The 61,921-nt window shown below is 50.9% G+C and overlaps 1 protein-coding gene and 1 non-coding gene across 2 annotated transcripts; one reads left to right on the top strand and one right to left on the bottom strand.

The window, feature by feature from the left end:
* Window positions 1-7,778: 7,778 nt before the first annotated feature.
* OPRD1 (opioid receptor delta 1) lies at window positions 7,779-40,670 on the bottom strand. Its single transcript, XM_008147978.3, has 3 exons — window positions 40,444-40,670; window positions 10,741-11,090; window positions 7,779-8,317 (listed from the first exon to the last, which is right to left on the bottom strand). The coding sequence occupies exons 1-3, from the start codon at window positions 40,668-40,670 to the stop codon at window positions 7,779-7,781; spliced, it is 1,116 nt and encodes a 371-aa protein (XP_008146200.1).
* On the top strand, window positions 26,538-26,670 carry LOC114233985 (small nucleolar RNA SNORA42/SNORA80 family). Its single transcript, XR_003620188.2, has one exon. It is a non-coding gene; the product is annotated as a small nucleolar RNA SNORA42/SNORA80 family (small nucleolar RNA).
* Window positions 40,671-61,921: the final 21,251 nt, after the last annotated feature.

Genomic DNA, 61,921 nt, shown 5'->3' with positions numbered 1-61,921 from the left:
TCCGGCACACCCCCTACTTGAGGATCAAGTCAGGGCATGTGCCCTGACTGGGAATCAAACCTTGACCTCCTGGTTCATACATCAATGCTCAACCACTGAGCCACACTGGCTGGGCCAGATGGGGTTCTTAAGGGACAGTGTTGTATTTACCTCCAAGACAGGTCCTGAGGGCAGAGCTATCCTTTTCACTCTGTGGGCAGGCAGGTCTGTATCACCTCCAAAATTGCCCCCACTTCCCGCCTCACACACACATGCACACAGGGAAATCACAAACGGTGAGCAAAAGAAACAGCCAGAGATGTGGACCCTTGCAATAGTGCTCACTTCATTGGGAAAACAGAAGGTTGGGTCCTTGGTACCAAGATGGGCTCTGGGATTGGCAACAAGCCAGCTGTTTGAGTCACGCTGCTCTTGTGACAGGCCTGCTTCCCTCATCCCCGAAGTGGAGCAGCTCCCGTTACAAACACCAGACCCCAAGACGTCCTTGTCCTGGCCTTGGGCAGATGCCCAGGGGATTTTACCAATAAGTGTTTGTTTCTGGGGTCAAGGAACAAGAAGGAAATGTCTCTATTCTCTCCCAGGATGGTAGAACCCCCAGAACCCATCAACTTCTACCTCTGTCCCTCCATTGTGTAGAGGCCCAGAGAGGGACAGAGACCTGCCCAAAGTTACACAGCCAGGAAATGGATGACAGAGTCAAACCCACATCCCCTGTCTCCTGGCTTCAGACTCATTCCAGAAGGAGATTCCAGGAGCTGAGTCCCAGCAGATGGATGTCACCTGCACTGACCCCCACCACGGGACTCCATCCTCATGACTCAACCATTCAGGCCAGGAGGTCTAGGCCAGAGCCACCCAGGGACCTTTCTTCCCTCTCAGGCTGTGCCCACCTCTTGGGTCCCTGGGAGAGCGGTCCTGGTGAGGACAAAAGGGGACAGCCCTGGGTAAGGTACTGGAGGAGAAGACATCCTCTTGAAAATTTCTTCTCCAATGCATTCTGCCCCACCGTCTGAAACTCAAGGAGAATGGTTAAAAGAGGAAGCCCTACAGCCTTAAGAGACGGGTCAAAGCACGTGTAAACTTAATACTACATAATATTAAAAAGCTCCATTTGTTGAGCACTTACTATGCAGCAGGCACTTCATTCAGCCACGGAGTAGAGTAACTACCATGTGCAGTGCCATTTGCTGGGAACCCTTTCTTGACTAAAACGAAGTCCTTCCTTCACAGCCTCTTTCTAAATCTTCACAACTTCTTACCAGGTAAGCGTTGTCATCCACGATTGAATGAAGTGACTTGCCCCCAGTCATACCGCAAAGTCATGGCAGGCAGTGGGAAAGTTACCGAACCAGCAGGTCTTCCAAGGCAGGGAGAAATGGATGGGAGAACCTGCCAAGGTCACAGCGATTTCTTGGCCAGCTGGCATGTGGCTCTGCTGCCGAGGTGCTGAGGCACAGAACCTGGCACCAGGAAGGCTCAGTTCATGCCTGTGAGCTGGGCGCAAGGTCTCCCCAGCGTCTTCTGTATAATCACCGTTTCCTCTCGGCAGGCAGGAGGAGGGAAGCAGAGGAAGGGGACTTGACAGACCCAAGAGGGCATCCTCGCTGGCCCAGCTATCGATAGGCCATGTGGCCTTGGGCAAGTCATTTCCCTCTCTAAGTCTGTTTCCTCTCTGTAAAATTGGGGTATTAACAATAACAATGCCTACCTCCTGGTCAAGCTGTGAAGATTAAATAAATTACCCCAGGTAAAGTGCTCAGAGCACTGATGCTGTGTGTGACCTATTGTTATTAATTACATGGGTTTCATTCGCACTGAGATGGCTGTGAAAGCGCTCTGCACTCTGGGAAGAGCTGGGCCCCAGGGGGGGGGGGGGGGGGGCTCATGGCCAGTGGAGATGACAGAGCTAGAACCTGGGCAACCCCCGGCCTAGCCCTCTACTCCATCAGGATGTCCATCTCGAAGGCTCTCCCCAGCCCCTTTCAGAATTCCCACACTGTGGGCCGCCAGAAGCACACAGCCAGCTGTCCTAGTCTCCTGTCTCCCAGCGTCTGCGAGCTCGGAGTGGAGGAACCGGCCCGACTCTCTCCTCTGCGAGCTCGGAGTGGAGGAACCGGCCCGACTCTCTCCCCCCAGCACTCTGTGCTCAGTGCCCAGAAATGAAAGAAAAGAATAAATAACAATATGTTAGTGATGAGAGAAAGGTGTGTGTCTGTGTTTTGTGTGTGAATGCTGGGGCCTCCACCCAGGGGCGTCACTGCCCAAGGGCGTTGGAGCCTCTGGAGCTGTTCCCAGGTGGGTCTGCAGCAGTTGCCGGGCAGGGAAGGCAGTCAGGCCAGGGCCCAGGCCAGGGAGCTGCTGCTGCAAACAGACAGGGCTGGCCTTCGGTGGGAGCCTAGCAGGTGCCCAGCCTGGGCTGCTGCTCCTCCAAGTCCTCTCAGGACGCTGGGGGCCCCTCTCCACCTTGAGGAGCGCTTCAAATTCAAAGCCAAGCAAACGTCCTTAGACAGCTGCCGCTGGCGGCCCCATCCTGGTCACAGCATAACCCTGTCTTTGGGGTCTGCTCTGTGCCGGGCACTTTGGTAAGCACCTCACTAGCATTATCCAGCCCTCAGAGGGGAATCTTGGAAGTAAAGCGACTTGCCTACAATCACACTGCTAGCAAGTGGCCAATAAGCAGAAAAATCAGGATTCTGATGAGACTAAGCATCATGTTAGAGCCTGACCCATTCCTTGGACTTAGATCTAAGAAGACACAGAAGCCCAGAGAGGGCAAATCCCTTGCCTAGGTCACACAGCCAGTTAGCTTCAGAGCTGAGGTTTGACTGCAGGACAGGTAGGAGACTGAACTTGAGGACTCTGGCTTACTCTCATCACTCTCCTGCCCTCCCCACCCCCAACCGCTCTTATATGACACTTGACATTATCCATCACTCCCTCCCTCTGGGAACGCCCTCCTCCTCCAGTTTCCATGGCAGCACATCTCCCCGTCCTCCTCCAGCTTCTCACTCTCCACAGTGGCTCCTGAGCCTGGAGGGATCCCTAGGCTGGGTCCCCAGTCTCTTCTCCTATTGCTGCCCTGGAAGCTCATCTGCTTTCCTTCTAGGCCTCTAGCTCTGACCTTGCACTGCAGGTCCACTTGTAAATAATAACAGTGACTAACCATGTGCTAAGAGCCTACTGATGCTCTGGACCCTATACAGCAGCTCCCCAAATGATGCCGTTTCCTTCAGCGCCGATTCATTAGAACAGTGATGAGAAAAGAATTGATTCCCCGCTGAGGCCCGTCTGGGGTTTGCATGTTCTCTCCATGTCTGTGTGGGGGTTTTCTGGATACTCTAGCTCCCTCCCTCATTCTAAGATGTGCACGTGAGGTGAATTGACACGTCTAAATTGTCTCAGTCAGAGTGTGTGTGTGTGTGTGTGTGTGTGTGTGTTTGTGCGTGTGTGTGATGTGACCTGTGATGGAAGAACATCCTGTCCACCTTGCACCATGAGTTGCCTGAGAGGCTGTGGCCACCAGGTTTGCCAAGCACTTGAACAGTTCCCTGTTTTTGCACACGCTGTGATCCTGAACTAAATAAGGGAATCAGAAAATAATCATCTTACTTGTTTTTATTACTCTTTCTTAAATGTATGTATAGCTGACATTGATTTTGATGTCTAATATTAGAAGCATTTGGGGTCTTTATTTAGGATCTAGAGGCCCAGTGCACACAATTTGTGCACGGGTAGGGTCACTAGCAGCTGTTGGCTGCCGGCTGGGGCCTCCTTCTCCCCCTCCCCACCACCCTCCCAGCTGCCTGCCACTGCTGCCGGCCTGGGCCTCCCTTCCCGTGGTTGCCCGGCCAGCCCCACCCCCTGGTCAAACTCCCGGTTGAGGGGACAATTAGCATATTAGGCTTTTATTCTATAGGACAGTGAGATGTTTTTGTGGCCAGAAATATCCTGTAGGAACTTAACTCTTGCTTATATCAATTAGCCTATGTAAAATGTTTTTGTTATACATCATGTCACTTAAAGTTGCACTTTCCAAGAAACTAGAGATGAAGTTAAGGGAGGACTTGCTATACATTAACTCATCAAATCCTCACAGGCTCACGAAAGATGTTTATTCTACAGATGAGCAAACAGAGGCACAGAAAGGGAAAGCCAAGCTCTGACTCCAGCCTCAACCACTACTTCTATCACAAGAGATATGAAATTGTAGGAGGCAGTAATTCCCTTCCCTCCCACCTCCTGAAGAGAGAGGAATGGGAATTCGGGGGAAGTCAGATCTACTCTAGTTTGAGAGCCCTGTGATGCTCTAGAATTACACTGTCAATTTGGAGCTCTAAAATGCATCATGTTCAGTACATTTTATTTTTTTAAATATATTTTTATTTATTTCAGAGAGGAAGGGGGAGGGAGAGAGAGATAGAAACATCAATGATGAGAGAGAACCACCGATCGGCTGCCTCCTCCAGGTCCCCTACCGGGGATCGAGCCCGCAACCCGAGCATGTGCCCCTGACTGGAATCGAACCCAGGACCCTTCAGTCTGCAGGCCGGTGCTCTATTCACTGAGCCAAACCAGGTAGGGCTTCAGTACATTTTAAATTGCGAAGAGTTAGAGAGCATCAGGTGGAACAAAAGGTCATGGAAAATTGCCCTTTTCCTTCAAGTCTTTCCATTTGGTTTTAAGTCTTCAAAACCTCATCGCAGGGTTCTACAGCTCTTCTACTCCCATGATGTCTGGAATTCATCATTAAATTCCTGGAAACTTGGACCCTGAAATTCCACTGACCCGAGTTCCACTACCAGTAACAAGCTCTGTGACTTAGGGTGAGTGGCTTGACCTCTCTGAGCCCGACTTCTTGTCTAAAATAAGGGTAATCGTACTACTCCCACCATGTCCCCCCAGGAATGTCATCAGACACGTTCAGTTAAGCCCCATGCTCCGGCTGCACACAACTTCTCAGGTTGGCCAAGCACTGGAACCGTTCCCTGTTTTTGCACACGCTGTTCCCTCTTCTTAGGGGCCAACCCCTGGTCATGCATCAAGGCCCTCTGACCCTTTTCCACCTCCTTCAGAATTGCTACAAGTCTGTTTCCGTGAAAAGCTAGAAAAGGTACTTCCCTGTGACACCCTCCCCGGGCTCCCTGTGGCTACACACACCACAGGGAGATGCAATCATCGTTTGTGCTTTGTCTCCAGCACGGGCTCAAACTTTCCGAGGGCAGGGCAGTACCTGACTCATCTCCCAGTCCCAGTGCCCAGCGTGCTCACAGCCTGGCATGGCACACACTTCAGTACACATTTGCTTTCCCTTAAATGCACGTGGTCTGGACCCAGCCCCTGCCGACCCCAGGACCAATTTATGTATGAGAAGCAGTAAAAGGGAGCCAGTCTGTTATAGCCTCAGAAAACGGGAGTGGACAGACTGGGGCCACCTTGAGTAGCCTCTTCCAGGAGGAATTAAAGGGGACACAGCGGTCGCAAGGAAAATAAACAGACTTGGTCCCAACATCACCCCCTTCGGTTCCTAAATTGTCCGCTTCCCCTGCCATCTCCCCAAGGCGTTCACTCGAGGGGTCCCAGGGGATGAGGAGTGTCCAAGAGTGTTCCCACCTTGCTGACACCCACCCCCGTTCAGACACAGAGACCCCATGGTCACAGGCTCCATCTGAAGGGTGAAAGCGAGCAGGGATCCCAGACCCAGGTAACTTAGCAGGCGGGTCTGAGTGCTGGGCACAGCCCCGCATCTTCCCAAGGCATTAGGGGGGGCCTCTCTCGGAAGAAGGGAAGTCCCAGGTCGGCAGCTTCCGGGGACCTCGCCCTGAGAAGGGGACTGTGCTTTGCCCACTAAGGGTATCCCGACTCCTAATGTGCCCAGAGCCCACCCGGGTGCCTCAGCCCCCACCTCGCTGAATCCAGTTCAGCCCCTGCTGAGTGACAGCCTCCCAGACACCGCAAAGGCTTTTGTTCCAAGGAAATGGCTGTCAACGGGAGAAGAGGTACATTGTTTCTTTTATTTCCCCCCCTTTTCTTTCCTTTTTCATTTTTGCTTGAGACAGACGTCAATTTCTTTCCATCTGTCCCCCAAAGGAAAGATGATTAAATGTTTTTACAAGGATGTCAGAACACTGCTTCAATAGGGAGCCAGGGTGCTTGACTGAGGCTGCGCGTGTGTGAGGAAGGGGAAAGCGGGGGGAGGGGGGTGGGGGTGGGGAGGGGCAGGGGGGGAAGATAAAGCAAGAGGAGGCCAGGGACCAAGGACAGACACTGGTACTGGGGTCTTTGCCTTAATAAAATGCCAAACTAATAAAATGAAATACTCTCTGTCGAGCTCTGGGTGGACCTGCCTCTCAGCAGCGTGAAGGGGGCAGCGAGAGCAGGTGGGGACCTGGGGGTCCAGGGAAAGGGCAGAGGGGAGCACGCACTGACAGGAGCATTGCAGTTATAAAAGCCTTTCCCCGCCCAGTTCCTTCAGAGTCAGGTCCCCACGTGGGCCATTCCAGCTTTCTGGAAACACTGGACACAGTGGGGGCAGCCAGATGTGGGGAGAAAGAGGATTTTGGGAGTTTCTTCTCAGGAGCCCCAGGGCCGGAGCAGGGGGCAGAGAAGTCTGTGCTGGTGCTTCAGAAGCCCACCCAGTCCCAGGGGCACTTACCCTCCACGGAGTTCTGAGCCACAGTCCTCTGTCCTGCAGCACCTGGGCCAGAAAAGCCAGGGTCCTGGGGAACCCCCAAAGGCATCTGTCCACTGACTTCAGGACCTAACCTCAAAGCAGAACCAGCACCACCCCCACCTCCACATCCTGCCTCAGCCCACCCACCACCACCCCTCGGCACTGAGACCAACCAGCAGCTTCGGTTTTGGAGCTGAAGCCACAAAGGGAGTCACGCTGAGGAGTCTACCCCAACCGGGGCCCTGTTCTGCTATCCTATCCTGGAGCCACCCGCCCTGCCCAGTGTCCTGTCCCATCCCCACGGAGGTGCAGCGCTGGGTGGGGCACTACCTCCATGCTCAGGCACCCTGCCCATTCCACGGAAATGACTGTCAAGGAGTGAGGGGGTACGTTTTTTTCTCTCCCTCTCTATTTTTCTCTTCTTTTTATTTATAGGGATGGCAAGTTGGACCTGGACCTGTGCAAGCCCGGCCTTGGGCCCCACCTCCTGCTAGAACTCAGGGCTGGGCCTCTAGCCCGAAGGTGAGGCCCCTGTCCCCTGCACACAGGTCCTATCTCTGCGGCCCAGAGACTGGATAATCTCAGTCTTGAGCAGTAGCTACGCCTCCCTGTCCTGTCCTTGCGTTCGGTCCAAGAGGCCCCTCCTCACTGCACAGAGGCCCGCTCTTGCAGCTCAGTTCTCAAGCCACTGCCCCCTCCACTGCCCCATGGGTCCTGGTCGGGCATCTTCAGGGCTCAGTCCGCATCCTCACCGGCAAGCCCAGCTCAGGGTCAGAACGTGAAGCTCTCCCCACGGTAGAGGCCCTATTTATCCGCCCAGTTCTAGAGCCACAGGTCCTGCTCCCCAGCTCCTCCTCCGCCCAGAGCCTTGGACCAGGCCCTCAGTCCAGAGGCACAGCCCACCGCCCGGCCCTCTAACCCCCGCCCCAGAGGTCCACCCACAGCAGGGGCCCCATCTCTCGGCCCCTGGCTCATCCCAAGCCTGGGTCTGTTTTTCAAAACAGAGGCCCCTTTATCCTCCTGCGGCTCCCTGGCCCCCGCCCCCATTAGCATCGGTGTGGCCGCCAGGTCACTCCGGAGGGGTGCGCCGTGGGCCAGCCGGGCCTGGTCAGGCAGCGGTGCCTCCAGGGCCCTCGGACGGGGTGCAGGCGGTGATCCTTTCGCGGACGGTAGCTTCCCGGGCGCGGCTGAAGCCGCCGGGCTCGGGGCGGCCGCAGGGCCAGCGGCAGAGCTGGCGGAAGCAGCGCTTGAAGTTCTCGTCCAGGAAGGCGTAGAGCAGCGGGTTGAGGCTGCTGTTGGCGTAGCCCAGCGCGATGCACAGGTGCAGCGCGGCCACCACGAGCGGGTCGCGGCGGTTGATGTCCACCAGTGTCCAGACGATGACGAAGATGTGGATGGGTGCCCAGCACACCACGAAGGCGCCCACCACCACCAGCACCATGCGCGTGATGCGCCGCAGACTGCGGTCCTTCTCCTTGGAGCCGGAGAGCAGGCGCACGCTGCGCAGGCGCAGCAGCATCAGGCCGTAGCACACGGTGATGATGAGGATGGGTACCACGAAGGCGAAGAGGAACACGCAGATCTTGGTCACCGTGTCCCAGTACCAGCTGGGGCTGGGGAACTGGAGCGTGCACACCACTGCTCCGTCTGGATCAAGGGAAGAAAGAAAAACAGGCAGGGTAAGGGGAATGGGGGCCCCAGACGCTCGGCCGGCCTGCTCACCCGCCCTTCTCAACCAGGTCAGGTCCCACTGCCTCCTCCTAGCCTTCACTCGGGGTGATTCCTCTCCCTGGGATATCCTCCTCTCACGTGGTGAACTCCGACTCATCCTTCAAGACCCCAGCAGGACTGGCCCTAATACAGAAGGTCTTCCTATATTCTCCCCAAGTCCCTTTATAAGCCCAACAACAATGCTATAGTTTAGCCTAAGCTCACTAAATGCCAGTTATTACGATAACTGAAAACAGTTTCCAAAGTAGCTCCAGTGGGGACAGTATTGCTACACTGACATAGAGAGCCTGAGTTCAGAGCAGGACTCAGGTCCTATTAACTGTGTGGAGTGGCCTTGAGCAAATTATTCAAACTTCAAGAGCTTCCCTAAAGTGGGACTGACAACAGTACCTAAACCTCACAGGGTTGTTGTGAGGGTTCACTGGGCCAAAGCATGTGAAGCACATAGCACAGTGGGGTTCCAGCTCTCCCATCTGGCCCAGCACTCATGTGGGAGATACATGTGGGAGTCCAAAGGTCAGGGCTAGGGCTGGGAGGCAAATCTCAGCTTCATGGCAAACACTTCTGACTGCCAGACTTGTCCAGAGGTAAGAGGGGCACCCAGGAGGGAATGAGCTCCCTGTCCCTAGAGTGTGGGCTTGGGCTGTTGTGAGATACAGATACAAGGCTGAGGCTGGCCCAGGAGACTCCCAAGGTCTTTTGGAATTCTGGAATTTGAGGAGCTACACAGTGGACTTGGAGCCTGAGAGTTGAGAGAAGGGGGCTGGGAATCCACAGACGGAATGGACCTGGGACATCAGGGTGGCAGGATCACATGGATAACTGAGTCCCAGAACTTCATTGTACAGATGGTAGGACCAGGCCCAGAGAGGAACAGCACTTGTCCAAGGTCACACAGCAAGTGGCATATAAGTGCTGATGGCACACACTGGGGAAGTGGTGTGTGTGTGTGTGTGTGTGTGTGTGTGTGTGTGAGAGAGAGAGAGAGAGAGAGAGAGAGAGAGAGAGAGAGAGAGAGAGAGGAGGGGGTGGGGGGGAGTGAGGAGGCCCATCTGGCCCAGCCCCCAGCAGGGCTGTAGTTAATGGCCCGTAAACTGAAGGCTGACAGTGAGGAATAGGGCCCAGCTGCTGAGTCAAGACCAATAAGCTCAGAGACTTCATAAGGGCTCTACCCTTGTGAGAGTCAGTGATGGCCAAGAAGCCCCCCACCAAGCCTGTTCCCCTCTCCCACCACAGCTCTGATGATCTGCAAACCTTCACCAAAGGGGCCAGGAGCCTTGGGTTTTAGGCCAAATTCCACCAAATGTCTGGCTGTGTGACCCTAAATAAACCATGGAGATAGGAGTCTCTGCCTTGTCTATCTCATAGGCTTAATCGTCTTAATTGCTGCTATTTATTGGGCCTTGGCAATGAGCCAATACTTGTCCTAAGTATTTTACACTTACAACCTCATTTAATCTTCTCAACACCCCATGATAGAGTGTGGCTCAGAGAGGTTAGTGACTAGTGTCTTTGGCACCCTGCTGAACGACTTTTCCCACTTCTTTACATCAAGTGGGAGTCATGTGACCAGCTCTCACTAGGAAGAGATGGGCCATAACATTTAAAAGTGGTTGTGCTTTCTCACCACTCCCTCTCCATATTCATCTGCTGCCCAGATCCAGCAGTGGAGGATTCCAAAACCATCAGGTGGAGCCTGGGTCCCTGAATGATGTGTGGCATAGAGACCCTCCTCTTGCTCACACTGAATAGTAATGTGAGTAAGAAATAAACTTCTACTGTGTTAAGCCACTGCGAAGCTACCCTGACTGATAGAGGTGGTTACTATACTAATAATTACCATTTTGCTCTGAGGAAATGCACCTATCTATCTGTCATTCTCTGAAGGCCAATCTCTAGGCGTTGCTTTGGTCATTTGAGCCAATGATTTCAAATTAGGGTGGAAGGGAATCTGGGATGGGACTGCAGATCTCGTGGCCTCCACTGCTCACAGATCAGTGACAGCCTCACCCCACTGGCCATCCACCTATCTCCTTAAAGGTCAGTCATCCACACACTTCTGGCCAGCGGCTACATGCTCATAAATCAGCCATCCATAATCCCATTGATAATTTCCTTTGGCCAGCAATCCATACGACTACTGACTAGCCACTCATCCTCACCACAGTCAACCATCCCCATTCCTCATTGGCCAACCATTCCCATTCCCATTGGACGACTAGCCACATTCCCACTGGCCAGTCATCCACACTTTCATTGATCAGCAATCCATATCTCTACCCTAGTAAGCGGCCTATAAACCCACAGAGGCCCATGTGCTGCCTCCTGTGGCCACTCACCCCGGGGATGGGTCACAGCCATGATCATGATGGGTACACCAACACCTGATGCCAGGACCCATATGCAGATGTTGATCAGCTTGGCCTTGGCGGGTGTGCGGAAGTCCAGGGCCTTGACAGGGTGGCAGACAGCAATGTAGCGGTCCACGCTCATCATGGTGAGTGTGAAGATGCTGGTGAACATGTTATAGTAGTCAATGGAGAGCACAGCCTTGCAGAGAAGTTCCCCAAAAGGCCACGTCTGCATCAGGTACTTGGCGCTCTGGAAGGGCAGCGTGCTGGTGGCCAATGCGTCTGCCAAGGCCAGGTTGAAGATGTAGATGTTGGTGGCTGTCTTCATCTTCGCGTACCTTAAAAGAAAATGCTTATGTAACTGTTCCAATCCACAGATTTCAGTTTCACTTGAAACTCAGGGAGGTGAAATGACTGATCCAAGGTCACACAGAAGTCCGGGGCAGAGGAGGGACTAGAACCCTGACCTACCTGATTCAGCATCATTCCTTCCCACGCTAACAGGTGAAAGAGCATGTATCTGGCTTGGAGTAACTTTGGCAGAAGGTATTTTAGGAAAAAACCCTTATCTTTTAAAAATAAAACGGCTCCAGAAGGAAACAGGTCTAGGTTCTAATCCTGCTTCTACAGTTTGTCAGCTGAGTGGTTCTGGGCTAGGAACTTGAACTTTCTAAGCCTTAGTGTCCACAACTGTAAAAAGAGGGACAATATTTTTACCCATCTCATTGAGTTGTTATGAAATGTAATGAGATGATATAGCACTTAGGCAGGAGCCCAAAGCATGACAAGTGCTTGGTATATGATAGATGTTATTATTCTTCATATATAAAGAACGAAGCTGGGGGCTAGACCAGAGTGACCTGACCCTCTACCACTGACCTGGCCTTTTGGGCATATGATTGGGCAGCTCTGATGGAGGGACTCTGCCTAGCAGACTGACTAGGACCTTAGACCACCTGGAATGTCCTCCCGGGGCTCCCAGTCCTTCCTACTGTCCTTTCCAGACTATCTTATTCCCATACAGCTGGACTCACCCAGCTGTGGGAAAGGGGTGCAGGGGACAGTGACCGACTTCCAACACAGAGCACATGCCCAGGTGTCCAAGCCAAATGTCCTCAGCCAGGCCCTGAACCTGAAACTCTCCAACATCCATCCCTCCACACAGCTGCTTGCACCACAGCTGGCCTGTTTGGCCAACATTTCCAGTCCTGGCCTGGGCACCGGGTATGCTGGAGGAGGCTCGCACACGGAAAACAGTTCCAGTGCAGTGTGATCGTGGAAACACACCAGTACACCGAGGCAGGGGTAAGGACTGCTTTCATGTCCCTGGAGTGATCTGAGAAACGCAAAGAAGTATGAGTGACTCCTCAAATGTCAGAGCAGAAGAACTCTGAGAGGTGGAGGGGAGTGATTTTATGAAAGTGTGGTCCAAGGACTTCCCTCGCAATCGTTGGAAGGACCCCAAGAAATGCAGATTCTGGGACCCCACCCCAGACCTTTAGGTCTTAATCTCTGGGAATCTTCATCTTTAACAAGAACCCCCTCCCCCAGGTGATTCTTACGGATCCTAACGTTTCACTTTTTTTAAAAAATATATTTTATTGATTTTTTACAAAGAGGAAGAGAGAGGGATAGAGAGTTAGAAACATCGATGAGAGAGAAACATCGATCAGCTGCCTCCTGCACACGCCCCACCGGGGATGTGCCCGCAACCAAGGTACATGCCCCTGACCGGGATCGAACCTGGGACCCTTGAGTCCGCAGGCCGACGCTCTATCCACTGAGCCAAACCGGTTTCGGCAGGATCCTAATGTTTAAGAAACACTATGTAGCCTATTGCCCATATTGAGGAGAGATGGAGATACTGAGCCAAGGTCAGAGCTAAGTCAAGAACGTAGACCTCCTGACTCACAGACCCAGGCTTTCTCTCCACTCTACCCCAAGGGTGGGACCACACTTCCGCCTCTACCCCTCTAGGCTGGACAGATGCGCGCCCTCAAGGTGTTTGGAATGACTGAATGGGTTCTATCAGCTAAGGCTCCGTGATGTCACTGATTTGGTTGGCTTTAAAAAAATATACTGAGTCACTCATTGTCCTCCAGGGCCAGCATCTGTCCTACTCCCTCCCAAAATAGCTGTCACTTGCCCTGCAGCTGGAGAAGCAAAAAGTTTTGCTCGAAGACAGCAGAATTGCAAGTCTTGGAACGTCTGCCTTCAGTGGGGTGCGGGATCACAGCTGTGTGGGAGGCAGTCTCAACCCCACAGCTGACTCGTCTAATTTTGCTTCTTTTACGCAGAACAATTAGAGGCTGTTCTTTGCCTGCTATTTTGATTTATGAAGGCTCCTTCAATTCCCAGAGGGGGCTGAGATGCTGGGAAGTAGGTGATGAAGCTGCTGTAGCTGATCCAGACAGGGCTGAGAGTCCCAGCGCTGCCGGCCAGCCAGAGCCCCCTCTCCTCACAGGCCTCCCCACCCCACCGCTAACCAGCACCAAGCCCTGTCCTGTTGGCCTCCTCTGACAAATCATGCCGCTCTGCCCTAGATGGTTTTGCTCAGCGGTTAGAGCATCGGCCCTCTGCCTGAAGGGTTGCGGGTTCAACTGCCAGCCAAGGGCACGTACCTCAGTTGCAGGCTCGAACCCCAGTGCTGGTTGGGAGTGTGCAGGAGGCAACCAATCAATGTGTCTCTCGCACATCGATGTTCCTCTCTCTCTTTTTCTCCCCCTCCCTCCCTTCCACTTTCTCTAATAATCAATGGAAAAAATGTCCTTGGATGAGGATTAACCAAAAAAAAATAAATAAAAAATCATGCCGCTCTCCTGCTCTCAAGGCCAATTCCACAAACTGGCCCCAACCACCTCTCAGGCCTCAGCTCCCAAAACCTTCCCTTGATGGCTGCCCCCCACCCCTCACTTCTTCCCTGTTCCTTGGACACATCAAGCCCACTTCCACCTCAGGGCCTCTGGACTGCTGTTCACTCTTCCTAGAAGCCTCGAGTCCCCAATGGTGCATGGCTTGCTCCTTCAGGTAACTCAGGGCTCTATTCAAATGCCGCCTCCTCAGAGAGGCTGCCCAGACCCCCCTATCCTTACCATCTCTCTCTAGCTCCTAACACTGCTTCATTTTCTTTATATCACGAACTACCGCCTGACTTAGTATTTATCTTCTTTTCTGTCCATTTGACTCTCTCACCCACATACACTCCCTGAAGACAGGTCCTTTGTCCATTTTTGTTCCCTGCTGTATTATCGGTCCTACCAACGGTGCCCGGTAAATACCAAGCCTTCAATAGGCATTTGTTGTACAGGTCAGGTCTCACCACAGCAGCCTCTCCGCCCCTCAAGTCATCATCCACATAAGCCGGGTGCTCACCATAACAGGCAGATTTGCTCGGGACACTCTTCTGTTTACAGTCCTTCTGTGGCTCCCCATTGCCATCTGGATAAAAGCCAAACTCCTCAGACGGGCATTCCATCTGTGTGGGCTCCTTTCCCACAGTGCCTTCCGCGCCCAGCCAGTCCATCGCGCACCCCCTTCCCCCTGAGAGACAGCCACGGTAATGGTTTGGCGGGAATCCTTCCAAACCACACATGTATGCATATAGCTTTTTATAAAATGTTCTTTCTGCCAGTGCAATACAGTGACATCATATGAAAAGTCACATCGCACCGTAATGAAAATAGGCGCCCCTCTGCCCTCCCCTTCCCCACTCCTCTGGCTGCTCTCCAGAGCCCCCACTTCCCACGTTTTCAGTTATTCTTCTCATTAGTACCTCCATCATTCTAAACAACATGTTTAAACGGTGGTTCCTTGCTGTAGCCATGCTAGACAGTAATTGACGTTTGTATTCGGTCGAGCCAGGCTAGGCAGCCGTAACAAACAATCCCCAAATCTCAGTGGCTTAACACAACCAAGGTTTCTTTCTCCCCCTTGCAGAGTCCTGTCAGTGCTTCCAGGACTAGATTCCACAAAGCAATCCCAGCCTGCTGCAACCGTGCGGCTCTGCCTGAGGCCTCCTCCATCACCACGAGGGAGGGAGAAGAGACCGCTGCAGGGCCATCCACGCTCTGGTCTAGCTGCAGCACAGCCCTTCCACCTGAAGCCGGCGGACCAGAACTAGTCATGTGGCCCCAGCCAACAGCAAGGGGCTGAGAAGTTCAGTCTTTTATGTGCCCAGAAGCAGGGAGGAGCAGGTATTACAGAACACTATAATGTCCTCCACAACTCCCTATTAATGATGGGAGAGGATTAACTCTCTTATACTTACCCAAAACCACCGCCCCTCTCCATTCTTCCAATCCAGTTTTATCACAATTTTTAAAATTTAAGTTAAACTGATATTCAAGGTTTATACTCTTTTTTTTTAGGGTTTACATTCGTATGACTTTGTCGATATTGTCCACTGCTGAGCCAAATGGTATGCTATAATCACATTTATTTTCTACTACAGATTTTTGTTTTTCCTGGAATTAAGAATTGCCTCCTTTTTTTCATTTGTACACAGATTGCTAAATCTCCTCAAACATTCCAGCAGACCCATAAAATGCCTTTCCCGTGCAGTCACATAATATACCAGTTCCTTCTCTTTTCCTAGTGATCCATCTCCTGGAGTCACCCTCCTTCCCTTTTTTTTTTTTTTTTTAATCCTCACCAGAGGGTATTTTTCCATTGCTTTTTAGAGAGAGTGGAAAAGAGAGGGAAAGACAGAGAGAATGCCCTTGACCGGAATCGAACCCGGGACCCTTCGGTCCGCAGGTCGATGCTCTATCCACTGAGCCAAGGCGTCTAGGGCCGTCCTCCCCTTTAATCTGCCGGCGGTTCCTTTCCGGACCAGCTGCACGTCTGTGCTCCTGTGTTGGAGCACCTGCTTTCTGGCTTACACGTCTTTTCTGTCTTGGTTTATGCCCTCATGTTGGTGCAGCACATCCTTTAGTCACTTCCTAAGAAAGGACACATAGAAAATAACATTTTACACTCTTGCATGTCTGCCAGTGTCTTCCTTCTAGCCTCACTTCTGATTTCTCTGACTGTATAAGGATTAGTCGGTTGGAAATCATTTTCCATCAGGATTTTGAAGGCCTGGCTTCCTCATCTTCTAACTTTATGTTGCCACTGAGGTATCTGAACCATTCTGGCTCCTGGTGATTTGTAAGCCGCCCTCCCCGGCCAAGAAACTTTCAGTATTGTCTCTTTATCCCTGGTATTCTGACGTTCCTGGTGATGTACTTGGGGTGGTTCGTTTTCATTTTATTGGGCCCTCTCCGTCTGGAGAGTCATGCCCTTCGATCTGAAACGTCCTCATAGTTATGAGCTCATTTCCCCCTCTGCTTTGTCTGGAACCCCTGGACAATCCGCTAGTCAGACATTGGGCCTCCTGGATTGGTCTCAGAGTTTCTTATTTTCATCTCGTGGTCTTTGGGGGACATTTCCTTTTCATTGTCTCTCAACCTTTTTATTGACTTTTTTCAATGTTATGGCTCTTGTGTTTTCTTTCTTCTTATTCCTTTTTATAACATCTTATTTCATGGGTACAATATCTTCTCTGACCTCTCTAAGGATATGATAGTTTTTGCTTTTTGTATTTTCTTCTGCTCTCTGCATTGTCTTTTTGCTTCGAACGTTTTTATTTAATTGTCTGTACTGGCCTTTCTCTTCTATTCCGGAGACTGCCTTCAACTATCTGGTAATACGTGACTAAATGTGGATCTTTCCATGAAGCACTAAGTAACTAATTGATAGTGGTGTGTGTGTGTGTGTGTGTGTGTGTGTGTGTGTGTGTGTCTGTGTGTGCACAAGGGCCCTGTAGGGGGACTGAGCAAAGATCTGGCTTTACACTGGGGGACAGCTAAATATCAGTTCTCTTCTCTGAGGCTTTCAGAAAAGAATCCTCCCATCTCTTGCTGGCAACACACATCTGGCTGAAGGGATTCTGGTAGCAGAGACAGAGACTGCCTTGGGATCCCTCCATCTTCCATTCAATATCTCACTCTGACCCTTTCTGCGTCTGCTGGCCCTGAGCTCAGAGTTTCTCCAGGTTAAATTCTCTCGGGGAAAAATCTTGACTTCCTGCCAAATGGGGCAGTCGCCTGGCTGGGCAGGGCCTAAGAGCGAGAGGCCTAAAGGTCTCACTGCTCCCTCTCTGGGGAATCAACCCCCTGCCCGGTTTCATTCCCACACCTCACCCCTGCTCAGCCTGGTACTCCTCTTCCAATTGCTTTCCATCTTCCAAATAGGTGCTGACATCTCTTAAGAAACATAAGCTGAGGCATAAAAGGTAAAGTGACTTGCCCAAGTCCCATGACCCGTAAGTGGCAGAGCTGGTCTTTAACTGAGGCATTCTAGTGCCAACACACCTGGGAATGACTTCCCTCTACTGCCCCTCGGGGCGTGTTACCTTCCTTCCTCCCCCACCTCTCATAGTCAGTGGAAAAGTCCAGGGATGTGGGCTTATGTGCTAAAGTTCTCCACTCATCCAATAGGTATTAACAAGCACCTCTTATGTGCCAGGCACTGAGTAGGGGACATAGGAGAGAAGGTGATAGTCTGGCTCCTTGAAATTTATGGTTGTAGGGAGGGGGCAGACAGTGAACAAATTGCTGTGTTAATTAGTGTATAGCTACCCGCTATTACCGCTCTACCATGAAGGATAAGAGAAGGGTCTAGTGATGGACATTACCAGTGGGAGTTTGAGGGGGTTTGTGGGAGGAACCTGGCATAGATTGGGAGGTCATCGACAGCTTCTCTGAGGAGATGTGCTGTGAACTGAACCGTGTTCCCCAAAATTCTCATCGGAGCCCTACCCGTGTGATGGTGTTTGGAGATCGGGCCTTGGGAGATCCTTAGGGTTATATGAAGTCATGATGGGATTAGTGCCCGTTTAAGAAGAGACACCTGTTATAAGGGCACTAATATCTCTCTCTTTCTCTCCTTTTCCCTCTCTCTCCCTCCCTACCCCACCCCCACCCCCAATCTTCCAGTCGCTCCCTCTCTCCGTGTCATGCGAAGCTAGGAAGAGAGCTCTCTGGCACCTTAGCCTCCAGAGCTATGAGAAAATAAGCATCTGTTGTTTAAGCTACCCAGTTTGTGGTATTTTGTTATGGCAGTTCGAGCTAAGACAAAACAACACCTCTGCCAGGCTGGAAAGAATGAGAAGGAGTCAGCCACGTGAAGATGAAGGGCGAGGTTGTTTCAGACGGAAAGAACAACATGTACAAAGACCCTGTGGCGGGAAAGAGCCTGGTGAGCTGCAGGGATAGTCATAAGTCGAGCGAGCCAGAGAGGAAACAACAGGAGAGGCAGAAGTCGGCCGCTGAGAAGTCAGTCATGCGGAACCTTTGGGCCATAACAAAAAGGTGGATTTTATTCTGAGTGCAAGGGGTTGGGGGGAGTCATCAGAGATTTTAAACAGAGGAGTGATGTGGTCTGACCTATGTGTGCGTCTTTAAAAAATATATTTTATTGGATTTTTACAGAGAGGAAGAGAGAGGGATAGAGAGTTAGAAACATCGATGAGAGAGAAACATCGATCAGCTGCCTCCTGCACACCCCCCACTGGGGATGTGCCCGCAACCAAGGCACATGCCCTTGACCGGAATCGAACCTGGGACCCTTCAGTCCGCAGGCTGACGCTCTATCCACTGAGCCAAACCGGTTTCGGCATAAAAATCACTCTGACTACTGTGTGGAGGCTAGATGGAGGGCAGAACAAGAAGGGGCAAGAGACTGAACTCTCTAGAAAAATAAAGTGCTTATTGCCCCACGCCCAAAATCCTACATTGGTTTCTAATTTTTTTTTCTCTAGTTAAAAAAGTTGTGGATATGACATTGAGCTCCTACTTTAATACCATATTAAAAATGAATAAAAAAGCTAAAACTATAAAACTCTTAGAAGAAAATATGGGAAAAGCTTCATGACATCGGATTTGACAGTGGTTACTTGGATATGATACCAAAAGAACAGTCAACAAAAAATAAAATAGATAAACTGGCTACATCAAAATTAAAAACTTTTGTGCACCAAAAGATACTACCAACAGAGTAAAAAGGCCACCCACAGATGGGAGGAAATATCTGCAAATCACATATCTGATAGGGGATTTATGTCCAAAATATATAAAGAACTCCTACAACTCAAAAAGCAAACAACAAAAAAACTACAACCCAACCCATGTGGCTAAGTGGTTGAGCATTGACCCAGGAACTAAGAGGTCACCGGTTCGATTCCCTATCAGGGCACATGCCAGGTTGCGGGCTCAATCCCAGGAGGCAGCACGCAGGAGGCAGCCAGTTGATGAAGTTTCTCTCTCATCAATGTTTCTATCTCTCTATCCCTCTCCCTCCCTCTCTCTCTAAAAATCAATTTTAAAAAATATTTTTAAAAACATAGATTGTTTTAAAAGGGCAAAGGACTTAAAAAGGCCTAACTCTAAAGATATATAAATGACCAATAGGCACACGTAAAGATGATGAATATCATTAATCATTAGGGAAATGTAAATCAAAATCACAATGAGATATTACTTCATACCTACCAGGATGGCTTCTATTAAAAAAATACAGAAAATAACAAATACTGGCAAGGATGTGGAGAAACTGAAACCCTTGTGCTCTGCTGGTAGGAATGTAAAGTCATACAGATGCTGTGGAAAACAGCACAGCAATACCTCAAAAAACTAAAATAATTGCCATATGATAAAGCAATTCCACTTCTGGGTATATACCAGAATATGTAAAAGTAGGATCTCAGATATACATACACCCAATGTTCATAGAAGCATTATTCACAAATGCTGGAAGCAACCCAAGTGTCCATGGATGGATGAGTGGGTAAACAAAATGTGGTACAGCCATACAATGGGATACTATTCAGCCTTAAAAAGGAAGGAAATTCTGACACATGTCATACCATGGATAAACCTAAGGACATTGTGCCAAGTGAAATAAGCCAGTCACAAAAAGACAAATACTACATGAGGTAAGTAGAGTAGTCAGATTCATAGAGGCAGAAAGTAGATTGGCAGTTTCTGGGAGCTGGGGGAGGGGGCAATGGGGACTTATTATTTAACTAGAGGCCCGATGCACGAAATTTGTGCAAGAGTAGGCTTTCCTTCCCCCGGCTGCTTACACTGGTTTCCCTCCGGCCACCCGGGACCAGGCTTCCCTCGCAGCCCTGGCTTCGTCCTGAAGGTCGTCTGGAAGGACATCCAGTCTAATTAGCATATTACGCTTTTGTTATATTTAGATTAGAACAGAGCTTCAGTTTGCAAAGATGAGAAGAGTTCTGAAGACGAATGGTGGCGATGGCTGCACAACAGTGTTAATGCACTTAATGTCACTGAACTGGGCACTTAATGGTTAAGACGGTAAATTTTATGTTTTGTGTATTTTACCACAACAAAGAAGAAAGGTTGTGGGTAACCAAGAGCTGTTGCTGTCTATTTTCTTTTTTTTTTTATTTCTTTATTGATTAAGGTGTCACATATTTGTCCTCATTGTCTATTTTCTAAGCTGGAGAATGTGGTAAGGGAGTCCTTCAGAGCCTTTCAGATTTGGCTCCTCGACAGACAGCGGTGTGATCTTGGAGAAATTACTTCACCTCTCTGAACCCGTTTTCTTGTTGGTAAATTCAGTGTAATCATGCTTTTTAGGAGCCAAAACCTGTGAAAATGTCTAGCTGACTAGCCAGTACGTAGACAAGAACTGGCAGCCCTTTTGGGGTTTTCTTCTTCTTCTGATATTTTTCTGCTTTTTTTCCCATAAGATTCAATCCTCACCATTGGACCCAACCCCAGAGGTGAGGTAAGCTCTGGCTGAACCTCTACAGACTCTGAGATGCACTGGGAAACGCTTTGCTTTCTAAGTCAAATCCCCATGAGCTCACCTTGAATTACGCAGCTGCTAGGGAACGTGCTCCCAAACATCGCAGTCCTAGGCGAGGCTTCATCATACGAGTTCCGGAGCTCTAGACCCCTCCTGTCCTCTGTCAAACAGCCCGTTGTCAGGGGAGATCATCACCGTCTCTACTGATTGTCCTCCCATTGAAGGAGACGGGGTGTGACTGAAGCACAGGCATGGCCACCTTAAATCCACACACCCTCTGAGCTCTGAAGAGCTTGTCTCGGATGACAAGCAAGCTCCTTGTAAGAGTTTTCTCCCCTAGGCACCCGCAGGGCAGTTGGTTAGACTGGCTGACGTCTTAGTGCCTGGCGCCCAGAAGCAGGCTAACGCACTCCCTCCTGTGTGCAGGCCTCGATGGGCCTGGCCTGACAGCTTTGTGCGGGTGGTTTGTTTCCTTTAAGCAATAGTCTCTGGCCGCCTTTGCTTCCATGTGCCAGGCACTATGCCTAAAGCAGCAAAGGCATGAGTTCATCTCATCCTCACTGTGACCCTGAGTGCTAATGCCATGCTCGGTCTACAGATGCGCCAAGTTAGATGGCGCTCCCAAAGACACATGGCTAGGAGGCCACAGGGACAGGATGCAAACTTCCATCTGGTTTCCGGAACCCACGCGCATAACCCCTCGGGTCTGCGCTTTGCTGTTCACTGTGGTCGGAAACCGATCATTGTCCCACTAGCAGAGAGGTGTGGACAAGGAACCCGGAAGGCTGGTCAACCTTAAATGCTCTGAAAGGTCAGAGCCAATCACTCACTGTTTAGTTGAGACATTGGTAGCTGAAGCAGCCTCCACCTGTTAGTCTTATGTAAATTCTTGCTGATTGGCTATTATTGGAATTGCCTGCCTAAAGGCTATGGGTGTATCCCACAGTCTTAATAAAAGGGATAGCAAGGCCAGAACGGGGTGGAGTCCTCTCTTGGGCCTCCGCCTGGCCCCCATTTCCCAAATTAATACTTTTCTAGTCTCTTTCGTTTGTGTGCGGCCTCCTCCAGAACCCGAACCCTGAACCACGCGGGACGTGAAAGGGGTTCCCACAACTGTCCCCCGGGCCTTCCTGCCACCTGCACTACCTTATCAAGCATTGGCCGTGGCGAGGGCCCCAATCCGGAGGCCAGGACCGAGTGGAGGACACTGGTCCAGAGGTGAGCTGGCTCTAGAGCATTCGTCTGGTTTTCACACATTCCTCAACCCTGCTTTGTCCCGTGCTTTGGAGACAACCTGCTCACAATCCAGGCGGGGTCCGGGAGAGACAGACCAATAAACATCACAACAATGTCACCGGCACAATGACGGGGCCCAGTGGGGAGATGAAGAGGGGAGGTCAGTTCAGCACAAAATATACCCCTCTGGTCACAAGGGGCAGTAGCCAGTATTTACGAACAACTATGTCTTCTCGGGCATGGTTTGATGCACTCTTACACCTATGTTTGTTTTGTTTTGTTTTTTCATAGAAAACAAACGTTTGTTGGACATTGACTACGTAGCAGGCACTGGGAAAGCGTTCTGAGTCATTTAATCCTCACAGATCCCCCTACAGAGCAGACAGTATTTATTATTCCCAGTTCACTCAGAACTTGCCCAAGGCTGCACAGTCAGAAAGAGGCTGAGCAGAGATTCAAACCCAGAGCTCTCCCCTGAAACCCCGGTGCCTGCCTTTGACTTCGGTTTCCGCTTCTCTCTTGTGAATCCAGAGTACTCTGTGTGCCCCAACATATTCTCTCTGACAATGAAAGCATACGTTCCCCAAATCCTAGAACTTACAGCAGCACTTAGCACAAAGCAGGTGCTCCAAACACATTTGGTGAATGAATGAATGTTGATGAGTCAGTCTTCCAAACTAGACTGGGCCATCATCCTTCAGGCAAAAACCGTGTCCCCTTCATGCTATACACAGGGGACAGCGTTTACTGGAGGACTGACTCCCTGTGGGCAGAGGAGTCACGTGTCCTGACCCTTGAAAGTAACCAGTCATGGAGTGAAGAGCTCAGATTGGGACAGCCCTTCCCCACTCCCTGCCTCTCTCCTTCATTCCTTCTTCGATTCCTACCTTCTAACCTGGACCAGTCCAGGTCCCCTGAAGGACATCTGGGCCTCACCCTGTTTGCCCCGAATCTGAAGTGACTCAGCTCTGCGGCAGCAAAGGGAAATACTGTCAGATCATTTATCCAAGCAGCTCATTTGTTTTGAACCAAACTGAGGGGAATGTTGTTTTCTATTTATACACAAAACCCCACGTGGGTCAAAGTCAGGGCAAGAGACCTAAAAGCCAAAACAATGACAGTAACAGCAACAAGGTAAGAGCACCAACCCGCAGTCTGGTCCACCTTGTGGTACTGGAGGAACCAAATCGAACAATGGCTTCAGCCTCGATCAAACTCACTTGGTCCCAAACAGCGGGGATTGCTGGAGTATTTAGAATTCAAATGAATATTCCCAAATGCTTTTTGGGAGCTCAAAAATAACAGCTGCTCACTATAAAATGTTCAAACAATACAGAATCATTTAATAAAGAAAGCTTTAAAAACATCATTACTCTTGCAGACCAACATTACCAATAACACGCAAACACACACGCCCTGTTTTATATCATTGGGATCTTGCTCTAATACTGTTATGTAACCTGTTTCTCTCAAAACTATGCTGTGACCATCTTTCTAGAACCATAGATACAAATTAATAAAGACTTTGGTGACCAATCTGATTGTTATTCTAGTCCAGAGGTCAACCAACTTCTTTCTGAAGAGTCAGAGAGTAAATATTTTATGCCCTAACCGGTTTGGCTCAGTGGATGGAGCGTTGGCCTGCAGACTGAAGGGTCCCAGGTTTGATTCCGGTCAAGGGCATATACCTTGGTTGCGGGCACATCCCCAGTAGAGGGTGTACAGGAGGCAGCTGATCGATGTTTCTCTCTCATCGATGTTTCTAACTCTCTATCCCTCTCTGTAAAAAAAATCAATAAAATATATATTTTAAAAAATATTTTAGGCTTTGTAGGCCATATCTGTTGCATACCCTTTTTTATTTTATTTTATTTAACAACCCTTTAAGAGGATAAAAGTCATTTTTAGCTCAAGAACAGACTTCAGGCTGGATCTAGTTTCACTTAGAGATACTAAAGCTCCAGAGAGTCTGCCGGACCTCTGTGCCCAGAGGGTCAGGGAGAAACTACAGGGCGCCAAGCCGCGTCCCTGAGGACAGGCAAAGCGTCTGACTGTGAGATACTAAAGCTCCCACAGAAAGTTACTTAATCAGCCAAAACCGGTTTGGCTCAGTGGATAGAGCGTCGGCCTGCGGACTGAAGGGTCCCGGGTTCGATTCCGGTCAAGGGCATGTGCCTTGGTTGCGGGCACATCCCCAGTTGGGGATGTGCAGGAGGCAGCTGGTCGATGTCTCTCTCTCATCGATGTTTCTGGCTCTCTGTCCCTCTCCCTTCCTCTCTGTGGAAAATCAATAAAATATATTTAAAAAAAAAAAAAAAAAGAAAGTTACTTAATCAATCCCCTGTCGAAAGACACACAGGTGTTTCCTCCCTTTTTGTTATTACAGATAACGCTGTGACCCACATCTTCGTGCACAGCGGGGATTGCTGGAGTATTGCTGGATCAGCTAGCGGATGGTCTCCTAGAGAGAAATTCGAGAATCTGAGCTAGAAGGAACCGTCACAGTGCGGGCATTCCCTCTGTGGCCCTCGTCAAACGGCTTCGCAGCCTCTACCTGAGTGTTGGAGACAGCAAAGCCCCACCTGCAGGCACAACCCGTCGCGGTGTTGGCACAACTCACAGGGTAGGCAAGTTCTTTCTTTTCTCTCTCTCTTTTTTTTGGGGGGGGGGTGGGGGGTAGGGATGGTTAGGGGATGGGGCAGGGCTAAAGACTGGCTCCTTCTTACCTGGCACTATTTTTCCTGGTTCTGCCCATGGAATCACAGAAACTAAACCTAACCCTGCTCCCTCGCACATGGTGGAAAGTGGAGACAGTAACAGCCCACATCTCACCCAGCCGTGGGGAGACCGGAGTTAACACAAGGAAGTGCTCGGCACGTGCCAGCTGCTGTGGCTGGTTGGTTAGCTGCCTTCTCAGCACGGTGTGGCCATCTTGGAGCCCCATCTTGGTTTGCCCTCGTGTATTCATTAATGTGATTATCTGAGTGAAGAAGACACCACTTCTTAGGTGAATGGAGGGCCCGAGACGATGCAGGTGATTACCTCACGGGCACAGATGGTGCTCGGGCCGGGCTTCTCCCGTCTCTCCAGGCAAGTAAATGAGGCCGAACCCCTTTCCCGTGGGCTCTGCGATGTCAGTCCACGTGGCCACATGCCCCAGCCAGCACAGACGGCTCCCGAGGACAGGCTTCCAGGTCTCTGCCCCGTGGCTGGCTCCTCCACCCATGACCGGACGTGGTCTTCATGTATTTCCTACCTACCTGGCATCACCGCTGGCAGAACGTCAGCTGAAGCTGCACCCCGTCACACAGGCCCCCCCAGATCGGCCTCCCCAACTCACAACTTTTTCATCTCCTTCTACTTTTAAACCACTCCAGAAATTCCCCGTTCCCTGCACCTCCCCGTCCTGGGCCAGGGACTCGGCAGATACGGTCACCACCAAGGCTTCAACAACTTGGGCTGAAAGCGGCCCTGAGGCTGTCCAAGCCACGGACAGCCACGGAGGTGCTCATGCAAAGACCTAGCAAATGCATCGTGGGCACAGTGCACGGGGAGACTCGGATGATGCTGAAGACTCAGAGGACAGGGAAACTGGCATGGGAGATGATGGAGATGACAATGATTGGGAAGAGAGCATTGCTCTCTGTCCAGCTAAACCGAATCCAGAAACCTGAGCCCCTGGAAGAGAGTGACAATGACTTCTGACTTTCTTGTGAAGGGACCCATGCAGATGAAAGCCCTCCGATTTGTAGCCTCCTATGTGTTACTCCGTGAAGCTTAAACAAGAACCACGGCAAACCCCACATATATTTTTTTTTTTCCTTATCTCCTTAAAATGGGAAATGTGTGAGCTGAGTGATTCACACCCACAGGACAGAAACGTGAGGAGAAGTAAGTTTCTATGTAAGTTTTAATTATTGTTGTCGTCACATATGTCTTCTTTTTTAAAATATATTTTATTGACTTTTTACAGAGACGAAGGCAGAGAGATAGTTAGAGACATCAATGAGAGAGAAACATCAGTCAGTTGCCTCCTGCACGCCCTCTACTGGGGATGTGCCCACAACCAAGGTACATGCCCTTGACCGGAATCGAACCTGGGACCCTTCAGTCCGCAGGCCAACGCTCTATCCACTTGAGCCAAACCGGTTAGGGCACATCTGTCCTCTAAGAGTCAGTGGGACAGACCGGGGCTGGCACTGTGCACTGATTCACTTTAGGAATCAGTGTCAGACTAGTAGTCACTTGTACAGTTTAGAGGCTTTTAATTCTAGCTTTTATTTCATTGCATAGTCTTACTTTTTTTCTTCTGCATGCTCACAATACCAAGCTTTCAATGTGTTTCACTAAAATTTTCTGAATGAAAGTTAGCTAAGTCAGACGAAAACCAACTTTCTTTGAAAACCAGGCAACCGAAGATCCTCTGGATTATAAATACCCCGTTTTCTCTCAGAAGGCCAGCATTCCTTCTTAGGAAAGGGGACTTGAAAAATAAACCGGAACTGAAATAGGGAGAGGAACACTAGAACTTCCCTAAAGTGGAAAGGCAAGTGACAGAGAGGTGGCATCGTTTGTTTGTTTGTTTTTTGAAAAGCACGGAACAGTTTTCATTGTTTCTCAGTTATAAAGTCAGAAGACTTCTGAAGTTACTTCTCTTAATAGATGTTTTTAATACCATATTTTTATATTATTAAATAAATTTTACTTGAAAAAAAAAAAGAAAGTGGCGTGCATGGGTTTGGATGGATGGCAGGCCCGTCCCCCTGGGTCTCTCAGGTGCCCCATGCCAGAGCAAGCTGCAGCCTTGAACCATTGCCCGGCCTCTGCCCATAGGCTGCAGGCACTGAAGCAGGTTGCACAGTGGAAAAGAAAAAGAAAAAAAAAATAGTGGACATTGCCCTGGCTGGTGTGGTTCAGGTGGCTGAGCATAGTCCCATGTACCAAGAGGTTGCTGGTTCAATTCCTGGTCAGGGCACATGTGTTAAAGAATGGAGAGAGAGTGAAAATAAAATATTGGTCAGGTTTCATCTTGATATAATGTCTTCAAAATATTGTGTATTTTTGTTTCAGTAAATTAATAAAAAATAAAATTTTAAAAAAAAGAAAGTGGCCCTGAAAGAGACAAGTCCACATCCCAACCCCCAGTACCTGTGAATGTGGCATATTTGGAAAAGGGTCTTTACCGATATAATTAAGTTAAGGATCTCCACAGGAGCCCATCCTGGATTATCTGGGTGGGCCCGAACTCCAGTGACAAGTGTGCTTGTAGGAGACACACAGGGCGAGGAGGAGACGGCCATGGGAAGATGGAAGCACAACTCAGGGCGATGCAACCACAAGCCAAGGGAGGCCTGGAGCCACCAGAGGCTGGAAGGGCTGGGGAAGGACGCTCCCCAAGAGCCTTCCGAGGAAGGACAGCCCTGAGACATTATTTTTATTGGCCTCCAGAACTGTGAGAGAAACCATTTCTGTTGTTCTAACCCAGTGGTCGGCAAACTCATTCGTCAACAGAGCCCAATATCAACAGTACGATTGAAACTTCTTTTGAGAGCCACATTTTTTAAACTTAAACTTCTTCTAACGCCACTTCTTCAAAATAGACTCGCCCAGGCCGTGGTATTTTGTGGAAGAGCCACACTCAAGGGGCCAAAGAGCCGCATGTGGCTCGCGAGCCGCAGTTTGCCAACCACGGTTCTAACCCATCAAGTTTGTGGTAATGTGTTACGGCAGCCCGTAAATAGTAAAGGTGCGAACCAGGGAGAAGCACAGACTTCGTCACTGGACACAATATATTTAAGCCCCAGCTCTGCCTCTAACTAACAGTCGGACCTCGGGCAATTCTACCATCTCCAAGCCTCAGTTTGCTCATCTGTGAACTGGGTATATGGATCCTACCACATGAGGGTGTGGTGAGTACCGAATGAGTTCATGCCCATGACGTCCCTCGCACACTGCCAGGCGCACCCATATAACAGTAGCTCCTCTTCTTGTCCAGATGAAAATAGCTCTAGAATGACACCTCCTGAGCTGCTCCGGGTGTCTCAGGAACCTGACTCCTGTGCTGGCCCTGGGTCACCTGCCACCACTGGTGGGACACAGAGCCCTGTGCTGCAACCTCAGCACTAGAGGAGGCTCTGATCTGCAACAATGAACTAAAAACTCCTCTCCCACTTTAAAGATGGGGAAACTGAGGCCAGGAGAGGGGAAGGTGTAAGGCACAAGGTTACATGTTCTCTGACTTAGAGTACCGGTTCTCCTGACTTCTGGAAGGCCACGTTCTACTTCTCCAAGCGGCATCCCCAGGGTGAGTCCCAGGTGCGGGTTCAGGATAGCTGAGGCCAGAGGGGAAGGGGGCTCCTGTCCAAGGCTTCAGACTTCCTGAAGCGGCTCTGGGCTCTTAGTAGATGCCTACGTCCTAGGCCCCACGTCCAATGGTTAGCCAAGTAGGGTAGGTCCTGGAGAGAACCGTCCCCATCACTGTCATCATCTTCACCGCCGTCTCCATCACAGCAGCTACACAGGCTCAGTGCTCACACGGTCCTGACACAGTCTACAGAATTCCACCGTGACATTTACAGAGATGATCTCATTTAATCACTCCAACCACCCTATGAAATTGCTGCTATTATCATCCTCACACACAGGAGGAGAGTGAGCCTAGGAGAGTGTACTGGGTTGAACAGGGGTCCCCAAAATTCACATCTACCGGGCACCTCAGAATGCAACCCTATTTGGAAATAGGATCTTTGCAGATGAAATTCACTAAGGTGACGCCATACGAGATGAGGGTGCACCCTAAATCCAAGACTGGTGTCCTTACAAAAGGAAACACAGAGGCACACGGAGAGAAGGAACACAGCCATGTGGAAACAGAGGCTGAAGCTGGGATGATGCAGCTGCGAGCCCAAGGGAGGCCAGGGATTGCCAATGAGCGCCGGAAGCCAGGAAGGAAGGCGTCTTCGCTAGACCCTTCAGAGGGAGCGTGGCTCTGCTTGGCTTCAGACCTCTAGCCTCCCGGACTGTTGCTTTAAGCCACCCAGTTGATGGCAGTTTGCTAGGGCAGCCCAAGGAAACTAACAGAGAGGGGTTCACCGTGTGGCCAGCCGTGGCCTAAAACACAGAAGCAATGCCTGTTAAAATTGCTCCCCTCTCCAGCTCTCCCAACAAAAGGACTTTTTTTCATCAGGACTGTAGAATGTTAGCACTGAAAGGGAAGACGGCCGGTGAGAGTATTCACGGAGCACTTCCTAAATAAGTGCCACGTGGGTGTGTGTTCACTGTCCCACTGAGTCTGCACAACCGCCACGGGAGGTGAGCCGTAGTAACCCCATTTGACAGATGCGGAACGTTGAGGCTCAGACCCTCCTAACCTCTGCCACACCTTCTTCTCCCTGAATGTCAAGTTCAATCCCTTCGTCTTACAAATGAGGAGACCAGGGCGCAGCTACAGCAGTGATCACAAAGGCTCTGCCCGTTGTGGGAACAGCTTAAATAAAGCCGCTGCCAGCCAGCAGGGGTCCGGCGGGGGCTCCCTCTATTTGCAGACAAAGGGGGGTTGCTCTTCCGACGGGCAAAACAAGGCGGCTGGGCAGCAAGGGCTGCAAGCGACAGCCCTGCCCACCATCTAAGGAGTGGCGCGTGGCCAGAAATTAATGAGCTGCCTCCGTTCTGGCAAAGCCTGAGGGAGGAAGGTGGTTCATTGTAATGAGACCCAGTGAGTGTGTCACAGAAGTTTATGGGCTGGAATATGGAGACACAGGGCCACTGAGTCGAACATGAGCAGGGAGGCCAGCCAGGTCCGCAATAAACAGGGCAGACTCCTTGTTCGGTTCTCATGGAAGCCACGGAGGCTTACGGACGGCTGCACCAAGGGATGGGGCAGTTGGACACAACAGAGGCCCCGAGAAAGCAGAGTTCCTCAAGTGTCTCTGGAAATAGGACATGTCCCTCCTACCAACACCGACTGGCCAAACACCTGAGCGTCAGCCCCTGGGCCGGGGCTCCAGCTTTGAACAAAGGATCCTCCCCCCACCGCGGCCCCCACCACACATCTGCTCATGTGGCGGGGAGAGGAAGAGATGAGCAATCATGTGTTTGGAAATGTGTGTGGTCCCTGCTGTAATGGGACCCAGTTAGGGCACTGTGGGAACACAGAGGAGGGGGGTCAGAGAGGGCCCCTGGAGGAAAGATTTCCTGGGCTGAGAAGGGGTTATTCGAGAGAGAACCGAGACCTGAGGTCCCTGCACACTTTACGTCCCTCTTGTCTGGTAGTTGGGGGATTTTTATTATAGAACCCAACTCAAGAGAGGGAATCTCATTAACAAAGTGTCAACTAGATAATTAAGAAATACTTAGTGATGGCTCCTTAGGGCCAGGGATGGAACTAGGAAACAGGAGAGAAGATGAATGGGGCACAGCTCCTGCCCTCCAGGAGTAGCCAGTGTAAAGAGGAAGGCAAACACAGGAGCAATTAATTCCACTGCAGTTAGAACCACTGCTTCAGCCCAGCCAGCCTGGCTCAGTGGCTGAGCCTCAGCCTAGGAGCCAGGGGGTTGCGGTTCAATCCCTGGTCAGGGCACATGCCTGGGTTGCAGGCTCAATCCCCAGTGGGGGAAGTGCACGAGGCAGCCGATCAATGATTCTCTCATCATTGATGTTTCTATCTCTCTCTCCCTGTCCTTTCCTCTCCGAAATCAATAAAAATATTTAAAAAAAAACAAAACCACACTATTTCATGACTATCTATTTTTGTGTGCGTCTCCCCTCTTTCTATGTGACAGGCTCTGGATTATTAAGTGTTTTTCTATCATCCCCATTTCACAGATGAGAAAACGGGCTCAGTGGGGTGAGCCCAAGGGTGAACAGCCAGCAAGAAGCAGACCTGGATTGGAATCCCAACCTCTCCACCTCTGAGGATGTGGCTGCCTCTCCAGCAGCTGCCCGGCGGAACTTAGGGTCCTTCGGGGCCTCTCAGGCGTTGTCACCGGCACCCAGGCTGGACTGACCTGGGCGGGAACCCACTTCTCGTGCTCCCAGAACTACTACTTCGAGCCACTCCTGGGCTCTCCCCTAGCCCAGGCAATTCTAAGCGTGGAAAGAAATGCAAGAAGAGGGGACAAGGGATTAGGACAAGCAGGTTCCAGCCCTGACTTGGCCACGAACTCAAAAGACACAGAACATGCCCAGGCCCCAGTTTCCTCATTTGTAAATCAGACCGGCTGCATTGGACATACAAGGCGGCAGGAACCAGGGCAGAGGTTATGAGTGTGGGCCCTAAGATCAGAACTTGGAGTCACTGTCACGTCTCTGAGCCTCACCTTTCCTCATCTATAAAACGGGGGCTCACCTCACAGGGGAATAAGGAATACACGGGATACTGTATACACATCTCTAAGCAGAGCACCTGGCACAACATCAGTGTTCAATAAAGAGAATGATCGCGACTCAAAATTCCATGCCTTGGTGAGAAGGTTACTTCCGCAGGGGGGAGAGGGAAGCTGTTTCTCCCTCTCTCTGTGCTGTTTATTGAATGGGGCGTTTGGGCCGCAAAGGACTTCGAAGTTTGAGTTCTTTCCACTTATCAAGAATGACTCAGAAAGCTACAAAAGAAAGACACGATTCTTTCTGCTCACACCCACCCAGGCCGGAGACAAAGCGGCTGATTTTCGCAGCTGCACCGGGAGCTATACATCCACAGAGCACAGCCCAGATGCCCCATCCCACCCCGTATCTCCCAGCTGGTAATGGGGCTTAAATGGCTCATTTAAGCCAGGCTTTCTGCTCTACTCACCCCACGATTATCCCTCTTCCTGGGCATGTTTCGATATTCTGGGTAGCCAATTGGATTTAGAGGTCCCAGGACTCTGAGCTTAATGAAATCATGCCTGGCCCGTGCACAGCCCGCCTTCCTCTCCAAGTCCAGGCATCATCTGCCAGGAAGGGGAGAAAGGGAACCTGAGATCTCATCTGAGAAGCATTCTTCAAATCTCAGCCTGGAATGGTCTGTCTTGTCAAATCTGCAGGGCCAGACCCGCACCCAGTGGTTATGCCGTGTCCTCTTGGCTCACTCCTGGCTCCAAAGCCTGGCCAGAGCTCAGCACACAGCAGACGCTCCCTACATTGCACAGCAGCTCTTATCTTCTTGGAGAGCTCTGACAGTTGCAAAATTTCTTATAGAAATCATATGAAATGTGCATGAACATAAGTGTTCCAGAAAGTTCACAGATGCATTATTTAAATTGGCATAATATTAGAAATAGCCCTAACCAGTTTGGCTCAGTGGATAGAGAGTCGGCCTGCGGACTCAAGGGTCCCAGGTTCGAATCCGGTCAAGGGCATGTACCTTGGTTGCGGGCACATCCCCGGTAGGGGGTGTGCAGGAGGCAGCTGATCAGATGTTTCTCTCTCATCGATGTTTCTAACTCTCTATCCCTCTCCTTTCCTCTCTGTAAAAAAAATCAATAAAATATTTTTTTAATTATTAGAAATAATGTACGTCCCCCCCCCCGCCACATAGAACACACTCATATAATGCAGCCATTTAAAAAAATCATGTTTTCAGAGAGTGTTTGATACCATGAGTACATGCTCATGAGATAATGTTACGTGAAAAGGCAGCTTACAAAATAGTTTATATAATGTGCTCATTATTTCAATGAAGTGTGATCCTCATATCATTAAAACAGAGAGAGAGAGAGAGAGAGAGAGAGAGAGAGAGAGAGAGAAAGAGAGAGAAGAAATACACCAAAATGGCAAAGCTTTTCTCTGAAATAACCACTGTGTTACCTTTATGGTAAAAGAATATTTCTAATATTGAACTGATCAAATTTCCCTGTAGTTTAAGCCTGGTTCCTATGGGGCTTGATAAATATCGATCAAATGAATGAGAAGCAAGTCTCACTCCTCTTCTAATAGACATAATAATAGAAACTGTTTATTGAACACTTACTAAATGTCTGGTTCTGTGCTGCAGTCCTTCACGTCATGCCTCATGAACTCCTCATAACCACCCTATATGGATCTATTGCTACTCCCATTTCACAGATGAGAAAACTGAGGCTCAGAGAGGTTGTGTATATGTGGCCCAAGCGCACTCTCTCAGTAAGTGGCACAGCTGGGACATGATCCCAGGTCAGTCTGGCTCCAATGTCCAGGCTCTCATCAGCTGTTACCCCACACAGAGGCGTCAGAGGTTTATAATCCCCCCTGTTCCTCCCTGCTCTAACAGACACCCCAGCTCTCGCCCCCATTCCTCTTGTGTCTCGTGGACAGCAGTAGCAGAGCTGAAGTGGAGTGGTTTTGCAGTCAGAAAGATCTGGGTTTGTACCATCGGGCTGTGAGGGCCACCTACCCCTCACCCATCCGTGAGAATGTCCAGTCCCCACTGCAGAGCTGCTGTGCGGCTCGGAGAAGCCTCTGGCATGTGGCCGACGCTCAGGAGGGGCTCCTCGGTGCCCTCTGTGACTCCTGGACTCGGTGGCTTGGGTCTGAGTCACACACACTCCTCAGGGATGAACCCGGGGCCTGGGAAGTGCTGGCTCCGGGCGAGGCCAGAAGGCAGAGCCGGAACACCAGCCTGGGCCTGGGCTGCGGCTGGCTCTCCCTGCTCTCCTCACCGCGAGTCACCTGGCAGCCTCCTGACGTCCTGTAGGTCTGACAGTGCTTCGGGGGACAACGGAGGCCAGGGTTTCAGGGACCAGCCCAAGGTCACCCAGATCTCTTCCATCACCCTGAGCTGGCCTCTCTGGTTTCCACACGTTGAGGCCCTCCCCGCCCAACCCACCGCACACCCACCCACACCAAACGCATCCTCTTGAAGACCATTCTGGACAGACATTGCTCCAAAATCCTTTCCCCCTCGGCCTGTGACCCGAAGCTCCCTCGTTTCCCAGCATGGCCACCTTATCCTGGGACCCGAGAACCTGCCCAGCCCCAGCTCCCACTGCCCAGACTTGAAACTGGAGCCTCCGTTTGACCTCCAGCCCCTAACACAGCCCTGCCAGGCTGTCTCCTTCCTCAGTCCTGTCTCCCCGCCTCCCCATCCCCACCAGAACGACTCCCCCCAGTTACCTGGGGCTGGTCCACGGAGTTCCGCTAACGTTTGCGGGAATTGTGGAAGGCAGAGACCATAGTTGGATTCACCCCCGGCTCCAAAGCCTGGCCCGAGCTCGCACACAGCAGGCTCCTTGACAAGCATGGCCGGGAGGACACCTGCCGGCAAGGCCTTCCCTGCCTTTGTCCCGACAGCCTCTCCCACGTCACAGCCGCCCAGCCCTGCCCTCTGCGGGACAGGAAATCCGAGGAACCTTTCTTTGCTCCTGCTGTTCCCTCTGCCTGGAATGCCCCACACCACCTCTCCTGGCAGCCAACTGCTGCCCCCAATCACAGCGCAGAGCAGGCATCACCTCCCCAGCATGCTCTCCCCTCCCCCTCCCCCACCGCCCGAGCCCCAGAATCCCACAGCCCCGGGAAGCTGCACTTGTCCCTGGAGTTGTAGCTAACCAGGAGGCCCGGAGGGGCACGGCTCTGTTAGGAGCCAGGGGCTGTGCTGAGGCTTCAGCCGAGAGTCTGGCCAGTGGGAGCGGCTCTGCCGGGGGGTCAGCAACAGCAAATGCTTGTTGAGTGAGTAAATGTGCAGACGATTCAGGAAGCAGGAAAGGGCCAAGGTGGAAAATGCAGACAAGCTGGCCTCACAGCCAGGAAAGACGCGAGCCTGGAGCAGCTGCGGGGTGCGGGTCAACCACAGCTGGCCGTGCTGCGGGCCTGCGATGGGCCAGGTGCTGGGCTGTGGCCTTGCACACGCACGAGCTCACTAATCTCTCCAATCGTCCACCGCAGACCACCCTAACTTTACAAACGCAGAAAGGAGGCTCGGGGGAGTTCGGCTTTGCCCAGGATGTGGCTGAGCTGCAACTGAGGCCGGGCACGACCTGAACTCCAGCTGTGACCTTTGCACTGCATCGCGTCACCTCACTGGGGTCCCTCCTGGCCCACTCAGGCCCCAGGAGAGGGGAGGGGCACAAAAGGCAAGGAGCTCATGCTGGATCCCCCAAATCAAGAGTTCTAACCCTGCATGCCAAAACCGGTTTGGCTCAGTGGATAGAGCGTCGGCCTGCGGACTGAAAGGTCCCGGGTTCGATTCTGGTCAAGGGCATGTACCTTGGTTGCGGGCACATCCCCAGTAGGAAGTGTGCAGGAGGCAGCTGATCGATGTTTCTCTCTTTTCAATGTTTCTAACTCTCTATCCCTCTCCCTTCCTCTCTGTAAAAAATCAATAAAATATATTTTTAAAAGGGGGGGGGGGCAGGCAGAGCAGCACACCGCCTAAAACAGAGACTCAAGAGGGGCAGGGGTGGGGCTGGTAAGAGACATGGCGGGGTGTAAATCTGCCAAAACCAGGCTCAGGGAGAGGAGGTGGTAGGGAGACAGACTGTGGAACAGATAAGGAGCCAAGTGGAGCCCTAGCTGGTTTGGCTCAGTGGATAGAGCGTCGGCCTGCAGACCATAGGGTCCCGGGTTCGAATCCCGGTCAGGGCACATGCCTGAGTCATGGGCTCGAGGTCCCCTAGGGGGCGTGCAGGAGGCAGCCCATCCATGATTCTCTCTCATCATGGATGTTTCTATCTCTCTCTCTCTCTCCCTCTCCCTTCCTCTCTGAAATCAATAAAATATATATTTTTAAAAAAGAAGCCAAGTGGAAAAGCACCAACTCTGTTCAGCTCCCTGGATTCGGAGCAGGCGAACCAGGAAGTTCTGGGCCATTTAGAGAGAAGAAAGGGAGTAGAAGGGGTGGCTCCATTAAGCTCTTCACACTCCACCCCGCCCAGAGGGCTGCCAAAGGGAACTCTGAGATACCAGCCCTGCTCCAGGCACTGACTCTGCCCAGAAACGGGTTGTCCAGCCTCTATTCTGAAGATCCACAGAGCCACCTGCCAGTCGAACTCACCCCACAGGACTAGGGAGGGATGTTCTGCTTGGGGGCCAGAGGTCCTGAAAAATCCTGTTCACACTTCAGGTTACTCGGCCCATGTATTTTAGGCTGCTGTCCTTGGGGGAGGGGCAAGGAAGGAGGATCCAAGTTGCCTGTCCCCACTGAGTGGGAGACCAGGGACAGGGTGGCTGCCTGGGGCTTGGCTTCTGCCGGCAAAGTCCCAAGAGCAGTGAGGAGAGGGGAGCGTGTCTTGTCCTCTCGTCTGTTCCGCAGTCGGCTCCGTCTCCCTACCGCGGGCTGTTGGCTAAAAGTGTGATTCCCAGAGGCCCCCCTCTGCACCCCGCAGGGTGGCGGGGCCTCTCAGGCATGCCCATGAGGTGGGGAGACGCCCAGCAGGTGGGGGGGCGGGAGGAATGGAGAGTGCTTCGTGATGTCGGATTCTGAGCCCAGCGCTCTGTTTTCCCAGCCCCTCATTGTGTCCGTCTTCCCATCAGAGCCTCCTCCCTCAGCTTTTTAAATATATATTTTTTATTGATTTCAGAGAGAGGAAGGGAGAGGGAGAGAAACATGGATCAGCTGCCTCCTACACACCCCCTACTGGGGATCGAGCCAGCAACCAGGGCATGTGCCCTGACTGGAATCAAACCATGACCTCCTGGTTCATAGGCCGATGCTCAACCACTGAGCCACACCAGCTGGGCCTCCCTCAGCTTCTTACTTAGTTACCCCTCCGTCATCCTTCAGCATCTCAGAGGCCTTCTCTGAGTTCCCTGCCCAGGGGAGACCCTCCCCACATCGTGGGCCCCTCAAGCCCCCGCAGCTACAAATGTAAGCTTGTTGGATGACCAACGAACGTCTATTTCTCCCACCAGACCCTCAGCTCCATAAGGGCAGGGGCCGTGTATTTTCTCCCTCACCATTTCCTCATCTCAGCGTCTAGCACAGTGCACCCATAGAATTCTCTTGAATTAATGAATTCTTTTCATTCCATCACACAGAGACCCTCTCTGTTCTCAAGGGGCTTGAAAGGCTCAGATACTACACATTATCCCACTTAATCCTCACAACCCAGGGTGCAATGTATTCCCACTTTACAGGCAAAGAAATGAGCTTCAGAGTTAAAGCCACAAGCCCAAGATACAGCCAGTACGTGGCTTTGAACTCAGGATTTGAACTTAGTTATGTCTGGCTTTGGGGCCCCAGCTCTGCCACTATACCACCCTGCCTTCCCGCCCCCAGGGGTCTTTGGGTCTTCCCTTGCAAACCTTCCCCCTGCACTCCAAAATGCCTACGCTCAAAACTGACAAGCAGAATTCATTCATTCATTCATTCATTCATTCATTCACTCATTCATTCAACCAATCAACTGACTCACTCATTGGTTGTGCCAGGCCCTACATGGAGAGTCAGATTAGAGCAGAGGCTTTTCTCTGTCCTGGGCTCCCCGCACCTCACGGCTCTTGGGACTTTTCCAGCAGAAGCCAAGCCCCAGGCAGCCACCCTGTCCCTAGTCTCCCACTCAGTGGGGACAGACTAATTTGGATCCTCCTTCCTTGCCCCTCCCCCAAGGACAGCAGCCTAAAATACATGGGCCGAATAACATGGGTAGGATCACAGTCCATTTGGCCCCGTCATTCTCTGAGGATTCTAGGACCAGAGGAGGGACAGGGTTCGGCCCCCTGCTCCCATGCATTTCTTTGACGGTCGCCTATCCCAGACAACTCTGGGGAAAGTTCTGGACGTGCAGTCACAAGACCAGGGCTCTAGCTCCGGGTCTAGGCTAGCTGTGGGCCCTTAGGAGAAAAAGGCACCCTGCCTCTCTCCGAACCACCGATTCCTCATCTGTGAAATAGGGATGGTAATAAGGATTCCAATGCTTACCAGTCAGGGAGGTAGGTGAGGATTAAGTCATTCAGACCCAGATATACAGTTATCACATGGTTGGCCATGGGCTTGCAAAGTGGGGACCTCTGGGGGCTAGCTACACTGCTGGCCAAGATGCATTTTTTAAAAATATGTTTTTATTGATGTCAGAGAGGAAAGGAGAGGGAGAGAGAGGTAGAAACACCAATGATGAGAGAGAATCATGGATCGGCCGCCTCCTTCATGCTCCCCAGTGGGGATCAAGCCCGCAACCCAGGCATGTGCCCTTGACCGGAATCAAACCCTGGACCCTTCAGTCCACAGGCTGATGCTCTATCCACTGAGCCAAACCAGCCAGGGCAGCAAGATGCACTTGATAATGTGATTTAAGGAAGGCTGGCTGGGAGCACCCCTAGCAGGCTGAGCCCAAGGCCTCCCCTGAGTAGACCCTCAGAAGTGAGGCCTTCCCCCAGCTTGGTGGTAGCGGGGTGCTATGCTCATCAGCCCACCAGCCGGAGGCCCTGGAGAAGAGGCTGGAAATGGGACTGAGCACACTGACACTCAGCTTTCCTCAGACTACAGCACCAAGGGCTCCCCAAGAGAGGGTGTGTGCCAGGAACCTGGAAGCCTCAGAACGGTAGCTACTCTCAGGCCCACCTTAGGACAAGTGCCTCCCTCACTCTCCCCTCTTTAGTAGGCACTAGATTCTAAAGGATCTGGAAAATTCCCCCTCTTCACCTTCCCTTGATTGGGCCCAGGCACCCGGCCAGCTGCATTACACATGCTCTCTCGTCGACACCTCACAAAAACCCTGTTGAAGAAGGTCCTATTACGACCTCATTCTATAGATGAAGAAAGTGGGGCTCAAAGACACGAGGTGACTCACCCACGTCCCAAAGCCACTTCATGACAGAGCTGGGACTGACACATACACAGGCTGGTCCAGCTCTAACCCCTGCACTATCTCTGAAGGCAAAGTGGAGAGAATCACTGACAAAAACACAAAGCAAAGATCAACGCCGCCTGTGCTGGGGGAATCTGCCCACTGTAGCCGGTGATGAGTCACTGAAAACGCAGGAAATTCTGTGCCTTCCACTCCTCCTGGGGGAGCAACGATCCCCCCGAGCTCATGGGTGCCAAAGCCCCTCAACACCCACACACCGCATCCAATGCTGTACTCCAGTGCCCCGAGCTCTGCGCTGCAGAAACCCCACACTTCCCCGTCGAGGAGACTGGGTCTCTATCCGTAGGACAGGGAAACTGAGGCAGGTGGGAGGTTGGGCAGGGGGAAGGGTTGTTCCCGCTCTGATGGGCACCAGTGACGGGGCCGATACCACAGTTCACACCTCCAACTTCTGAGTCCACCGTCTCCCTCCGCCTTGCCTGGTGGCACCACAGCCCAGACAGGTTTAGGGCTGTGCCCTCGATCAAGCAGCACGAGGACCCATTTTCAACTAACGGTAAATACCAGGGCATCTTTGTTGTCACAAGAATAGGCGTTTCCTTTCATCCTTTTGCTCATGTCTGAACTAGAGGAGCTGGTTTGGGGGGCTGCTGCTGGGGCAAGCCAGTGATGTTTTAGACCTGAGGAGAGGTTCATGGCTACCAAGAAGAGAGCCTTACTTCCTGATGGGAAAGCACAAACTCCGGCCCAAACACACCTCTGCTGCCTTTGGCAGGAAAAGACTATTAGAAGAGAGGAGGGGCAGAGTAAACTGAATGAATAAATTAGAACTTGCTAAATAAATTATACTGACAGGACAAATCAATGGAATATAAAAAGAAGAAGAAGAGAGGAGGGGGAAATGGGAAGGGCATTGGTGAGGAGGATCTGAGGCCTCTCAAAATCACACCCAGAGCTCCCGACCAGATGACCACGGGGGACAGGAGCACAGGACTGACTGGCCTGGACAGTGTGGCTCAGTGGTTGAGCATCGACCTATGAACCAGGAGATCATGGTTTGATTCCTGGCCAGTGGGGGGCATGCAGGAGGCAGCCAATCAATGATTTTCATCATTGATGTTTCTCTCTCTTTCTCTCTCTCCCTGCCTCTCTGAAACCAATAAAAATAGACTAAATAATAATAACAAAAAGAACTGGCTGGCTGGCCCACCGCTGTTGTCCACGGTACCCAGGGACCACGGGCTCTCCACTGGCAAACGCACACACAACTGCACAAACACAAGTGTCTAAGGGCACTTCGGATGCCCCTCCCTCTGTCTCAAGGATTTGACAAGAAACAACACACATTGTCATGTTATCACACAGAGAACCACAAACGGACAGTGTGGGGCAGCACGCACCCACACAGGGACCCAGCAGAGGACCAACCAAATGTGATTTGGTAAGTGCCCCACGGGCGTTGCAGACACACTCTCTTCCCTGCACCCCCCCCCCCCCCCCCAATCTGCATAGACAGCCTCTACACAGCCGTTTCCCCCCGAGTTCCATGGCACTTCAAACACCTCTGCCCACCCCTATGGGGTTCAGAAGTCCAAACATACAGTGCATATGTACAGTCACAAACACAGACTCACCCACTCACAAACTGGCAGGTACACAAACTGTCGCCAAACTGTTCCACAATGCCTGATGCAGAAAGAAATGCCAACAGATGATCCCATGTCATTAGTTGCACACACACACACACACACACACACACGCACACGGAGATACAAATCCAGCGTCCTCTCCCAAGGAAAGAGGTCTCACCGCTGGGCCCCATGCGCCCCCTATAGAAAGTACGGAGGCCGGGGCGTCCGGGGTCCCCGGTCAGGGTCCCGAGCCCGTGGTCCCTCCACACCCGGCCCAGCCCCGCAGCGCCAGCCGGCAGCGGACTCACCGGACGATGCCATACATGACGAGCACGTTGCCCAGCAGCCCCACGGCGCACACCGCCGAGTACAGCGCGGTGATGGCGATGGCCAGGGCGAGGGACGAGGCGCTGCGGGCGCCGGGCGGCCCGGACGCGTTGGTGCCCGCGCTGGGGAAGGCGCTGGGAAAGGCGTCCGAAGCGGTGGCGAGGAGCGGGGGCTGCAGCTCGGCGTCGGTGGAGGGGGCCGGCTCCATGGCGGCTGGGCGGCCGGCGCCGCGTTACTCCGCACCGTGCGCCCTGGGCGCAGAGTCCAGAGGCGTGGAGCGCGCCAAGGGCTGAGGCCGAGGCCCCGACGCCGCCGGCGGCAGCGCCCGGGCTGCCCCGCTCCCTCCGCGCCCCCTTCGCCCGCCTCGCCGCCCGCACCGGCCCGGCCCCGGGAGCCCTCCCGCCTGTTCTCCTCGCCCGGAGCTCTCTTAACTGGGAGCCGCTGCGGGCTCCTCGGACGCGCCCGCCGCGCGCACCACGTGGCCCGGAGGCGGCCTCCAGTCTGCGCCCGCGACCGGGGGCGGGCGCTGCACCACCGGCTTGGAGCTGGGCCGAGGGAGCTTCCCACTCTCTCCCACAGATGCTCCCTGGGCTCGGTGCACGCGACCCCAGCCGGGACACCCCCTCCCCACCCAGCCCCACACACACCTTGGCTGCTTTGGAGTCAGGAGGACCTGGACGTGAATCTTGCCTCTCACCCTGCACTGAGGATCAGTGACCTTGAGCGAGTCACTTAACCTCTCAACTCCATTCCCCTCCCCTGTAAAATGAGGATAATCACACCACTGGGCTCAGAGATTAATTAAGTGAAGAACTTAGCTCAGTGCCTGGCACACAGTGAGTGCTCCATAAGTAACCATTAATATCTATGGTTTCTTGTATCGATTCATTCACTCAGCGTCCTTGGGGGCGTGTAAGAGCCAGGTAATACTGGGGATCCGCTAGTGCACGAGAGCTGATGTGGCCCCTGCCGTCTGGGGCGTACAGTCCAGTGAAGGAGAGACACCGACCCTAAAGTTACACCGATGAAGATCCAGTTACAAATGGAGGAAAGTGAAGGTCAGCAAGGCTTTCCTGAGGCGGGGCCTACAAAACAGAGGTCAGGACAAAGTGACACGGAAGGCGAGATGTGAAGTTTGGGAACCACATGTCCACATGTGCAAAGGCACTGTGGTCAGAGGGCTCAACGGAGGCCAGGGGAAGAGAAGGGAAGGGAGCCAGTGTGGAGGGAATGGGATGAGGTGGTGGGAAGGTCTCCAATGCCACCGGAAGGGGGGCATTTCTCATATTCCTTCCCTAACCTGACCTGCCCCGGCCCAGAACCACCCTCCGTGGGGCTCCTGTCCTTCCCAGAACATTCTCTCTACCAACCATTACTCTGTTCCTAGCACTTTAGCCATGCATCAACCCTTTGGAGTCGATTCTATTATTACTGTCCCCATTTTACAGATGAGAAGACTAAGCTAGGCACTAAATTAGCCCGTATAGCAATTATTTCCACCTGCGTTTGTTTCCTCCTTGGGGAAACCAGGCTTGATTGATCTCTCCACCCTGTAGAGGGCTAGGGTCACGGTGGGTGCTCAGAAAATACTGGTTAGATGAATAAAGGCCCCAAGGGGGGATGGAATGGGACCACACTGGGGTTCCTGAGGCTTTGGGGTGATGCTCTTGACCCTGAGAGTGGCTGGCCAGGACCCCTCACCCATATCACTCTCTGGCTTGAGTCATCCATCTATATGCGAGGCTCTTACCCTTTCCCAGGAAGAGCAAAGCCAGAATTCTCAAGTTCCCCCTCCTCTCCATGCTCTGCCCCTCCCAGCTGCTGCCCAAGCCCCTCAATCAGCTACAGTAGACTCCTCACCCCCAGGCTTCCCACTTAACCATCTAAGGACTCCTCAGAGAGGTGATTTTTGCTCTGTGGTCACATGTGTTGCCAAAACTCTCTCCCCTGTCCCAAAGGGCCTGACACTCAGAGACTTTTCTGGCGCCAGGGGGGAGAAATTGGGACAGGAAAGAGGAGAGCTGCTTTATTGGAGTTCTGGGCCCTCCCTATCCTTCCAACAAGCCAAACGCTTTCCTACCTCAGGATATTGCACACTCTAGCCCTGGCTGGTTTGGCTCAGTGGATGGAGCGACGGCCTGCGGACTGAAGGGTCCTGGGTTCGATTCCGTCCAAGGGCATGTACCTTGGTTGCAGGCACATCCCCAGTAGGGGGCGTGCAGGAGGCAGCTGATCGATGTTTCTAACTCTCTATCCCTCTCCCTTCCTCTCTGTAAAAAATCAATAAAATATATATATTTTTAAAAAAAGATATTGCACACTCTCTTTCTCCACTCGAAGGCTGTCACTTCCCCAGGCTAACTGCTATTCATCCTTCAGGTTTCAGCTTAAATATCACTTCACTGCCCCCATCCCACCACCTGGACCAGGTGCCCTTGTTTCTGTTTTTAATATATTTTTATTGATTTCAGAGGGGAAGGGAGAGGGAGATAGAAAATTCAATAATGAGACAGAATCTCTGATTGGCTGCCTCCTGCATGCCCCACACTGGGATCAAGCCCGCAACCCCGGGCGTGTGCCCTTGACCAGAATCAAACCCGGGACCCTTCAGTCCGCAGGCCTAAGCTCTAGCCACTGAGCCAAACCGGCTAGGGCTCACCATGTTATTTGTTCTCATAGCATCATGTACCTCTTCTTTACAGAATGTCTCACATAGTATTTATACACTCATTGGATTTCTGTGCATCACCTTTACAATAGGTCTAGTGCACTCCTGTACCCCCACCTCAGTACAGTTCCTGGAGCACAGTGAGTGAGAGAACAGGTAGTTCAATTCCAACTTTGGTGAGCTCTCATTTTGGTGAGGGAGACAGAACAAACAGAGCTTACTGCAGGCCTAGGAATTCTAAGCAATTAAAATCCTTTGCATAAACTCGGCAATCACATCTTACTTGGGACTGAAATACCAGATCCCAGCTCCAGGCCCGTCCTTGGCTTTTGGCCATCTCCAAGCAAGTCTACCCTCACTCCTTGACCTTGCATTTGGTCCCTCCCAGTGTGGTCCCAACTAGGGCTTATTGCTGTCCTCTTGCGACTCCTTCCCCTACTCCCACCCCAATGGCATGCTCCAGTCACTCTGGGCGGAAAGGAATTTTTTTGAATTGCATTTCACAATGTTTCTTTTTTTTTTAATTATTTTATTGATTTTTTACAGAGAAGAAGGGAGAGGGATAGAGAGCTAGAAACATCGATGAGAGAGAATCATCGACCAGCTGCCTCCTGCACACGCCCTACCAGGGATGTGCCCACAACCAATGTACATGCCCTTGACCGGAATCGAACCTGGGACCCTTCAGTCCGCAGACCGACGCTCTATCCATTGAGCCAAACCGGTTTCGGCTCACAATGTTTCTTTGAGTCCCTCCTGGATACAGAGATGCTGTGGTGGAAACCCATAGCTAGAGTGGAGGCAAAAGACAGAAAAAGATCCCCTTCACGTCTCTGAGCCTTGCTTTTCTCTTCTATAAGGTAGAGAGGTGCAGAATGGGTGAGAACCTGGTGAAACAACCGATGCTCTGCCAACTGAGAAAGGCCGCCTGAACATGCGTTATTAAATCATGAGGATGAGTAAGACCATTGCTCTCTTAAACGAGCTCAAATCAAGAAGCTGTGAAAGAGCCCTAGCCGGTTTGGCTCAGTGGGTAGAGCGTTGGCCTGCGGACCAAAGGGCCCTGGATTCGATTCTGGTCAAGGGCACGTGCCTTGGTTGCAGGCTCCTCCTCAGCCCAGGCCCTGGTCAGGGCTCCTGCAGGAGGCAACCGATCGATGTGTTTCTCTCATGTCGATGTTTCTCTCTGTCTTTCCCTCTCTCTTGCACTCTCCCTAAAAATCAATGGAAAAATATCCTTGGGTGAGGATTAACAACAACAACAACAAACAAAAAAGAAGCTGTGAACGATATGTAAATGACCAAGTACATGGACAGACTATTAAAATTACCCCCAAAAAAACATAGATACGCAATTATAGACGGCCCTTTCCAGTTTGCTTGCTGTCTCTGCTCCAGACACAAGAAGTCAGCCGTCTGCAACCCAGAAGCGAGCCCTCACTGGAGCCCGTCTACCCTGATCTTGGACTTTCAGGGGAAAACACAAAAACATAAATGCATGGGAAATCCCGAGCCAACTGGGGCATCAGAAGGTGTCAGCAGCGGAGAAACCAAAATCACAGAAGCAGAGGGGAACTCCCTGGGGAAGCTATTAACATTTTAGTATGGGGGCATGTGGTTCCCACCTGCCAGAGAGACAGACTGTGAGGGGAAAAAAAGTGTCTGTTGTTGATAAGCCACTCGGTCTATAGTACTTTAGTACAGCAGCTGGAACTAAGACACTTGCCAAGTGCGTGTGAATTTCCCCCATTCAGGACCCTTTGGAAGAATGAGTGGAAACTTGAAAGACAGTTAAGGGGGGTTCCCCAATGGCCTCCTAAAGTGAGTACCTTGAAGAGATCAACCCTTGGACGCGAGCATTCTAGTCTATTTACCTTTAAAGGGCAGTCTCATTTCTGTGGTCACAGCTCATACTGATCCCGTTGGCTACCATGTATAGAGAGCTTGTGATGTGCCAGACCCTGGGCCAGTGCTTTGTGGATTATCTGCTTTAATCCGCCCCAGAGGTGTGAGGTCCTACTATTATTCCGTTTTTCAGAGGTTAGGCTACCTCTGAAAAGTCACAGCTAGGATGCTACTCCAAAAGCCAGTCTCCTCACACAACTTTGCCTCTCAGAGCAAACAGAAATCACAGAAGCAGAGAGGAACTCCCTGGGGAAGCTATTAACAATTTAGTACGTGGGAATGTGGTTCCCACCTGCCAGAGAGACAGATCCGCCTGATGGAAAGCACAGCGGCTCCTCTGAGTGAGCAGGCGGCTCCCCTGGGCTGCCTCTCAGTCTGGCTCCATCTGCGAGCCCCAGGAGAGGGAGGACCTTGACAATACCCACAAACTAAGAACCACTTACATTTGCAAAGCACTTTTGACTTTCCAAAGCACTTCCATACTGATGACTTCATCTTATCGTGACACCATCTGGATACATGGGAAGGTCAGGTTTCTTTATCTTCATTTTAGAGCTGAGAAGACAGATATCTAGAGAGCCTGGGTGAGCTCCCCAAGGACACATAGCAAATCGGGGCAAGACATAGGGTTAGCACCATCCATGTGGTTGCTCAAGCCAGAAACCTGAGAGTCGTTCTTGACTCCACTCTCTCTTTCCCTCTAATCCCTTACCCCTAACCAATCCTTAAGTCCGGTCCATTCTTCCTAAATAACCCATGAGTCCTACCATTGTCCTTTATTCTTGCTCTGTCTTCCAGTCCGATGGCACCACCATTTCTTGCTGAAGCTACTGAATTGACCTCCCTTGCTGGCATGACCTCCCTTGCTGCCTTCAAGCAGTAACATGGCGACAGGATGCGCCACACTGTCGCCTCGATCTTGCTAGCCTCTTGTCGTACCACCTTTCCCTTCACACACTCTGTTCCAACCAAAATAAACTACTTGTGGGTCTCCCGATAACCTGCTACTCTCAGCTCTGGGTTAATCTAAGTGGTTCAGAGGGGATCTTTGGCCTGGCCGGTGTGGCTCAGTGGTTGAGCATTGACCTATGAACCAGGAGGTCATGGTTTGATTCACAGTCCGAGCACATGCCTGGAGAGCAGGTTTCAGGCTCGATTCCCAGTAGGGGAGCGTGAAGTAGGCAGCCGATCAATGATCCTCTCTCATCATTGATGTTTCTCTCTCTCTCTCCCTCTCCCTTCCTCTCTGAAAGCAATAAAAATATATTTAAAAAATAAATAAACTAAAAAAGAGGGGAGCGTTGGCATCAGACTGGTTGAATTTGAAATCTCTACTTAGCCACTTACTAGCTGCACAACCTTGGGCAAGTTACTTTTTTTTTTTTACTTTATTAAAAAGTTTATTGTCCTAGTCGGTTTGGCTCAGTGGATCGAGTGTCGGCCTTCGGACTGAAGGGTCCCAGGTTCAATTCTGGTCAAAGGCACATGCCCAGGTTGCCAGGCTCAATCCCCAGTAGGGGGCGTGCAGGAGGCAGCCAATCCATGATTCTCTCTCATCATTGATGTTTCTCTCTCTCTCCCTTCCTCTCTGAAATCAATAAAAATGTATTTTTTTAAGTCTATTGAATTAATTGGGGTGACATTGGTCAATAAAACTAAATGGGTTTCAGGTATACAATTCTAAATACATCATTGGGCAACTTACTTCTCTGAGATTCATAAAATGGGGAGAACAAAAGTATCTGCTTTATACCCCTGGCGCGTGGACAGTGCTCGGTATGTGTTAGCAGTCGCTGTGATGGCTCCTCTGCCCGGAACATGCCCCTGCAGGTTCCCCAGCCCTTGTCCCCTAACCCACTCCCATGCCCCCATCACATCCCAGCGGACATGTTGCTTGCTCCCCGGGATTAGTTTACGTCACACACGGCCTGTTCCCTTAGGGTATGTCCCCCTCCTGGAAGCACAGTCAGCCCTGGGTCCCTAGAAAACCATCCCCCTCAGATGTTACTGGAGAGACCTGGGTCTGTTAGGAGGAGAGGATGGAGCTGAGGAGGAAAGGGGAGAGTTGGACTCCCTGAGGAGGGGAGACCAGAGAAGCTTGTAAGTTCCTGGTTAAAGACTTCGATTGGGCCAGAATAGCCTGAAATTTCCTGCAACAAGTTCAGGGTCAAGGGAGCAGAAATAGCCTCCCACTTTCTAATGGAGCCTTGCGGCTGGGACAAAAGCATCTCAGAGGTGACCTTGATGGACCAAATGCCAAAGGTCTTTGTCCCATGTCTCCTGGGTCATGCAAACCCCAGAGAGGACAAGGACCAGACCATCCACCCAAGCCCCATCCTCAGTGAGTGACACTGGATTTTCCAACCCTGGCGGATGGGGGCAGAGGCAGAGTTCACATTTTTTTGTTTATTTTTAAATTGCTTTTGCACCTGAGTTTCATGAAGCCCAGGCCAAGCATCAACTAAAGACAGATAAAAACCACCCTCTTGCCCTAGCCGGTTTGGCTCAGTGGATAGAGCGTCGGCCTGTGGACTGAAGGGTCCCAGGTTCGATTCCGGCCAAGGGCACATGCCTAGGTTGCGGACTCGATCCCCAGTAGGGGGCGAGCAGGAAGCAGCTGATCAATGATTCTCATCATTGATGTTTCTATCTCTCTATCCCTCTCCCTTCCTCTCTAAAATCAATAAAAATATTTTTTTAAAAAAACAGAAAGAAAACCACCCTCTTCAGAAAAAGGAAGGTGACTTGGAGAAACTGAAGCTGCAAAGTCTCCCTCCTCCTCCCTGGGCCTGGGTTAGCCCCCTGTCCAGACACTGTCCGCCATCTGCCCAACAACCATGTCTTTGCCTTATTCCCTGCAGCTGTATCCTGATCAGGGATACGGATATTTCCTTGGTTTGGGGAGAAGGGAGCCTCTTCTCTATCTCAGGGGATTAGTTGGCCTAAATAAATCATGGTCCTCTGTGGCAGAATGCAAAATAGTCACATTCTTCATCGCTCTCTGCATCCGCGCCCTATGCGGCTCTGCAGCTCTTCCCATCAGGCGGTGGAATCTATTTCCCCACCCTCATACTTGGGCTGGCCTTGTGGCTTGCTTTAGGATGGAAATGACAGTGCCAGTTCAGAGTCCAGGCCCCAAAGGGCCTTGCTTCTTCCACCCAATCTCTTGAAACTCTATTGCTGCCATGGAAACAAGCTTGAGCTAGCCTGCTGAATTAAAGACCCAGTTACCCATCGCCCCAGTTGACAACCAGCCAACATCAGATATGTGAATAAGTAAGGCCATCCTAGACCAGGCAACCCCAGCAGACCCAACAGTTACCACAGGTGAACGAGCAAGCCCAGCCAAGATCAGCCAGGCCTGGCTCGGAACATAGAACTACTCAGCTATCCATTGGCAGCTGAAGGATAATAAATGGCTGTGGTTTCACGCCACTAGGTTTTGGGATGACTTGTTAAGCAGGGGCCATCATAATACATACTTTCCCACATCAGGGATTGGTCTATGGGGAGATACATAACCAATGAAAAGCAAAGAGAAATCTACAGACAGGTTTGTTTGTTTTTCCATTAAAGAAAGCAAAGCCCCAACAGAAGAAGACTATTTGACCAAACCCCTTGGGATGCTGATATAATGCCTGGAGCTGTAGCAGCCATCCTGCAATCACAAAGCAAGAAGCATGAAGATGAAAAGCTAATACGGTGAGGTTTTCTGTAAAGAGCCAGAACAAACCTGAGTCTTGGGTGGGATGCTGTTGAGCTCTTAGTACACCAGCCCTGGACTGCCTGCTGCAAGACCTCTTGTGTAAGCCACTCCTTAACGGCTTGTCATTTTGTTGTTGTCATTGCAGCTTAAAGCATTCCTAAAGGATGCACCAGTGTTTGGGTGACATCCTAAGAAGAGTGACCCAGAAATAAACAGACATGGTTTATTGGCATAAATACATCTTTGCTTTGAGACTGAGAGGTGGCATTCTGTGATTAAGAGCAGCGACCCTGGGTTTGAGCATGCTAGTGATGTGACTTTGGATAAGTTTATCAACTTTGTCAGGCCTCCGTTCCCTTACCTGTTAAGAGGAAATGAGAATAATACACATTCCATAGGCTTGTGCAGGAGATGAATGAGGCGATGCAAAGATAGAGCCTGTTGCAGTGCCTGACCCATTGGAAACATTCAATGAACTCTTGTCTTGGCTGGTTCTATTATTCCAATAACCACGTTTCCACCAGCCTTCCTTCCTTGATCTTGGGAAGCAGTGATCCCAGATTTAGACGAATCCACCCTTGGGATTTAGCCAATGGTGGGCGCATGTACTGAATGGTGTGCTGGGTCCTGCCTGGAGTAACTCACACGTGTCAAATTGCAGGATTTGTTTGTTCAGTGTGGAGGGTGAACAGGGGAGGGATTAGAAGGGACTTGAAAAATGAGTGAGCAGCAGCAGGGAAGGGACAGTGGCTAAGGGGGGGTGGGACAGGCTCAGAGCTCCCCAGCCCAGTGCCAATAGAGCTGCCCGAATAGAGGCCGAGGAGTCACAGGCAGAAAGCAAGGGCCTCTGAGGCAGGGGCCCCAGCCGCCCAGGCAATCCAGTGTGACCCAGCGGGGGAAGGCTTTCTCTGGAACTCTCCTCCGAGAGCAGTGCGCTGGGCCTTCCCGCCTGGCCCCCGGGGACAGTGAGCGGACAGCTTGACAGTGGACGTAAACACTCTCTCCTGTCTTTTTAATCAAGCTGTCATGTTTCTTAGACAAAAGTCAGTTCTTCCCCTTCCTTCCCCTACTTTTTTCTCTCTGTTTATTTCCTTCAGCTTCTCACTCCATCCCACCAACCCCCCGCCCCCGTTTGGAGTTCCCATTCCCTCCCCTGGAATCCCTAATGCCACCCACTTCCTTCGCCCTCCTCCTTCACCCACAGGAGTCACTCTCTGGAGCGTGGCAGCTGCCCATCTCTCACCGCCACACTCTGACGCAGGGGGTGTTAAAACTTGCTTTCAGTTGACCTTGTCAAGTGGGTACAGTCTCCTTATTCAAGGCATCCCTCTCTCCCTGCCCATCCCTGTCCTCCCCAGCCTGTCCCCACAAGGCCTGGGCAGAACCAGAACCGGAGGTGGACCCTGGGGAGCCAGACTGAATGCCGACAGCCCAGCCCTCATGGAAAGTTCTTGCCCTCAGAGGTCAGAGGCATCTCTCCCTCTCCAGCAAAGGAACTTGGGGCTCGGGGGCTGGCCTCCTGGCTGGCCTCCTGGCTGGTCCTGGAGCCCCGCTGGCAGGGTGATGTGGTGAAGGAAACACCGCTTAGGAGCCCCAAGATAGCATTCTGTCACCAAATGCACAGCATTCGGGCCTGGAAAAAAGCTTAGGCTTCATCTCCTTTCACTTACAGAAAAGGATGCCGAGGTCCAACGCGGTGAAGCAAATTAGTAGCAGGATCTAGCCCAGAACCCAGGCCGCCTGGATCCTGTGACAATGCACGTTCCAGGGAAGGAGGGTCACGACCCCCAGTTTACAGAGGGACCCAGGACTCAGAGCAGTTCGGGAGCCTGCGCAGTGTCATGCAGGGGCTGGACTGGAACCCAGGTCTCTCTGACTCCAAAGACCCTCCTGGCCAAGGCACAAACCCTCTCTGACACTAAGCACCCTGGGACTCGGTTTCCTCACCTGTGAAATGGAGGAATTGGGCTCCACGGCCCCAGGACCCACCTGTGGGGCCTTGAAAGGAATTTCGAGGAGAGGCAGGCTGTTTGCTAGTTGCCTGCATTAGTGGGAGAATTGCTCTGTTTTCCCGATTTGCTTCCAAACAGCTCGCCCCCAGTTTACACTGAGAGGAGCCCGGGGAAGGTGCCATGGTAACCACAGTGGCTCCAAGAGCGGAATTCGCCTGACTTAGCCAGACTGGCAAACCCAGTGACCTTAAGCCTGCTGTCCCCAAGGGAGTCAGGGCAGAGGCAGGGCCTGCCCAGAAGACTTGAATCAGACCACAGCGGGCCCGGAGGGGGCGGAGCAGCCTGCACTCTGCCCCGAGATCCTGCTGCTCGGGCAGAGAGAGCACGGGTTTGCAGCCTGAAAATAAGACCCTGTGGTCAGATCTGTGACATACAAATTTGGGATCTTGGGCAAATCACTTAGTCTCTCTGAGCCTCAAGAGCTTCTTTTTCTTACCTAGCACATAGAATATGTGCACGATCATTGGTAGCTGCTATTATTATTTTTAAATATATTTTATTGATTTTTTACAGAGAGGAAGAGAGAGGAATAGAGAGTTAGAAACATCGATGAGAGAGAAACATCGATCAGCTGCCTCCTGCACACCTCCCTACTGGGGATGTGCCCGCAACAACCAAGGTACATGCCCTTGACCGGAATCGAACCTGGGACCCTTGAGTCCGCAGGCCGACCCTCTATCCACTGAGCCAAACCGGTTTCGGCAGTAGCTGCTATTATTATTATTGTTACTAAAGGCCCGGTGCACAGATTCGTGCACCAGTGGGGTCCCTCGGCCTGGCCTGCGGGGATCAGTGGACCTCCGCGCCACCACAGCCCGGCCTTTCCCACCAGCTCATCGGGCTCCAGCCTGCTGTCAGCATTGATCCTGCACAGCACGAAGTAGTGCGTGAAGAGGCAGGCGGCCGGGGAGGAGCCCGAGCCCAGGCTGGGCGCCCCGCTGCTCCCGCTCATCCCAGCCCCGCTGTGCCTGCCGCCACCGCAGCTCAGGCACGCATGGGGAGTGTCTGCAGGAGAGTGTGAGCCTGGCATCTGACACCCGCCTGTCAGCTGAGTGGTGCTCCCGCCGTGGGAGCGCACTGACCACTAGGGGGCAGCTCCTGCATTGAGCATCTGCCCCCCTGGTGGTCAGTGTGTGTCATAGCTACCGGCCAGTCATCCGTTCATCAGGTCGCTTAGGCTTTTATATATATAGACTAGAGGTCTGGTGCACGAAATTCGTGCACAAGGCGGGGGGTGTCCCTCAGCCCAGCCTGCACCGTCTCCAATCTGGGACCCCTTGAGGGGTACCCAACTGCCTGTGTAGGCCTGATCCCCGTGAGATTGGGCCTAAACAGGCAGTCAGACATCCCTTTCACAACCCAGGACTGCTGGCTCCCAACCGCTCACCTGCCTGCCTGCCTGATTGCCCCTAACTGCTTCTGCCTGCCAGCCTGATCACCCCCTAACCACTCCCCTGCCAGCCTGAATGATACCTAATTACTCCCCTGCTGGCCTGATTGCCCCTAACTGCCCTCCCCTACCAGCCTGGTCACCCCTAACTGCCCTCCCCTCCTGGCCTGGTCGCCCCCAACTGCCCTCACCTGCTGGCCCGTTCAGCCCTAACTGCCCTCCCTTGCCAGCCTGGTCACCCCTAACTCCCTCCCCCACAGGCCTGGTCCCGCCCAACTGCCCTCCCCTGCAGGCTTTGTCCCTCCCAACTGCCCTCCCCCATAGGCCTGGTCCCCCCCAACTGCCCTCCTATGCCAGCCTGATTGCCCCTAACTGCCCTCCCCTGCAGGCCTGGTTGCCCCTAACTACCCTCCCCTGGCAGCCCAGTCACCCCTAACTGCCCTCCCCTGCTGACCTGGTCACCCCTAACTGCTCTCCTCTGCTGGCCTGGTTGCCCCCAACTGCCCTCCCCTGCAGGCCTGGTTGCCCCCAACTGCCCTCCCCTGCAGGCCTGGTTGCCCCTAACTACCCTCTCCTGCCGGCCCAGTCACCCCTAACTGCCCTCCCCTGCTGGCCATCTTGTGGTGGCCATCTTGTGTCCACATGGAGCAGCCATCTTTGACCACATGGGGGTGGCCATATTGTGTTGGAGTGATGGTCAATTTGCATATTACCCTTTTATTAGATAGGATTATTACTATCTAAATTCAGAAGAGTTGAATGCCCAGCAGAAAATGAACTTGAAACTGCTTTATATATAGCAACAGATTATTATTATTCATTAAGAATATGCACACTCCCCTGGTTGTTGCATATAAATGGAACTGAGCATTTTCTATACAAAAGACACATGTTTGGGGAGAAGTATGAAGATGAATCATGCATGAATCTTTTTTTAAGAATAGTTTATTGATTTTTAGAGATAGGAAGGGAGGGAGAGAGAGAGAGAGTGAAACATCAAGGTGAGAGAGAAACATTGATGGGCTGCCTCCTGCATCCCCCCTATGAGGGATCAAGCCCGAAGACCAGGAATCCAACCAGCAACCCTTCAGTGCACTGGACAGCGCCCAAGCAACTGAGCCACACCAGCCAGGACATGCATGAGTCTTCATGGTCTAGAAGGTAACATATAAGACAGACAGGAGGAGGCAGAAAGTGTTATGAGAGAGTCAGATCAAGCTGTTGGGAGTTGAGAGACAGGGACCATAGACTGAGTTGGAGAACGTGGAGAACGTGGCCTGGGAACGTAGCCAAGTTACGCTCCGCAGGTACACACGGGACTGTGGACACCTCTGTGAATGCACGTAGCTCCTGGGTTACAGTTCTTTACACATATTGTCTCTGTCAATTAGGACTCTGGTTGCAAGTAACAGAAGCCTCCTGCAGTTAATATAAGAGGACAAAGGAGATTTGTTGCAAGGGAACAAGGGTGTCTGAGAATCCATGGTCAAGGATATAGACTAGCTTTGGGAAGGCCTGGAGTCAAGAATAGAATCACTCCAGGGGACTCACTCTGTTCCCTGTCTCTCCTCTACTCTTCTCTCTCTAAAGACCTCTCCTCTTGCCCCAGCTGGTTTGGCTCAGTGGATAGAGCATTGGCCTGCGGACTGAAGGGTCTCGGTCAAGGGCACATGTCCAGGTTGAGGGCTCAATCCCCAGTAGGGGGCTATGCAGGAGGCAGCCGATCCATGATTCTCTCTCATCATTGATGTTTCTATCTCTCTCTCCCTCTCCCTTCCTCTCTAACATCAATTTAAAAAAATTAAAAAAAAAAGACCTCTCCTCTTCTGCTCCAGCCACAGTGATGCCTCTGCCCAGTGACGCGTGGGCAGCCACTAAAATGCTCAGCCTGGCACCCAGCAGACAGTGCGGCCAACCACCCTGGTTTACCACCTCTCAGTCCTGGGAATATCAGAAGGGCTGGTCACCCTAACAGTAGTGCTCAAGCTATGTTTGAGTTCATATTCTGGCGCCAAGCGGGGGTAGGGTTTGAACCCCCATTCAATGATCCGGAGAGAAGGAAACCTGATTGGTCCTGCTTAAGTGAGGTGACCCTCCTGCTCCAATCAGCCATGGCCGAATAATTGGCTCAGAGTACAAGCATGGCTTCCAGGGACCAGCAACCCTGGAAAGTGGAAGTTCCTGGAGAAAGTAGCGGGTGAGGGGAGTCATTGGTTAACGGTCCAGGTAGGTCCCTCAAAGGGTGTCAGCTATGTCTGCCTCCCCGCCCCCCCCCCAAAAAAAATAATGAACTCTCCAGGGGAAAGGACTGTACCCTATTGATCCTTGTAGCCCCAGAACCTAGCATATGCCTGACAGAAAGTACCTAATACAAGTTTTTTCTTTCTGTTCTTCAAACACATCGAGCTTATTCTACCCTTTGCCTTGGCACTTGCTGTCCCCTCTGCCTAAAATGTCCTTCCCCCAGCCCCCACGTGGCTGGCTCCTCTAACCAATTCAGGTCTCTCTCCAAACACCAGCTCTGAGCTCCGATCTAAATTGCATCCCTCTCCCAACCTAGCACTATCTTTCACATCAGCCTGTTTGCAACCTGTTATTACTTCCTGGCTTTCTTCCCAGCGCTTATCACCACCTGGAATTATCTTGTTCACTTACTGGCTTGAGTTGTGTCTGTTTCCCCAGTACTAGACTGTGGGCTCCGATAAGGTAGGCACCTTAACTCTCTTGCTCATCGCTGCATCCCCAATGCAAAGATAGTGCCTGACACCTTGCAGGTGCTTAAGAAATATTTGTGAATGAATAAAAAACTGGATGCAATCTAGAGGAGGTGGGGTGCATTCCAGGTGCAGTAACAGCAGGGTCTGTACTGGGAACAGAGAGTAGCTTAGTTTGGCTGGAGGGTAGAGAGCACAAAGGGAAGTGGGCAGGGATTTGATGAGTGGGTGAGTGGGCAGGGCCAGATCTCCACACCAGAACATCTAGCCCTTAGCTGACTCATGCCTGCAGGAGAAGGGTTGAGTGAGGCTCCCCTTTTTGTAAAAACAATAAATTTTTAATTGCTTCAGGCCACACAGGTACTGAAAAAATCTATCAAAAGACCTGCTTTTTAATAATGCCTGACAGAAGCATTTTGTAATGACACCAGGCATGCGCGTAGACCTTTGTGGAATATAAAGTCTTTGCAAGAGAATGTCTTCTGTGTGACAGCAGCTCTAGAGCCACACAAGGCTGGCTCTGGCTGCTACGCCGAGGAGACTTGTGGTGGGATGGAAAAAACAGCTGCCTGTGTCCAACTCAGAAAACTTGTGTCTTCTTTCTTTTTTTTCTATTTTTCTTACTATATTTTTATTGATTTCAAAGAGGAAGGGAGAAGGAGAGACAGATAGAAACATCAGTGATGAGAAAGAATCACTGATCAGCAGCCTCCTGCACGCCCCCCACTGGGGATGGAGTCCACACCCAGGCATGTGCCCAGACCAGGAATCGAACCATGACCTCCTGGTTCATAGATCAACGCTCAACCACTGAGCCAAGCCGGTCAGGCAACCTGGGCCTTCTTTTTGCCAGCTGTGTGACTCAGACAAGACTCTCCCCCTCCTTAAATTAATCCATTTTTTCATTCATTAAGAAGCTCCTTCAACAAATAGTTTGGCTGGGCCACACAGAGATTTGGTCAAATGTTATTCCGGATGTTTCTGTGAAGGTGTTTTGGATGCGATTAACATTTAAATAGGTGGGTTTTTGGAGATTAAAAATGGTGGCAAAGTAGGAGGATACTGCACGGACATGCTCCCAGGAACAAGCTGGAATTACAACTGAAATATGGAAATTATTCGTGAATAATCAATGGAAAACTCACAGGAGAGAACCCTGATACCCAAGGACCGAAGGTGGAAACAGCACAGAGACTGGTAGGAGGGGCGGAGGCGCGAAAGGGCTAGCCAAGCACCCACAGACGGCAACTGAAGTCCCAGAGAGATATCTCAGCTGTGGGGGGGTGCCACTGAGAACTCTGGGATCTAATCCCAAAGCTGGGCTCCCCAGCAGAGAGCACCAAACTGAGGAGAGTACCCACATAACATCTAGATGTGAAAAGCAGTGGGGTGCTGTCTGCCAGGGAGTGGCAACTGAAAGTTCAGGCACTCTCTTAAAGGGCCAATGCACAAAAATTCCCTGTGGAGCCACCCACCTTGTGCTCTGGCAGAGGGAGGGTGAAGTGGACTGGAGCTATGAGAGCAGAACCCAGGACTGGGGACTCCGGGGATAGAGCTCAGAAGGCAGACACCCCAAATTTTCTGGGCTGAGTCATTCCCTCACACAGAGAAGGATATCTTTCCTACATAGACATCTGCCTTGCCTGGAGTAACAATACTCACACCCAACAAAATAGACTTTAAAAGCATCACCTATTGGAAAACACCTTGCCCTGAGGCCACTTAAGGGATTAAAAGTAACAATTAGCCTCCAGGCAGAAGCAACTGCACCACCCTGTTGGAAAAAAACTCTCACTATACCTGAGGACAATTGCCTGGAGGCAATTCAAGTCAGAATCCTATTAGTTTGTAGACAGAGGCGGTCTCTGGAGGCTTTGAGTCTTTGCCTGATCCAATTAGTCAGAAACAGCCTTTAACACTGTCCTGCACTAGAGATTGAGAGGTATAGAGGATCTACCTAAAACATAGTCACAAACTCAAACAGACAACCAAAATGGGGAAACAAAGAAACAACCCCCAAATGAAAGAACTATCGAATTCTCCAGAAGAAGAGATAAATGAAGCAGAGATAAGAAATTTATCTGAAACAGAGTTCAGAGTAATGATGTTAAAAATGCTCAACAGTATGAAAAAAGATATAGTAACTATGAAAAAAGAATAGTTTGAGATAAAGAATGACATAACACAAATAAAGAACACATTGGAAGAAATACACAGCAGATTAGGGGAAGCTGAGAATTGAATCAGTGAATTAGAAGACAGAGTTAAAAATATCACTCAATTAGAGAACCAAAAAGAAAAAACAATTTAAAAACAGGAGGACAGCTTAAGGGAGCTGTGGGACAACGCGAAATGTAACAATATTAGAATAGTAGGTGTGCCAGAGGAGGCAGAAAGGGAGAAAGGAATAGAGAAGGTGTTTGAAGAAATAATGGTAGAAAACTTCCCTAACCTGGTAAAGGAAAAAGTCACACAAGATCAGGAGGCACAGAGAAACCCAAACAAGAAGAACCAAAACAGACCCACACCCAGACACATCATAATTAAAATGCCAAAAATTAAAGACAAGAGAGAATCTTAAAGGCAGCAAGAGAAAGAAAACTGTTACCTACAAAGGAGTTCCCATAAGGCTGACACCTGATTTCTCATCAGAAACTCTATAGACCAGAAGGGAATGGCATGAAGTACTCAAGGTAATGGAAAGCAAGAATCTGATACCGAGATTACTATATCCAGCAAGGCTATCATTCAGAATAGATGGTCAAATAAAGAGCTTCCCAGACCAAAAAAAAAAAAAAAAAAAGGCTAACGGAGTTCATCACCACCAAGCCAGCATTGCAAGAAATACTAAAAGGATTGCTGTAAGGGATTGCTGAGAAGAAACAGAAAGAGAAACCTAGCCATACAGAATTAAAATGGCTATAAATAAGTACCTCTCAATAATAACCCTAAATGTAAATGGATTAAATGCTCCAATCAAAAGGTGTAGGGTAGCTGAATGGATACAAAAGCATGACCCAACTATATGCTGTCTACAGGTGGTCCATGAGGTCTGAAAGGTCAGTGACCACTGGACTCTACAAGAGACCCACCTCAAAACAAAAGACACACAGGATGAAAGTGAAGGGCTGGAAAAAAATTTTCCATGCAAATGAAAAAGAAAAAAAAAGAGCTGGTGTAGCAATACTCATATCCAACAAAATAGACTTTAAAAGCATCATGATAAGCGAAATAACCCAGTCGGAGAAAGATAATTATCATATGATCTCACTCATTTGTGGAATATATTGAACAATATAAACTGATGAACAAAAATAGAGCCAGAGGGGGAAAATATATACTAGAATATAATAGAAGTAACCCTGTTATTTGCAGATTTTTAATATTTCCTACAAGTTTTGTTATATCATACTATGTTAGTACAGTTTTGGTAATATTATTACACTTGAAATCCTTTTATTCTTGAAATAGTAACGATTATTGCATGTAATGTTATTATATGTATGATCATGTTTCTTGAGTTGGTGTTTATTGCTTGTAACATTATTATATTTAAGATAATTTTTCTTGAAATATTAAGGTTTATTGCATGTAACATTGTTGTATTTAAAATCGTTTTTCTTGAAATAAAAATAAAAACTGGAAAAAATAAATAGGTGGGCTTTGAGTAAAGCAGATTGCCCTCCATAACATGGGTGGGCGTCGCCCAATCAGATGAAGGCCTGCATAGAAAAAAGACTGATCTCCCCCAAGCAAGAGGGAGCTCTCCAGCCTGACACCCCTCAGACACGAACTGCACCATCAGCCTGTCCCTGGGTCCCTAGCCTGCCAACCACCCTACAGATTTTGGACTTGCCAGCCTCCACAATCACACGAGCCAATTCCTTGAATTAAATCTTTCCCTCTATATATGCACATCCTACGGACTCTGTTTCTCTGGAGAACCCTGACTACATCACCTACTATCTGATTAATTCTCAAGACAGAGCAGTGAGCAGAACAACATGGTCTGTGGCTTCAGTAGATTTACATTCTAGTGGGAGAAGGGAACAATAAATTAAAAACCAGCACAGCATTAAACACATTCATTAGAGATGTTTGCCAACGTGCAGAACCCCGAGTTGGGCAGGGCAGCTTTTAGGCAAAGGCCAAGATTTTCGTTTACTCTTTTGCAAAATGGAGAAAGGAGTATCAGCTCTGTTGCCATAGAGAATGTGTAGAATGAGCTCATTTTTTGTTTTTAAAAAAGGATGGCTGTGTCTAGCAGGATGGAAGGAACTGTCTGTCGCCTTCACAGATGGCAGCAGGCTCCTTAGGGAGAGAATTGTCTCCGTAAGATAACACTTTGACAAGCCACCTGAGGCAGGAAGTGCGCATGCGCCCAAGGGCATTAGCTCTCAGACCAGCCTATCAGAGAGGCATTAGAAACAAGGAGAACTGGGGAGGGAGCCACCAGGCAGAGAGGAAAGGAAGGAGGACAGCAGGTGGGGGCAGAGGACCAAAGACTTTTCTTAACAGCGTGTCAACATTCAGTTTTAAATGGTTTGTCTTCCTGTGACATAAGCCCACGCTTTGGCCCTCCTACCTTAGGGATATTTGCAAACATGACTTCCTGGGAATGGGATTTTTTTTTTTTTAATTGGAGAAAAAGAGCTAAATTCCAGGTCTCAGTTGTCCCAGGAGTTACACACCAGAACAGCCCATATTGTCCCAGGAATTACACACCAGAACAGCCAAAAGATGCAGGCAGAGACTAAAAATTCCCTGGAGCTAGGAAGGAGGAGCCAGAAGTGACTGTGCCCACTTACACCCCCTGGAGAAACATGGTTTTGAAGAGGGAATAGGAATTTTCCACTGGGCACAGAATGAAGGGTTCAAGTGCACTTTATGTCCATCTTAGGACCCCAGCATTGTTCCAGGTGACCTGGAAGGGAATGTGTAAGAAAACAGAGTGAGGAAAGCTTGACCCCAAAATGCTAACAGCGGCTATTTCTGGATGATGGAATGATGTGATTCTGTTTACTTTATATATATCTTTATGCAACTATAAACCTTTTAGAATAAGCAGAAAAAATCCGACACCGTTTTCCGTTTTTAAAAATAAGTGAATCTCCTCCTGCTGCCAATCTTGCTGAAGTGGCCCAGACAGCAGGTGGCTCCTCAGCAGGGGGGGCGGTGGAGAGGGCCCGGGAAGGGCAGGCAGGGTCTCTCCTCCACTGCCCTTTAAACATGACTCATCTCCTCCTCAGACTTGCAAATTGCTCATCTGCCCCTTCTCTCTCTCTCTCTCTCTCTCTCTCTCTCTCTCTCTCTCTCTCTGTCTCTTAGTGAGAGGAAGAGGAACCCAATAGTCCTGCTCTTCTCTCCAGGGAGCTAATTCCAGGCCATTGCCTGCCAGACCCAGAGCTGCCTCCCACTCACCCTCAGGCCAGGAAGTTAACAAGGTGGGTGTTCATTTCCATTTTTTCCCTCCCAGCTCCATAGCCAGGCCTGGGTTCCAGAGAGAGAAGGCCTCCGCTCTCTGCAGCCTTTGCTGCCCGCCCCCTGCCCCGCCCTGATGCCAGAGAGGGCTGCAGGCCTCAGGGAAGCCAAGACTACCTCCCCGCACACCCTCCTGGAGCCCCACCCGCAGCCTGGCAGCCTGGCAGCCCAGGTTACATGGACTCCCTTCTCACCTGCTTCCACAGGACCAGCCTCCTCCTCAGATGATGGTCCAAGTGAAACCTGGTCACAAAGAGCATTGGGCGGCAGGCGGGTTTGAAAGGGAATAAAGGTCAGGAAAACCTGGAGTTAAATGCAAGAGTTCTGCTGGTAAGTGGTCTGAGTGAGAGAAATTATTACCAAGATAAAAACAGTTGTGACCTGAGAGTCCCCTTTTCTACTCTTCCTGGCCTCCCCCACCTTTTCTTGAATATCAGAAACAAATAGCTCAATCCTCCCTTCTGAGTGACTGCAGGGAGTCTAGACTTCTTGCCAATATTTCTGAGGCAGGGGTCCTCAAACTTTTAAAACAGGAGGCCAGTTCACTGTCCCTCAGACCGTTGGAGGGCCGGACTATAGTTTAAAACAAACTATGAACAAATTCCTATGCACACTGCACATATCTTATTTTGAAGTAAAAAAACAAAACGGCAAAAACACCCGCATGTGGCCTGCGGGCCGTAGTTTGAGGACGCCTGTCTGAGGGTTCCTAGACAAGAGGTACTTTAATAACAACAACAACAACAAACCCTGGCCAGGTAGCTCAGTTGGTTAGAGCATTGTCCCAATATGCCAAGGTCATGGACACATACAAGAATCAACCAAGGAATGCATAAATAAGTGGAACAACAAAGCCATGTTTCTCTCTCTCAATCAATAACTAAAAGTAATAATAACAATAGCAATAATAAAAATAATGTCCTGTGTTTATTGGTTCCTGGTTAGGTCCCATATGACTGCCTCTCTTAACCATATTTGAACACACATCAGCAACTTCATATGGTTGAACTGAAGTCTAGGCCACGTGCACTCTAAGTGATGTACATACAGTATCTCATTTACTGCCCCCTCCCCAGCAGCCTTATGATGTAGAGACTGTTATGCTCATTTAACAGAGAGTAAAAGTGGGGCACAGGGAGGTGAAGGTCCCACAGCTTGTAAGGCAGAACCAGGAATCCAAACAAGACTGAATCCAAAACTGACATCTTAACAACAGCCGAGTCCCGTTTCCCTGTCACCTGAACAGCTGCTCGGCTTCTTCCTGCTCGGCCAGGCTAGCCTCTGATCACTTTTTCAGGGACTGCCAGGCTCCCGGTGACCTTCACCCAGTGACAGGGCGCTCTCCTCCCCGTCGGTCCCCGAGCAGCACTAGCCCCAGCCCAAGTCCAAGTTGTGGCAGCACAGGTCTCGCTGACCACTGGGTAAGTCATGAAGAAACTGCAACTCAGTCAACAAAAACGTAAAATGGATGTCCTCCCAGAAAACTCAAATCCAGACTCCCAAGGCCCCTCAGTCACGGCCCTCGGGTCCCTCAACCTCCCCACAGCCGCCCCATGACCCCAGCCCATGGGGGTGGCCTTCCC

Source organism: Eptesicus fuscus, chromosome 9 (assembly GCF_027574615.1).
Source record: "Eptesicus fuscus isolate TK198812 chromosome 9, DD_ASM_mEF_20220401, whole genome shotgun sequence".
Classification (NCBI taxonomy): Eukaryota; Metazoa; Chordata; class Mammalia; order Chiroptera; family Vespertilionidae; genus Eptesicus; species Eptesicus fuscus.
The sequence above is the reverse complement of the archived record's forward strand: the minus strand, read 5'-3'. Positions and strand labels throughout refer to the sequence as shown.

Bases quoted from the DNA above. Each gene is read 5' to 3' on its own strand.
- OPRD1 (XM_008147978.3), bottom strand. From the start codon at position 40,670: ATGGAGCCGGCCCCCTCCACCGACGCCGAGCTGCAGCCCCCGCTCCTC. The intron at 11,091-40,443 runs GTGAGTCCGCTG...TTTTCTTTTAAG, and splicing joins GTCATGTATGGCATCGTCCG to GTACGCGAAGATGAAGACAG. The intron at 8,318-10,740 runs GTGAGTGGCCAC...CCCTTGATCCAG, and splicing joins GGCTGTGACCCATCCCCGGG to ACGGAGCAGTGGTGTGCACG.